The sequence below is a fragment of the Neltuma alba genome, unplaced genomic scaffold, assembly GCF_004799145.2.
Source record: "Neltuma alba isolate B1F8T4 unplaced genomic scaffold, ASM479914v2 tig00010802_pilon, whole genome shotgun sequence".
Classification (NCBI taxonomy): Eukaryota; Viridiplantae; Streptophyta; class Magnoliopsida; order Fabales; family Fabaceae; genus Neltuma; species Neltuma alba.
In genome coordinates this window covers 85,979-147,308 of record NW_021635616.1, presented here as the reverse complement: position 1 = coordinate 147,308, position 61,330 = coordinate 85,979, and the positions used below count along the sequence as shown (strand labels likewise).

General features: G+C 38.0%; 6 protein-coding genes across 18 annotated transcripts; 3 read left to right on the top strand and 3 right to left on the bottom strand.

Moving 5' to 3' along the window:
• Positions 1 to 1,063: 1,063 nt before the first annotated feature.
• Positions 1,064 to 6,605, bottom strand: LOC114759225 (sulfate transporter 3.1). The gene is made up of 13 exons (XM_028948355.1): positions 6,554 to 6,605; positions 5,554 to 5,886; positions 5,205 to 5,412; positions 4,666 to 4,837; positions 4,410 to 4,475; positions 3,083 to 3,196; positions 2,750 to 2,866; positions 2,398 to 2,524; positions 2,011 to 2,297; positions 1,729 to 1,919; positions 1,538 to 1,623; positions 1,378 to 1,454; positions 1,064 to 1,289 (listed from the first exon to the last, which is right to left on the bottom strand). The coding sequence occupies exons 1-13, from the start codon at positions 6,603 to 6,605 to the stop codon at positions 1,104 to 1,106; spliced, it is 2,016 nt and encodes a 671-aa protein (XP_028804188.1). The 3' UTR covers positions 1,064 to 1,103.
• Positions 6,606 to 12,136: 5,531 nt separating this feature from the next.
• On the bottom strand, positions 12,137 to 14,129 carry LOC114759265 (protein LIFEGUARD 4). Its single transcript, XM_028948420.1, has 4 exons — positions 13,641 to 14,129; positions 13,429 to 13,542; positions 12,651 to 12,808; positions 12,137 to 12,572 (listed from the first exon to the last, which is right to left on the bottom strand). The coding sequence occupies exons 1-4, from the start codon at positions 13,888 to 13,890 to the stop codon at positions 12,366 to 12,368; spliced, it is 729 nt and encodes a 242-aa protein (XP_028804253.1). The 5' UTR covers positions 13,891 to 14,129; the 3' UTR covers positions 12,137 to 12,365.
• Positions 14,130 to 22,757: 8,628 nt separating this feature from the next.
• On the top strand, positions 22,758 to 24,343 carry LOC114759264 (chlorophyllase-1). The gene is made up of 2 exons (XM_028948419.1): positions 22,758 to 23,365; positions 23,464 to 24,343. Exons 1-2 carry the CDS (start codon positions 23,123 to 23,125, stop codon positions 24,157 to 24,159), a joined length of 939 nt encoding a protein of 312 aa, XP_028804252.1. The 5' UTR covers positions 22,758 to 23,122; the 3' UTR covers positions 24,160 to 24,343.
• Positions 24,344 to 27,303: 2,960 nt separating this feature from the next.
• Positions 27,304 to 32,418, top strand: LOC114759218 (ETO1-like protein 1). 3 transcript variants are annotated; one of them, XM_028948347.1, is made up of 6 exons: positions 27,324 to 27,812; positions 28,139 to 28,376; positions 28,517 to 30,229; positions 30,529 to 30,820; positions 31,425 to 31,734; positions 31,899 to 32,418. In XM_028948347.1, exons 2-6 carry the CDS (start codon positions 28,249 to 28,251, stop codon positions 32,117 to 32,119), a joined length of 2,664 nt encoding a protein of 887 aa, XP_028804180.1. In that variant the 5' UTR covers positions 27,324 to 27,812; positions 28,139 to 28,248; the 3' UTR covers positions 32,120 to 32,418. The 3 variants fall into 3 exon arrangements, with proteins under 3 accessions (XP_028804181.1, XP_028804180.1, XP_028804179.1); XM_028948346.1 differs by having other exon boundaries at positions 27,927 to 28,376; XM_028948348.1 differs by lacking the exon at positions 31,899 to 32,418 and having other exon boundaries at positions 27,304 to 28,376; positions 30,529 to 30,815; positions 31,425 to 31,591.
• Positions 32,419 to 34,098: 1,680 nt separating this feature from the next.
• LOC114759155 (uncharacterized) lies at positions 34,099 to 46,285 on the bottom strand. Of its 7 annotated transcripts, none has more exons than XM_028948250.1 (21): positions 45,823 to 46,285; positions 44,742 to 45,000; positions 44,532 to 44,637; positions 44,294 to 44,435; positions 43,846 to 44,110; positions 43,026 to 43,393; positions 42,175 to 42,248; positions 41,203 to 41,356; positions 40,535 to 40,721; positions 39,991 to 40,210; positions 38,831 to 39,337; positions 38,065 to 38,122; positions 37,436 to 37,523; positions 36,452 to 36,526; positions 36,293 to 36,376; positions 35,974 to 36,117; positions 35,250 to 35,331; positions 35,099 to 35,181; positions 34,931 to 34,985; positions 34,682 to 34,788; positions 34,099 to 34,421 (listed from the first exon to the last, which is right to left on the bottom strand). In XM_028948250.1, exons 1-20 carry the CDS (start codon positions 46,103 to 46,105, stop codon positions 34,723 to 34,725), a joined length of 3,300 nt encoding a protein of 1,099 aa, XP_028804083.1. In that variant the 5' UTR covers positions 46,106 to 46,285; the 3' UTR covers positions 34,099 to 34,421; positions 34,682 to 34,722. The 7 variants fall into 7 exon arrangements, 6 of the variants coding, with proteins under 6 accessions (XP_028804083.1, XP_028804084.1, XP_028804082.1 ...); XM_028948251.1 differs by lacking the exon at positions 34,099 to 34,421 and adding an exon at positions 34,489 to 34,570; XM_028948249.1 differs by lacking the exon at positions 34,099 to 34,421 and adding an exon at positions 34,495 to 34,602.
• A 5,108-nt stretch (positions 46,286 to 51,393) lies between these two features.
• LOC114759157 (heat stress transcription factor A-6b) lies at positions 51,394 to 55,793 on the top strand. 5 transcript variants are annotated; one of them, XR_003741889.1, is made up of 4 exons: positions 51,394 to 52,321; positions 53,123 to 53,943; positions 54,079 to 54,142; positions 54,232 to 55,793. XR_003741889.1 is itself a non-coding variant. In XM_028948255.1 (2 exons), the coding sequence occupies exons 1-2, from the start codon at positions 52,019 to 52,021 to the stop codon at positions 53,894 to 53,896; spliced, it is 1,077 nt and encodes a 358-aa protein (XP_028804088.1). In that variant the 5' UTR covers positions 51,394 to 52,018; the 3' UTR covers positions 53,897 to 55,793. The 5 variants fall into 5 exon arrangements, 1 of the variants encoding a protein (XP_028804088.1); XR_003741888.1 differs by having other exon boundaries at positions 54,075 to 54,142; XR_003741887.1 differs by having other exon boundaries at positions 53,123 to 54,142; positions 54,241 to 55,793.
• Positions 55,794 to 61,330: the final 5,537 nt, after the last annotated feature.

Below are 61,330 nucleotides of genomic sequence, written 5' to 3'. Positions count from 1 at the left end.
CGTGAGGGGGGGACAGGACCCAAATGGTGACGAACGTGATTTCCGACGAGAAGGGCTGCAAGATTTTAGATCAATGGTCACGATCTTCTCATAATGGGCGCTTGGAGGTGTCGTAATTGTGTGATGGGGGAGGAAAATTTTGACCGTAAATACATCAAACGGCTCCTAAATGAGATGAGCAGCCTGCCCATCTTTCTCGATGGAGCAAGAGATCCTGTTCCCCCCAACGGCAAACCCCGCTAAGAACTTGAGAAGGATTTTTTTTTTTTTTTTCGGGGTAGAAGCCTTTTGGATTTGTGGATTGGAGATTTCACCCGGTCAAACGCTTGTGGAGGAAATATTTATTTATTTCATATTTTGCCCAAAAATATTTATTTATTTCTTATTATTCAAAATCTACACGTTAACAAGGCTTTAATGTATTTGCAAAGTATCGGACTATGAAATTAAATTTTAAGCAAACTAGTTTTCAACCTCAAGCACTTGCTTGGAGATACAGATATTTGTATTGGTTGGATTATTGAAATAAAAAGGATTAAAAATCAGGTCAATTGGTAAGAAGACAACGGTAAAATAATAATAACACTCCCTCATCCTACTTTTATATGATATATTGTCTTAGGTACCTCTAGACTTAACTATCATTTTGGTTCTCTAACTTTGTTGTTTTAAAAATTAAAAGACTAATATGATAGTTAGGTATGTTTTTTTTAAAAGAACTCTGAAAATGTTAATTTTTTTAGTGAAATTCCCGTGATCAGGACAAATTTAAATAGACCAAGTTATCCGCCTCTTCACTGGCAGTATGCCTTATAACTGTTAATATGTGTTCGGGTTCAGAGGTCAACAGTCACCTGCACCTGACATTTTTTTTCAATTAACCACCATCACCACCTCCGAGATGCAATATTGTACACAGCATCCACTTCTGCTTGATTCCAGTTCCTTGAAATTGACACTTTCCAATTCTTATTACTCGGATTATTTTCCACTTGAATACATCAGCAAGTTGCATATTAAGACTCAACAACTTATGGCAGGAAATTTTGCTCCAACACAGAAGCTGTTAGCTTCAGAAATTAGTACACCCATGCACGCATCTTTCACACATTGTTCCAACCCTCTGATTCATTCTTCGTGGGGTTGGTTTTGTTTGTGTGAAGCATGTAGTTGCATGCTTCTACTGCTTCTTCTACTGTTAGATGTATCCATTTCTGCCCTATCTCCTCTATCAACTTGGCTTTGTTTAATTTCTTCATCACCTCGCCTCCGGGGTTGACCAGAACAAGCTTTGCAAATAAGAAACCAAAAACATTACATGAACCCATGGCCATGGTTATATGATTTTTAAGGGGAACAAAGCCTCAAGAGAATTACCTGAAGTCCTCTTCTATCTACAATCTTCTTGATCTCTTCAAGCATGCTTATTCCACTAGTGTCGATGTTCGCAACGGCTGCCAATGAAATGACAGTGAGCTGGTGTTTCTGCTATAAATGCCCTGTAGTTTTCTTCAAAAATCTCAGGTTCATTACTTACCAGTCATATCGATTATAACATACCGCAAGCTTGTCTCCTCTGTACTTTTAATCCTGTCTTCCTCTTCATCAATCCACCTTGTGATCCTATTAACAGTGACAATATTTTGCTTCTAAGTAGATGTTTAGAAGGCAAGAATTTATTTGAAATGGAACTCCAATCAAAAGGTAAAGGTAGCGCAGGAAAAGCACCTCTCTCTCAAATAGCTTGCATTAGCAAAGTATATAGGTGCATCAATCTCGAGAATTAGAATTCCAGGAACGTGGATTGCATTTGGATATTGTTCAACGTTCCTATATACTGCAGAATTTGGAATGTTGCCCAAAACAGATGTCCTTGGCCTTGCAACAAAGAGAAGTACCCTAAGTACAGATATTGCAACCTGCATATTGACGGGAAAAGCGTTCGGATGATTTAAATAAACATTAATTAATTATCCAGAAATGAATGGAGTCAGCTAGAGAGATAGATACCGCTATGACAAGTCCAATTTCAACGCTGCAAAAGACGACTCCAATGTAGGCACTCATGCACACTAGAAAATCACATTTGTCAATCTTATAGAGATGGATGGCTGCTTGGTAGTCTATAAGTCCGAGCATTGCTGACACTATGATAGCTGATAGAACCACCAGGGGAGTGTAATGGAACAAGGGTGTCAGGAATAACAACGTCAACATAACCACTATTGCCATTACTATATTCGATGCTGCAGTCTTGCATCCAGCATTATAGTTCACAGCTGAACGTGAAAATGGCCCTGAAGCATATAATTTTGACGTTATATCTGTCAGCAACTCACGAAGGAAACTGCGTGTCTAGGCATTTGGTAGTGTGTCTTTTTTCGATAAATGAATTACCGGTGGTGAGGTAGCAAGAAGCGAAGGAACCAACTATGTTCATGGTCCCAATAGCTATCATCTCTTTGTTGCCATCAATGTGGTAATTCTTGTACATTGCAAAGCTTCTTCCTACTGCTATTCCTTCCTGCGCCCATCATCATCCATTCAAATTTCAGGACCTCAACGTTGAAAAGTGCAAACAGATTGGCATTCAAACCTCATCAATGTTAGTAAGCAAGCCAGTTGGTAAAGGCAACTTCTAGTGGGTTCAAATTCAAATGTATTCAGATTATAAAGAATTGAGAGTGATGGGGCAGGCAAGAGGATTGGGGTGAAGCATTGGCAGTACAATAAAGATCAAAGAGAATACCGCAAGAGCTATGATGCCAGTGACAAGGCCAGTCTTAATAGCAGTGCTCATATAAGGCGCCTCGAATACCAGATTTGTGAGGGAACCTGGATTTAGCCCCTTCTTCAAGTCTCCTATCTGGACCAACAACAAGCATATGTCAATTATGGCCGTAAGGGCCCAGTCAAGATGGCATAACTATACTTGCCTGGCCCAAAATCATGTGAATCTGGGCCACAGTCATTATGGGGTTTAATTGTGTTGTGTGTTATGCTTGTGTTTGATTGCTTGGGAAAAGAGGTTGAACAAAAGAAAAAGGAAGACTGGGAAGAAAGAGACGAGTTCGGGGCTCACCACTTGAACGCCGTGTTTCTCCGCATGAGTGAAGTAAACCAGGATGCTTCCAAAGATAACGGTCGTCAACGGCGCCATTGCTGACACCCAGAAGAATTTTGGTTGTCTTTTGCTCTGCATTTCGTTCACCGTCAGCTTTCAAATCCAACTTCAATTACATTAATTGCATTATCTTAAAACCTAATGTGCTTTCGCCATTCATTTTTCTGGAAAAAAATCAGAATATAGCAGTCACGCACGCAACCCGAATGGGGTATTCTTTTTATGTCGAAAAGGCAATGACCAGGAAACCCACAAGGCGTTTTGGTATTTTAGTGAAACAGAGGGCGTTTTGATTTTGAATTTGAACGTTGATGATGACTCTCAACTCGGGAAAAGGACAGGAATGAGGACTCTGGAATTTGTAAATTGTAGTTTTTGCATTTGGATGCATACTCATTTTTTAAAAAAATTATATTGTCTGGATAGAATAATGGGGCTCGGCTGAGTTGATTACGGACTAAACGAATTTGTTTTTATCCTCTACCGTTTTTGTTGATCAGTATATATAAGCAAATGTCATGCATTCGGGAAAAGAAAAAAAGAAAAATTATCAACATTATATTTTCAAGTAAGAATTAAATACAAAAGGCACTGAAAAAATTCAATTTCTTATAATAAGTTCTACTTGTAAATATAAAAGGTTGACATTTATAAACATAAATTATTACATTTGATTTGTAAATATAAATTTTTTATGACTCCTCTCTATTGAACTTTTTTACTTAGGATTTATGGGTAACTTTTCCTTAAAAATTTAAACCCCTGGAGGTAGATAAAGAAGTTATTTATAAGATATTTAGGTATTAAATATATACATATGACATGAACAACACGAACATGTAGTTATTTTATGCATGCCAGATGTTAATTTGTTCAGCAATTATTCTTAAACACTTGATAAAGAACTACGATTTCAACCAGAATCCGGCTCATAGGCCCATTGAATATAGTCAGAGTTGAGTATTTCTTTTTTAGGACATTCGATGCATTATGTAACTAAAAATCAGATTAAGCGGGAGGAGCAGGTTAGGGTTGAAAGCTAAGCAGCACCAGATTAGGATCTGGTCCATTCACAGTTAAAAACCACGGCTTCTGGCTCTCTTTAAAAATCGCAAAATCATGGGGCTGGGGTCGCATATTAATGTCCCTTTCTGTCCACGTCTCTTCCTTTTATTTGGTAGGGAACGTGGAAAAAAACACAACATTAAAATTTAGGCGCCTTTTAGATTAGATACGTGTTTAGGATTAGAAGTACACAGGAGTTAATTACGTAAAGATCACTTACGAAGAATCTGGTGATGAGGAGGAAGAAAATGAAACAGCTTCCTAACGCGGCGCTTTCCCACCTCCACTGCATTTAATGAAACAAATTACCAAGTAATTAACAAAATTAATTATCATGTAAATATTTATATACCGATATAAATATAAAATCAATAACGAGATACATTCTTTGGAATGTGAGCAATAATTTGTGGACAAAGCTGCAGAAAAAGACGAGTCGCTGTCAGAGCGATCTGTGTGTGGTGGTAGCTTCGTACCTCACGCGTTTGGGTGAAAACGGATCGCATCACGGAGACGAGATCGGCGTCGTGCGTGAAATGCTCCAGCCCCAGAATGGATTTTAGCTGTTGCAGGCATACCACCGTCGCTGCTCCTCCCATGAACCCTATTATGGTTGCATGTGACAGAAAATCCACGATAAACCCTAACCTGCACTCCCAATTCAACTATCATAATATTCAGTTGAACTTAACCCGGACATCCTATTATAATATGGTATTAAGGAATCATTAGGATTCGAGAGAATATTGGCAGTAATTTTTAAGCATACACATATTGTGCGTTTATGTGAGAGCAATAGATCCATCCCACCCGGAGGCGAATCTCGTGGTGGATCGATCCATGCACAGTGCTTCAAGAAGACAAATTAGCAAAAGACAGCTTCCAGCGCTGCTAATTAACTGTTGCGCTCATTTAAATATTTGGCTATGAGACATCTTTTTCACTGTTTCCTAACGTATTATATGGCCCTATATGTATGTCCATAAAAAGATCCAATGAAAAAATGGCGAATTACCTAAAGAGGCCCAGCGCAGCCTGAAAAATGCCGGCGAAGAAAGTAGCAGTGAAGGCGAGGTGGAGAAAAAGCTTTGGGTTGCCGTTGTGATCAACGACACTGCCCAACATTGAAGCCATGAGAAGCGATCCGACGGCCACGGTTCCTACTGCCAAATCCCTCGAGCTTCCCATCATGGCATAAATCAATGGCGGTAGGAAGCTCGAATCTGCAATATCGATCCGCGTAGTTATACCAATCCAGGAAGAGAGAGAGAGAGAGAGAGAAATAAATGATAAATGAATAGGAATACAGAGCAAGGTGATAAACAGAGTGCTTTTATTGAATGTGCCCGGTGTTGAGAACTCACAGAGGCCAAGAATGGGAGGGAGGTTGGCGAGCTTGGCGTAGCTGATGCCCTGAGGAATAGCCAAGCTGGCGATGGTAATGCCGGCGATGAGGTCAGATTTGAGGAAGTGGAGAGTGTAGCGAGGAGCCCACTGGAAGATGGGGAAGAAATATTGAAGGGCGAGCAGGAACCTTTTAGAAGGAGGCTGGTTCTGGAACTGCCTCAGGGGATCATCGGGAAAGAAAGTCTCCTTGAGAGAGTACTTGAGCCACTTCAAGAATGGCTTAGCCGGCGGTATGGCCACGCCGCCGTGTCCACCTTCCACATTCATCCCTGACGTTATGTTATTGATTTCTGCAGATCTTGGGAAAGCTCAAGTTGGAGCAGAATAAGGGGACAAATGAGGGAGGGCGAGGAAGGCGTTGTGAAGTGTCATGGTCTATGAGTTTATATAGAAAGCTGTATATATGTATGTATATGTGTGAGGAGGTGAGGGGTCTTTCTTGAGTAATCAAGTGGCGGAAGGAGGGGCCCAACTCAATAACACAGGGAGTGACAGCTGAGAAAAGCGTGAAGCCAAATTGGTAGCCAATCGCCACCTCATGTTTCTTTTCGTTTGGCTTTTGACCACACCGTTTTACTTCGCCATGCAGGAGGGAGAGTTAAAAAGGGAAAATAGAAAAGGAATAAGAGAGAGATCAAGAGAAGAGAGAAAAAGTCCGAAGGAAATGAAGAATTAGAGGAGTACGGATAGAAGAGAAGAAAGACTCCGGGGAAAAAATCTAAATACTCAGTGATGAATAAAGATAATAAATATTGGAAACATATCAAAAAAATTAATTAATCATCATTTAACATTTCCACAGTATTTGGTCTCACGTGTAACGAATGTCCAAGTCGTACGTAGTTCAATTAAGGCCTTTTTAAGTTTACCACCTTACTTAAGGATCCTGGTTCTCGAGGCGTAATATTTTTAAGGAAGAATGAATTAACAGAAACGCTCCTGTTCAGATATACAAACTTCCAACATTTTCAACTTGTGTCTGTAACCTTTTCAGCTCAGTTTTTGACATTGTGAAAATTACAATGAACAGGAAAACAATTCAGTAAAAGTATCCCGATCGAGGCTTCGAAAATTTTCAAATTGGTTTTTTAAAATTTCAACTCTAACTATCAATAAAAACAATATATATTATTCCTAAAAAAGGAGAATAAGATCGCTCTGTGTGTGGGTGTGTTGCATGAGCTATAACTGTGTACTCTCATCAATGTAACATGTAAGTTTTCTTTTTTTTTAAAAAAAGAAAGAAAGAAAGTTGAGGGGGCGGAAAACGCACAGAAGAATGAATTGCTGGTGCATTTGTATATGGAATTGTGGAGCTAAAAAAGAATAATAAGGGGAATATATGGAGCAATGAATATATTGACAAATACTATACGAGAGAATACAGAGTGAGCGTAGCTTTGAGAGTACTCGTATTTGAGTTTGAACGCACAGGAAGAGCAGGAAATGATGGGGCGTCGGATGGGATACATGTGGCTAATACGGTCACGGGACCAAATTGAAATAAAACTCTCACTTTATATTCCCTCCTCCAGACAGCATGGAAATTAATTAAACAGTCATGTTGGAGCCTGGAGGGGACTGGGGCCCCGCCTCAGGTTAGGGCGGGGAATAAAGAATGAAGAACGGTGATTAAAATAACAGTAATCAATTATGCATGCTCGGGTACGTAATTAAGTGAGCAGTATAATCGTGCTCTGCCAGGTGGGGCCGTGGCCTTCAACGGTGGGTCAAACTAAACGGGGTTTACGTATTGCGCATATGTATGTTCATCCTCACATCTCAGTTTGCAAAAACATTTGGATAAGACGAGCTTATTGATGAGAGTGATTTGTGGATATTTAATGCGTTTAAAAGCCCCGAAACATGCCGTGACGGGGAAGAGGGCTGAGCAAGCAGAGGGCAGAGGACGAGGATGTCACGGGAAGGAGAATTGTGGCATCAGACAAATGGGCGGCAGCATCTGTCCATGTTTTTTATTAACCAAATGTCTCACGTGCAATTCCTCATCCGCTCTCCCTCCTGTCTTCACCATATCCCCCCTGAATTAATATCTTCTTGTTCTTATTCTTCGTCTGCGAAAATGCAAGTTGAATATAAATTTTCTTTATCCATCTCATGCGTACACATATAGTTCATAAAAAGTCATGCATTTCGTTTGTGAATAATGTATATTATAATCTATTCTTTGAATTCCATGTCCACGTAAGCCCTGCGTCTAGTTTCATTTTTTCAAAAACCGAACAGAACAATTCCCGTGGTACGCACTCACACTAGGGGCGGAGAGAAAAAAAATTTTAAAATGCAAGTACACGTGGTGATCCAACATATATCCTACGTCCTCTCCTCAATCTGAACCCGCCCATCTCATTCTCCTCTGGCCGCTCATTTTCTTCCTCTGTTTTCTATCCTTCTCATCATGGACTGGCTAGATCTTCGTCTTTGTATACAGTGATACATGTAAAGGTAAAACAGTATCTAAATTCACCACAACTCTCATTGTTTGACCCAGTAAGATTTCTTTCTTGAGTTACGTTTTGACAGTTTATTTTTTATGCCGATCAAAATCACAGTTAATTGAAATTTATCTTCTGTGCTTCGTCTTCACCTCTCACTCTAAAGTGCACTCGGATCTATCTATTTGCTCATTTCAGTGGTTACTTTTCTAACTGACCATCACCAGAATGATACAGATTATTATTTATCATCAAGATTGTTAATTTCATCGAGCATCTTATATGCGAAATGGCCTGTTGACTTGATGCCGCTTGACATGACTTAAGCCAATAGGACATTTTATTGCCCAACATGATCAACTCCTCAACTATGTCCGGCATGTATAAATACATACCGCTGCAGATGATAAAATAATGGAATCCCACGAAACGTGAGCAACTAATTAAATTGGAGGGCGATGAGTGGGCGTTGAAGTTGACTTCACGAATAAACATCCGGAATCTCTTTAATCTGAATTATTGGTTGACTGTATTCAGAGATGTGAATTGAGAACAGTGAAGCCATTATTGACCAGAGATCCTCGTAGCAAGAAGGTTCAAAAGGTGAAATAAATAGGATTGGCAAAAGATGTTTGTTGATATTAGACATCCTGCACTGTAGCCATATGTAACTCATTCAAGCCTTCAATCGAGTGGTGCAAGGGACCGCACCAAAATGTCAAAATTCGGAGAAGCCGTGGGTTGCGTCACTAACCTGGTAATTGACGTATATATAATGTCAAGGTGCTCTTTTGCCTACTGTTTTATTAACACAGCCAGTGAAGATCTGTTATATTACCTCTCTTTGTTTCTTAATATAAAAGTTAGTTAGTTAATTTAAATAGATTAAGAAAATTAGTTAAATTAGTTATTTATAATAAATACTACCTCAATCCTCAATATAAAAGCTAATTAACTAATTTGAGTAGATTAAGAAAATTAGTTACGCTAGTTATCTGTAATAAATAGATGTTATCTTTTCTAAAATATTCTTGCTAATCAAGTGTATTAGTTAGAACTATTATTATTAGAATGACTATCTTAGGGAGAGAAAAAAAGAATAAACATGAGAGACAAAATGAATTGGAGCTTTATATTACCAAAATAAAAGTCAAACAAGTTCTTATATATAAGGGCCGAAGGTAGTAAGTATTATCTTTCTTAAAATATCCTTACTAATCAAGTGTATTAGCTAAAACTACCACTACTACAGAACTATTTTTAAAAAAATGAATCAATATAAAAAACAAAATAGATTAAAATCCTAAATTTAAGACCAAAATAAAAGTCAAACCAGCTATTACAACAAATTATCCCTTCTGCTGCTAAGAGATTCCTTAATCCCACTTGCTCCAACTTCGTCGTCTTCAGCACAGTGTAATTTTGAATACATGTCGTCCTTCCCTGTCGCATTCTAAGGCATGACGTGTCCACAGCATTTGTGACTACAAAGAATTCTACGTGACACGAATTGCGTGCACTGTCTGTTGCGACTGTAGTTGGAGTAGCTGAATACTGTGCTTCAAACAAACAAACACTTACTTACCTCTGTGGATATGATTTTATGAAGCGAAGCGTTTTACTCCCATATTTCGTAACATGAATGTCATTTATTGATCCCGTGATTAAATTAGTCTTGATAGCGTTATGATACGAGGGAAGGACATTTGGATGAGTTGTTGCAGAGAAGAACTAGATTGTCTTCAATATATTGTCTCTTGAGTGCTGCGACGATCAGGCTATGTTTTTCTATTATTCATTATGTTTGCAGTATAAATAATCGAGAACATTGGTGCATTATTAATTAATTGTGTGATGTGTAAGCAAGTACGTTGATTTCGCAGGATTCTTACATCGATTTTATAGGTCGACGGAAGGTAAATTCTTGCATGAGTTAATTAAAGCCACGTATGGTGCTTTCTCCACTTTACAGCATTGCCATGTAGCTTTTGTTAGGATGATGGCGAGTGCAGTGGATGGGGGCCGGTTGTTACGTGCTTGCGAATTTGAATTTCTATTTGGATCAAGTATTAAGATTATTTGGATCATGTAGCTTTACTAATGTTCTTAAAAACAAATCTCAGCTGTTGAAATTGATCTAATAATAAGAGGGAAAAAAAGGTCAGTGGAGACATTCCTCTCCCATAATCACGTGCCATTGAATTGAAGAAAAAACTTAGACAAATGAAATTTGAGTATGGATAGAGCTATTGAAGGAGACTGTGAAAATGATCCAAATCCCATGTGGAGACGTCATTGTATTAGCAGAAGACGGAGAAAATAAATTAAAAAGAACTCACGGACCTTTTTTTTTTCAAAAAAATAAATATCACCCTTGATCTTTCAAAGCGAGAACTTCTGTTCACCCTTATTCTATAAAACATATGATGGAATCGATCAATATTTTCAAAAATGCAATTGATGGAACTTTCATATGGTGTGTCTTTGTACTGCACGTATGAGGAGGTTGCCAGTATAGCGGGGGGTTTTTTTTTTTTTCTGGGTTCAACGATGGGACATTGCGTTTAGTTTTCGTTTTGTTTTATGATATTTAGCGGCGTTTTCTTCACATTTTGGTAATACATATCTTTAATATGTTGTGTGATAAAGTAATAGATCTTTTGGCCACAAAATTTCCATCAATGAACAAGTGCACGGGAAATTAGTTCAGAAGTTAGAATATGCCCGGGGCCTCAATTTAAGACCGCATTTTTGTTTTTGGTAATAATTTAAGGCCCTATTTTTTTGGGGGGGGGGGGTGGTTACAATTTAAGACCTATCGGCTACGGCAAGAATGCTGAAAATGCGAAACAAAATCGCCTCATTTAAGACCACATATTAAAGAGGCCCAATGTCGGCGTAAGCAAACACTATTGAAAGCTTGAACCAACACGTGAGAGAGAAATCACGAAAACTCCGGTGACCATTTTGGGCTAGAAAAAGGAAGCGAGAATGAGAAGCTCCCGCATTTATCACACACTAGAAATGCCTTTTGTCGCTTGTTCCGTCCTTCTTAAATTCATTCTTTTAAAAATAATCTCTTCTTTATTCATTCTCGTATGCCCAAGGCAAGAGCATCTTTTATCATTACAAAATTCACAAAAAAAACCTTAAAAATTAAAAAATCACACATAGAGACCCGTTTTTAAAGTTGTTACTAATATTATATAACAGGTCCTTATTTATAATTTTACTATTTTCAAAGTTTTTTTGTTGTGATTTTTCCTTTATCATTCCCAACTGACCAACATTAGGCCTAGGCGGTGCATGTGCAAGGGGCGGAGTTTGACCGAGCAGACAACAAACATCCGTTACCGTTAGCATCCAGAAAATACAGGATGAAAGAAGAGCGTCTGTGGGCCTGCACCCGTCCCAAGCCCACAAAAAGGCCCATATTCATCCGCCCTCCATTCTTTCTACCCAAATTTTATTATTATAAAAAAAAAAAAATTCTTGCTTTCTGACTCATGGCTGCTTTTTTGTAATTATCTCTCGCGTAACAAGTCCCTTCTCCTTCACTCAAAATACAGGCTTGGGGGCAGATTGAAGCAGATATGACGATCGATTTTTCTGTGCGTCGTTGGCTTCTAAGGCCATTCGATCTTATTCTTTTAAACTGGATTCTCACTAATATACTAAACATTAACTAAGTTATTTATTAAAAAAATGTATTTATTTTTTACAAATACCCTCCTAAAATTCAAATTCACTGAAGTTTTATATTTCAACCTGCTAACTCTCATATTTAACAACCGGAGCTAGTATTTGAAATACCTATAGAAGCTTGGACCATTTATTATGAATTTATATACTTAGATATGAATATAAAGGGAGATAAGAAATAGATGCTTTATCGTCAATTTTGTTTTAGGCAGCTCCCCAAACTTGCGATAAAAAGGCCATGGAAATAACCATCCCAAGACGGAAGAAGTTTCTGTCTCCACTCACCTCTCATATCCCGCAAGTGCAAAAACCTTGAACAAACCCCCCTGCCTAGTTAGCCCACTCACAACGTGAATGTGATGCAAAACATGATGCCTATGAATTGTCCGTTCAAGTCGCCAAAAGAGAATGGGTAGCAAATTGCAATCCATTTGCCAGCAATAATAGTCATAAAAGCATTGAAACCAGAACAAAACCACAAAGAATGAGGAGACAATCGCATCGCATGTGCATTTACAATTCAAGGCAAGCTTTCAACTCCAAACAGTATTGATTGACATTAATCATTTCTCCCGTTGTTTCAACATATCCAGCAGCCGGCCATGCTCTCGTCAACTCTCAGATGCTCTGAATATGGTAAGCAGAGCCAAGAAGAGATTGATGACATCCAGATACAACGAGACAGCAGCCCAAATGTACTCATCATAGGAAAACCTTTTGATGAGGTTGTCCGTATCATATATGATGTAACCACAAAATATAATTGACGCTAGGCACCCATAGATCATTACTGTTATCTTACCCAATGGAAACAGTAACTGCAAGAAATCAAACCCACTCAGAAACTGGGATTCTAAACAAAAACATCGGCCAGAAATGGTTGAAGATCATCATACCTGAATCATAGCAAAAACAATGAGAACTAGCACAGCACCGAACAAGAAGGGGCCAAGAAAATTGAAGTCGTGGCCTCTCCTCGCGGCCCAAAATGTGTAGAGAGTCAAACTGACCACCACCACCGTTGTCAATATCACACTTTCCAGTATAACTTTCCCTGTTTACATTCATCACAAAACCTTTTAGCCGTGCATATATCAACTATCCTTTGGATGTTCAATGAAAAGATGCGGTGAGAAAGAACAGAGAGAGTATAATTGGTCCACAACATTTACAAAACGAAGATGACTGATAACAACTGACGTTAGACAGAATAATGAATGAGAGGACACTCTCAAGTATCTATGATGTAGTTAGAGAAGAACAGAGAGAGGCAGTGGCAAGTAGCCACAATGGCATCAAACGTTCCCTCATTGAGAGAGGTTGCGGGCTCTAGTCGTCATATGTGCAAGCACGTATGGTGTGCTTAAAATTGTCCCTAGTGAGAAGGACACATTGACACACACGGACCCCAATACCATGATGTTAGGGCCCACAAGTGCAAAGGGGACCACCACTCTACTCCTAAAATTTTTAGGCTCAGATAAGCAGATACACACATGAATGATGAAAGCATACCAGCCGGTCCACACCAAACAAACAACTTATAAGTCAAGGAGATTTCGTTAGCCTCTTGCCCTAACACTACAGAAAAAGAAGGTAAAACAGAGATAATGCATTCTTACCGCTACTGACCCAAAAAAGGGAGAATGGGGGGGAGGGGGAAATCAATCTTACCGCTTGTAAACGCACAGGTCAGTCCAACAACGAAAGCTAGCGAGATTGTGAAGATTCCCAGAAGGAGGTAGTTCACTGGGTGCTTCTGGTAGTAGTAGTACAGCGGGCATATGACTGGAATATTTGAAGGCCGTAAGAAAAACAGTAAAATGAAACATGAAAGAATAAAACGAGAAAAGAGAGGGCTTCAAAGTAAGGAACAAGGTGCATACCGATGAAAGGGGTGATGATGAGGACGATGTAGAGGGCGAGGCCAGCGCCGGAACTGACGAAGAAGTGGGCAATGGGATGAACGAAGACGACGACGGAAGCAACGGCAATAGTGGCGAGCATCTGAAGGGTGATGATGAAGTAGACTTTGCGGATAAAGGCCCACCGGAGCTCGGGGCTCTCGAGCATGGTTGGGTAGAGAGGCCTAGCTCCGGCCTCCAGGTCAGATTTGTGGTAAGGCTGGTTCCACATGGTGGCAAAGGGAAGAAAACAAGAAGGAAGGCAGGAATTGGAGCGGAGGGGGGATAATGAAGGTTTGGATATGGGAGATTCTTGACGGGAGGGAGAGGGAAATTTAAATAACGGAAGAAGGAAGTTAAAGTAGAGGGGAATCGTGGAGGGCACAGCGAAGAAGAAGTTTATGGAGACATCGCGTGCACGAGTGGGAAACCATGGTAAGCAAAGCAGGCTAACAGGGAATTAACTCGTACGCGAGGCGCGTGGAATGTTCTGGACTTCTCTCCAACCCACTGGTTCCACTAACTCCCTTCCCGCTTCTGGATATGTCCTTTTTTTGTTTTTTGGTAACAGATTTGTCCTCTTTTTTGTTGCATGTTTATCAAGGAAGAAGGTCCATAAACCGTGTAGGCCTGTGGGCTTAAAACATCAGCCCAACACTTGACCTCGATAAGATATACTACCTCCGCTTCTAATTATAAGAGTCAGTTGACTAATTTAAGAAAATTAAAGAAGTGAGTTGAGTTAGTTATTTGTCCTAAATAGATAGTGTCTTTCATAAAATATCCTTACTAATCAAGTGTATTGACTAGAACTATCATTGTTAGAACGCTACTTTGAAAAATATGTATAAATATGAGAGACAAAGTGGATTGGGTCTTATATTTAAAATCAAAATAAAAGTCAAACAGGGTCTTATATTAAGAACCGGAGGTAGTATTATCTTCGTTCTTAATATAAAACGTGACTTTTAATTTGATCTAAAATATAAAATTTTAATATTTTGTCTCTTATACTACTTTCGATCCTATATATAAGAATTAATTGACTAATTTGAATAGATTTAAAAAAAATAAAGTTAGTTATTTGTAATAAATACATGTTTTTTTAAAATATTCTTACTAATCAAGTTTATTGGCTAGACTCGCCATTATTAAAAGAACTATCTTAAAATAAATAAATATAAAAAACAGAGTGAATTTAGATTTTATATTTAAAAGTTTATTGACCCAAACAAAACGTCCACCCCGCTCGCTTTCTTATTCCCTGCCCTTCAATTATTTCATCTAATTAATTTAATTTCATGACAACACTTGTACTAACATTTTTTTGGCCAGCACCATACTAACATTTTAACAGTCTTAACATATTTACGGCTACCTGTATATTACCTCCAATTCTTAATATAAGATCCTGTTTGATTTTTAGCTTGATTATAATTATAAGACCCCAACTTATTTTATCTCTCATATTTATGTTTTTTTTTCTAAATTAGTTCTTCTAACAATATAAATTAAAGACCTGAGGTAGTATTAATTAAAGCACTTGTAAATTTTAATGTTAAACTTCTTCTTTTCCTTCTCAAAACATACGAGATGTCAGTCTTTTATTATATTCCTATTAATGTCCCCAGCCGCTCTCGCAAATGATTCGGTGAAATTTTGGAAAGTTCGTAGCGTTATTGAAATGTTTATATATATATATATATATATATATTTTCCATGGTCTGAAATCAAAAGAATAAAATCAACGAGTCAGACCAAAAACTTTTTTCCTACTTTCTTGCACCTGAAAAATGAAACTCGAACCTGCGGTATATGTCATATTATGTCTTTTTTTTTGTTAAAGTTTAGAGATAATCCTATTCGAGATACTGCTGGACACTAAATATGAGTATCTCTTTTAGTAGGGGTTCTTCTTTTCTTTTTTAAATTTAAACAGGCAAAACTGATGCGTTTGCATTGCCCGAATCTTGGCAGGGGGAGACAAAATGTGGAGAACCCAAGGCGGGGATCGTCCAAGAGTAATGACAATAAGGCAGCAAATAAACACGAGCCACTGTTGGCAAAAACCAAAAAAACATGGGTTGCCTAGCCCATCCCCCCCCCCCCCAATCACGTGAAACCCGATGACATTGACATGCTCTCCGTATCCGGCACAAAACAAAACGTCCGCCTCCCGCCCTTTCTCATTTCCTGCTCTTCAATTATTTCATCTATTTAATTTTTTTTTGTCACTAGTCATGGGTATCCTCTATATATAAATTTTAGGAGAAATTATAAAAAAAGACATTAAAATTGTAAAAATACAGATAAAGACCCTTGATAATTTTGCTTTGGGTTTTGACAACTTCCTCCCTCCCTTTCTCATTATTATTGTCAAAAGCTATAGTGAAGTTGTCAAGAGTCTCTATCTATGTTTTTACAATTCCAAAGTCTTTTTTTACAATTTTTCCTGAAGTTTACTTTTAAAAAGAAATTTAATCCGAAATATAAGTTTTATGTTTTCAGTTTGTCTGAGTATTTATTATTTTTTCTCTCTGTTTTAACATCAGTTGACTGTAGTTAGTACTCTTCCTTTTATCATTAATATTACCTTTATATATTCTCTTTCATTATTTTTTTATTTATTACCTCACTCATTTACTCTCTTGATAAATAAGAATAAATGTGAAAAAATATGTTTCTGACATGTTTATTATTTTCAACTAGTTTTAATTACTAGTTCGTTAAACGCAAATTATTTATTTGAAACTCGTATGTAGGACCAGAGGGAGTATTTAATTTAATTTCATGATAACACTTGCACTAACATTTCTTTTGCCAGCACTATACTCCTCCTCCAATCTTTGATATAGGACCCAATTTCTAAGTTGGGTTTGGTTCTAAATATAAAACTCATTTCTTATATTTATCAATTTTCTCTAAATTACCTATAGATACTCCCTCAACCATAATCAAGTAAAAGAGGGAGAGGAGATATTAAAAAGGATGATTATGGTATTTTAGGAAAAATGTGTCACATTTATTATAATTAACTAACTTACCTAACTTCCTTAATCTAATCAAATTAGTTAAATGGGTCTTATATTAAGGATCGGAAGAGTAACATTTTAACAGTCTACAGTATCTACATATGTATATTAAAATTAAAGCATTTAATGTCACTCGGGGGTGTTAGCTGCACCGGACCAAGGTAACATAGTCTGATATTCAAGGCTTTAGTCCAGGTAAGGCCACTCATTCTCAACTCATCAACGGGCCACATTAGGACTCTCAGCTTTGAATACCAGATCTAGGATAACTGGAAAGATTGTCACTAAACACTCCTTCATGGATCGTGGTCAGATTCTATTTTCTGATGCACAGGATCCTCTTAAAGAGGCAAGTGCAGAGCATACTTAGAATCTCTTGGCGACAGAAGAAAGACACTATAAGTGAGGCTTTCAGAAGAAGAGAGAAATTTAGAGAGAGCTCATGAGAAAAGCACACTAGTATTATACAAGGAAGTCAATACAACTCCTTCTGCCTGTAACTGATGGCAGAGTGGGGTTTATATAGACACTCGGGGTCACTAAATGACAAAGTCCTAATAGTACACCTCATTATGACGGGTAGATGTAATAGTAGACGTCGTTATGGCTTGACATTTAATAATCACAACTACTAACTACCAACTACTCACATAATGACACCTAATAATGGCAACTACTCCACTTATTACAAGAGGACGAAATAAACTACAGGACAAACTACTTTAATAAAGTAAAAGTAGATAGCGACATAAAGTAGGATTCTGGCGGGTCTTGCTTTATCTTCAGAGTATCCCAAAAGGAGATTTTCTGATAATGATGTTCCCTAGTCTTTATAGATAGGCTCGTGGCTAGGGGATAGGTTCATGATGCCTTCTGGGTCAGGGTCATCTGAGTCATAGTGTCTCCTTGAGCTTCTTGAGTAGTAGTAGTCTTCGAGTTCTGGATCAGGGTCTTCTTGGTTAGGATCCTGGGATTCCCCTGCAAGGAATGGGAGTTGTGGCTGGAAACTTGGCTGAGGGAGATAGAGTCCTTCAGGCTGAGTGAGTTGGATCTGAGAGTCTTCTTCATAAGGGTCTTCAGAGGCTTCTGTCTGTGGAGGGACCTGTGACCTATTTGGTGGAGGTCTGACAGCACTCATGATGAAATCTCTTTGGAATTCTTCAAGTGTTGTGCTACTGGCTGATGGTGAGATAGGAGGGAAAGGTCCAAGAGATAGACATGAAGTGTCTTCTCCTGTGTCAGGCTGGTTAAGTGCAGTTAATGTTTTCCCAATTTTTTCCATTAGTAATACTTCCTTTTTTGGCCATGAGGGAGTGGTGACTTGGAGGATCAGACGGTTGTCTGTGTAGAGTCTCTGGTCATCACTTATACCATAGTTCCTGAAAAAGGTATACAGACAGAAAAATCTTTTTTGTTTGGGAGTTGGTAAGTTCCAAATATTATGTTCCTTGAGAATTTTTCAAAGTTTTCCTCTCCAGTAGGGAAGAGGAGCAAGCATCTTAAAGAGTGTGGTAAGAGGAGAATTTCCATTCCTGAAGTCATTTAGGTGGTCATGGACGACTACAGCTGAGAAGGCTATGGCACAGGTATAATTGGCTGAGACAGACCAGATGTACCATAAAAGTTCCTCTGGTATGGGTCCTTTGATGATGGGAACAGTGAGGTAAGGAGCATCGGCATCAAAGTGCTGAGGGTAAGGGTGGATTCCAGTATCTACAAAAACACGGTGGAGCCAGTAGAACATAGTACTTCTGGCAAGGTTTTGGACATCTGCTGGAGATTCAGGACGGGATCCAGGAGGGAAAATGGTGGCTCTCATTCTGTGAGGCATTTCTGGTTCAGAGATGGTTAGGATGAAAAGAGGTTGAGGTCTGGAGAGTGACAGGAGTTTCGGAGGCTGGGAAACTTTCTGAGGTCTCGTGAGGAAATCTGCTATGATGTTCTGGTGACCTTTGAGATGATGGATGGTGAATTTATAGCGAGAGAACCAATCTTTCCATCGGAGTAACTGGCTGTCTGGCAAAATCTTTCCCTTGGGGTTAAGCATTCTAGGAAAAGACGTATTGTCCATTTCTACTCTGAATTGATAAGGACTGAGGTGGAAGCTGAACTTCTCGATTCCTCTTTTGACTGCAAGGATCTCCTTGTAGGTAGCGTGATAATGCTTTTCTGACTCCTTGAATTGTCCGCTTGCATGTCCACAGTAAAATCTCTTTCCATCTATCTCTTCAATTAAGACAGCTCCCCAAAAGTCATCACTAGCATCAGTCTGGAGGATTCGTAACCCTCTGTCAGGAATCTTTAAAGGAGGTGGTTGCTGTGCAATTCTTTTAAGAGTCTTGACAGCTAAGGTCTGCTCTGTCCCCCACGCAAGAGGATTCTTTTTGAGAAGTTTGGACAGCTGGCTGGTATGATTTGACACATGAGGGATGAAATCCCGAAGATAATTAATAATCCCCAGAAATTGTTGGATTTGCTTCGTTGTCAGATTATCGTCTGGGAATTTGAGTAATTCTTCTGCAATGTGTGGTCCAGGATAATACTGCCCATTTTCAAAGTGCATTCCAAGAAACTCTATGCTTTTGACACCTATTTCTCCTTTCTTTGCCGACAACATAATCCCATATTTTTCAATTATCTTCCCGAACTGGGTTAACAAAAGTTTATGGGAATCCTCATCTTTTGAGAAAAATAAAAGGTCATCAATGTAAATGAGGAGGTTATCAAGCATAGGTTCAAAGATCCTGGTCATGGCCTTTTGGACTAGTGATGGGGCAACCTTAAGCCCAAATGGCATGACAGTCCATTGGTATTGGGCATTTGGAATACAGAAAGCAGTTTTGGGTCGATCTTCTGGGTGGATACCCAATTGCCAAAATCCTGCTTTAAGATCAAACTTGGAAAAGATTTTTGCATCTCTAAGATGGACTGTAAGTGAACTGGGCTTTGGTAAAGGGAATTTGTCATCTTGAAGGAAAACATTAAGAGGCTTATAGTCAATGACTAACCTTTTCTTCCCTCTTTTGATTTCTGATCTTTTTTCAACATAGAATGCCTGACAAGCCCAATTAGATTTTGTTGGTTCAATAAGGCCTTGTTTGAGAAGTGCAGCACATTCTTCTTTGGCGAGCTTGAGATCTTCTGGATTCATTCCAGGATGAGAGGCTTTTGTGGGGCTGATGTCTTCATTTTTCTTGAAGGGGAGTTTTATGAAAAACTCTTGGTTTTTCCATAATGGAAATGGATGAGAGAACTGTTGATGATTATCAGCACAAAACTTGAGAAGATGATCTCGAATATCTTCATATCCTGGTGGTGCCTGTTGGATCTCAAAGAGATTGGGAACTTCAGTATATACACTAAAGAAATTTTTATATCTAATTCTTTTAGGCAGGACTTGAAGATTCCTAGTATGATTATAAGCATCAAATCCAATAAGAATGTCTTTCCCAGGGAGATCACTACCAAGAACTTTCATCCATAGAACACATCCTGGAAAGAATTGAATACCAATCTTCCTGCGAGTTATCCATTCAATCTTGAAGGGCTTTGAATCAGCAGTAAGGAAAAGTTGATCACAAGGGATCCATGCTTCAGGGGGAAGAATATCAGGATTCATGATGGTTCTGCATGCTCCAGTATCAATAAAAGCAATAACAGGAATTGGCTTTTCATATCTTCCTGGAAGGATATGAATTTTGACATTTGGCTTAGGAGTGATTTTGTTGTGTTCTGGCTGAGAAGCTACGGAACTAAGGAAAGGAGACGGATGCACAGGCTGTTCAAGGGAATATAAATACCCTTGAGGACTATCATCTTCTTGAGAAAAGGATTCAGAATCAGTTTCCTCATCTTCAGAGTAAGGAAGAATATATTGTGTCTCTTCATCCTGAGCATCTTGTTCTTCGATCACGGATTCTACATCTTCATCTTCATTGATCATGAGAACAGTCTGCAAGTGTTCTAGCATTTTAACATCCTTTCTTGTCTTGTTAGGACAATTTTTTGCAAAATGCCCCTTTTTCTTGCATATGTAGCACCTGTCAGATTTCTTTGAGTAAGGTCTGCGCCTCCTGAAGTATCTCAGGAAAGGCTTTCTGGATCTTCTCCTGGAGTAAGAACCCTTTGGATATTTGAATCGACGATAGTGAGATTTTCTCTTGGTAGAACAAGAGCAATCTTTATCATCCTTGCACTTTATTTTCAGATGTGGTTTCTTGCAAGCATGCCTGAGCTTTGACTGTCCTTTCAGCATTCCTTTGAAGAACTTCTGTTGTTCACAGAGCTTATCCACAGTTGCCAATGCCAACTGATATATTTCTCCAATGGAAATGTCAGCCATGTTTCTATGGAGTGCATTGATAGCTCTATGAAGTTCTGGTTGCAGTTCATCTGGAAGAGAGGCAATAAAAGTATGCCTGAGGTTGACATCATTAGCTCCTCCAAGCATATAGTATTTTTCAGACATTCTCTGGAAATGTTTCTGCAAGTCTCTTTTGTCTAAAGAACAGCATTTCATCTCAAAGTATTCTTGGCGATACCTTTTGTCAATGATCTGGAAATCACCAATAAATTCCTTGTGAATGAGTCCCAGAAGAGTTCCTGCATTATCAACTCTAGCTACTGCCATCTTTTGATAATCGCTGAGACTTTGATACCATTCTCTTAGTGTTCCTGTTAGTCTTGAGAGAAATTCTGTAAGAACTTCCTCAAGAGTTGTATCATGCCTGGCAAGCTGCAGGTCAATCCATGCTCCGAACTCATGGAGTCTATCTCTCCATTTTTCCGGAGGGAGATCATCAAAAGTGAACCATGGACCTGTAGTAGGTTTATAGTCTGCTCTTCTTGGCTCAGGTATGTGAGGAATAGATGGTTCCTCATCAATAGGATCTTCAACTGTAGGATCTGGTTGGACCATTGCTACCTTAGAAATATCAGCATGATATGCCTCAGAATCAGAACTGTATTCAATAGAGGAATCAGACTCAGGTTCAGAGGTTCCATCTGTTGATGACTGATCTTTATCCATAGATTGGAAAGTGGCTATGGTTTTGTTTGGATCAGCAACTTCTTTTCCCTTTTCTTTATCTGGAAGAGAAGTTTGTTTTGGTGGAGATGATGGTGGAGTTCTTATTTCAACTCCTTGAGAGGATGGTGTTGGTTCAATAGGTTTAGTGTATGAGGATGATGGGTAGAAAAGTCTTTCAGATGAAGGGAAATGAGGTGGTCATACTGGAGGTTTGGGAGGAGGGTTTGGTTGGATGGGTGAAAGAGTTGGTTGTCGGGGTTTTCTCAATTGTCTTAAAATAGGATAAGACATTTTGAAAACCTTGCTGTAATCAGATTTTCTGGGATAAGAAGGAGGTGATGCTGGATATGTGGGGAGTTGAAAACTAGAGGGGTAAGATGGATAAGGGTCATAGATGGTTTGTGAATGATCTTTAGCGATGTCTGACTCGATTCTTTGTAAATCCTTTCGGATTTGTGACAGTTCTTGCTCTTTCCTGGTAAACTCTGGTCCAATGTATCCTTTTTCGATAAATCTCTTCAGATCTGCATCCAGTTGATAAGCCTGAGAAGTTAGAGTCATATAAAGCTGTTTGACTTGATCAGAGACTTGGTCAAGCCTGCTCGTCAGAGTATCAGTTCTAAGAGTCAGCAGGTCAAGCTTTGAATCAATCTTTGTCAGAGTTCTATTCTGGCCGATCGCATTGGAGCTGCACCGGACTTTATTGTATTCCTGTGAATGCCCATCGACCCTCACAAATGCGTGGGGTGAAATTTTGGATGGTTCGTACTTGTAGCGTTGTTGAAATCTTTAGAGAGGGAAAAATGCTTAAATATTACAGTTATTGTTTCCATAAACATAATAGCTAAATAATCCCAACGTGTTATTTAAGACAGATATTATATAATTGTTTGATTTTCTGTAATTTTTTTCCATCTCTCTATGTAAATAACCTAATATTGGTTCGCAATCAATAACATGCTCACCATGTAGAGTAACAATAAGTTAAAGAACATCATGTATTGATGGATGGCGAGGACCATTATCGACTATCATGAGGTCCTTTTTGGTAGCTGGGACAGTTGGGATAAAAATGCTATGATATAAAACTTTTAAGATATATAAAAATGGTCTGAAACCAAGAGATTAAAAATCAATAGGTCGACCATAAACTTGTGTCTTACACTCTGGTACTGAAAACGAAACCTCTGAAAGTGTCGTATATGTCACCAATAAAATCCAAGGCTCGTACGCCGTGTTCATCGCACAAAACAGAATGCCACTTAATGACGTACGAGGCATTCACATCATAGACGTAGCTTTAAATCTTAAACTCAGATAAGCCTGCAGCAACGCCACTCACTCCCGTCCCCCTTCACTTCACGCTTACGCACACAGCGCTTCTCTCCTCCAGATCCAGAACAATGGCGTCGTTGGAAGCTCAGCCAGTTGCGGCCACCACAAACGTCTTTCAACCTGGGGGCGTCGAGTGCAAGAAATTCAAAGTTGATTCCTCACCCCCAAAACCGTTACTAATCTTCACGCCGATCGTGGCCGGCGAATACCCAGTAATCTTGTTTTGCCATGGTTTCGCCCTCCCCCGCAGCTTCTACTCAGATCTCCTCCACCACATAGCCTCTCATGGATACATAGTCGTCGCTCCTCAGGTTAACTGACTCCGCAATATGCCTACTCATTATTATATATTCTTGCTCTCATCTTTAATATAATATATAACTAAATCGATGATGACTTCACTCTCCAGTTCTGTGTGATCTACGAATGGATGCCTATGTTGCCATATTGTGAGATTAAGTGCGCGGGACAAGTAGCTGACTGGATAGCCGAAAAGCTTCAGTCTCTGCTTCCTGAGAACGTGATAGCAAACGTAGGCAAATTTGTTATGGCAGGGCACAGTAGGGGTGGGAAGACGGCGTTTGCAGTCGCTCTCGGCTATGCCAAAACCAAGCTCAGCATCTCAGCGCTAGTTGGTGTAGACCCTGTGGCTGGGGCCAACAAGTATTGCAGAACGTCTCCTTGGATCCTCAATGGCAAGCCCGGGTCTTTCAAGCTGAGCATGCCCGTTGCTATAATTGGGACGGGCTTGGGCCCAGAAAAAGCCGATTATTGTTGTTCCAAACCCTGTGCTCCTGAGGGTGTGAATCATAAGAATTTCTTCTTGGACAGCAATCCTCCTTGTGCTTATTTTGTGGCCAAGGAGTACGGTCACATGGACATGTTAAATGACAACCTAGAAGGAGTTCTCGGGGATGTGGCGAACTGTTTGTGTAAGAATGGGACGGGTCATAAGGACTGCATGAGAAGAACGGTCGGTGGCTTGATCGTTGCCTTCTTGAGGGCTCATTTGGACCTGCACACTCACGATCTGGACGCCATTGTTGCCAACCCTAGTCTTGCTCCTGCCACGCTCGATCCTGCTAAGTATATAAAAGCACCCTAAAGGACTGATGAGGCACTTAAGTCCTTCCTTGTTCTCTTGTCTTTTTCAAATTTTAAATTCCTGAGGTTTGAATGTATCTAATCTTTAAAATTTTAGCATCTGGTGGCGGTGTCTTTTTCCATAAGCTAAGTTTTCAAGTGTTCTCTGCGAATAAATTAATTAGTATGAGATTCTCAAACAGTGTTTTTTTCCTTCTTTGCGTGTTAACACGCTGTTAATTAAGCATTGTAAATCTGAGAGCTTCAAACGCTTTCACAACTGTTGTCAAGCTTTGTTGGACAAAAGCTGGACATAACAGAAGAGAATAGCTGGATGACAGCAATGGTGCAAGTAGGGATGACTGGGTGAGATCACAAAACTATGTGCTTGAGTTTTTAAACTGTTTGGAACACACACACACGCGTTCTCGGACTCTTGGGATCTGGGGCGATGCTTTCTTCTATTCCGATGGCCCGACCTGCGGTGCATTATATATATGATTGTACAGTTCCTGACCTTTCGGTCCAAGTGGTTAACTTTATTGGGACCCCATCTTTAGTTGTAAACCGAGTTGTTTTTTACTATATGCCGTACAAAGAGTTAATATATGAGCGTTACGAGAATAAAAGAGAGGAACACGTCTAAATGAAGATGAAATTTTGGACGTTTGAGTTACGTCGAATGTGGTCCTGAACTATCCCCCGGCCGGGGGCTGGAGAGTATATGATTAAAAGGGGGAAAATATTGAAGAGGTAATCTCCTCATAACGTGAAAAATGAAGATTAGACTAAGCAGAATGGTCAAGGTACGCAACCGAATGTTTCTAGAGTGCATAGGGAAAGGAAAAGAAAAATCTTAGCTTTTTCAGCGTTGGCGGATGGGAAATTTGGGAATCGTGTAAAGCTAGCTTGAGTTTTCTTATCTGGGGGTAAGCTTAACATCCATGCAACGAGAAGACGAGCCTAAGAGCGTCTCCGAAGCATGTCATTGTACCTGAATTGGGGTATGCTTAAAACTAGGTTGCATCCGACAAATGTCCGGCCAGTCTTGGAAGGACAGCCTCCATTTGCTCTGCCCTAGCTAATTATATTGCACATTATTCTTTCTCTGTCTCCCATCTTCGTCGCACCCTCTAGACCCAAAAATTAATTATTTCCTTTTTTTTTAAATCCATAGCTGTAGTTCGGTCACATGTACATAATTGAACAGTTGTTTGCTTTGATTACGTTAATTTGATTCGTCTGTGAGCTGATCCTCTCAAATTTGAACTCCGCTTATATCCAAAGAGGATGTTGACAAAGGAATGAAATGACGGTTGCTTGGACATAAAGCGAAAGTTGTCAAATCTCAAAGGCCCCCTCCGCTTGTATCGTGCTGTGTTTGATACGTGGCTTGCAAAGATGAGACGTGTTATAATATACTAACTCCGATTCTAAATATAAGAGTTAGTTAATTAATTTAAATATATTAAAAAAACAAGTTCAATAAGTTATATGTAATAAATAAGTATTGTATTTTCTCAGGCTTACAATTGTTGAAGCCCCGGGGGGCCCAAAAACAAAATCGACGAGTTTACATTGATTAACTTCCATTTGTAAATGCAAGATGAAGATTGCACGCGATGTAGCAAAAATCACAGATTATTGGTTTGGTAATCATATTTAAGCTGAAATTCATTGTAAACATCTTGTCAGGGGCAAGTACCTTTTGGGATGAGAGTTGCTTATAAAAACAAGCGAGGGTCGTGTCGGCGGAAAAAAAGCCTTCTTTCACGGAGAATTATGTATGGCTTTGACGTATTGGGGCTGCTATGGCCAACCAAAAGATTTATCAGTATAAAACGACAATCCACATTTCATAATTTTGCAAAATTTACGTGGCCATCTGCCAACAAATTAAAATAGGAACAAAAAGTGACGAAAATATTACATCTGTTTCTAATTATAAAAACTATAGTGGAATAATTTGAAAAGATTAAAAAAAAGTTAAGTTACTTATTTGTAATAAATAGGTGTGGTCTTTCTTAAAATATTTTTTCTAATAAAATATATTAGTTAGAACTACCATTATTAAAAGGATTATCTTGAAAACAAATACATAAATATAAGAAACAAAATAAATTAAGATCTTATATTTATAATCAAAATAAAAATCAAACAATGTGTTATATTAAGCAGCAAGGTGCTTCTGGGGAGGATGAAGAATATATTGCCTGTCAGGCCACATAACCTCGGTGAAGTTGACCTTGTATGTATCATGTATGTTCTGTGCCGAACTTCTACTGTCCATGTATTGGAGAAATAAAGAGTTTTTTTTTTTTTTAAAGAAGAGGAAAAAGGGGGGGGGTGTTGTTCAAGCGATGAAGACGGTCATGAAGGGGACATGTTATGAAACATGCTAGGTGTCACGGGATAATCATTCAAAAATCTGTCCATACATCAGGTAAATAGACGCGTACATTTTTTAGTGTGGTTTTAAGAGAAAATAATACGGACGGCATCAAAAAGCTGTTGTTGAACGGACATATAAAATTTAGGTCAAAAATAAAAAGGGACATATAAAATAAACGTTGGTGACATAGGATTGGGTATAACACAGGGTAGAGTAATTTTAAAGGCATCAAGTGGGGATGTACCTTAAGCAAACCACCAGACCGTAGCCGGAACCCCCCTCATCATTTTCTGTAATGATTGTTTTTGTCTTCTCGTATTAATTTCCAAGCTCATGTGAACTTCTTTTTGTTCTCCGCAGTGATGACCTTCATGACCACTGTCAAGTTGATCCCTTTTCAGATTTCATTTGTAAGTATATTTATAATTTATAATGGCTTTTTTTTCAAATAAAAAAGTGTACTCTCGAGTTTGTGAGTAGGAGGGTAGGATCAAGGAGCTGGTCCGCCGCGCTGTGTATTAGGCAACAAAAATGCTGTTATAAGATGACGAGCAAACTGTGATAACAAAATAGTAAGTTGAAATTTTTAATCTGATGTAATCGTTGTTTAAACAATAAAATCTGTCCAATCTAATGAGCGCTGCCGTCTTGTTTTTGTTCTTCTTGGCCTGATTGGGTTTAACTTTAGTTAAACCCTTATTAACCTATAAAAATTAATAAGAGAATTGTTTTAAAGCGGCTGTTTGGGAAGATAATAATGGACAGATAGATACTGGTACCGCCACCAGCCGCTTTCAGATGAATCAGATCACGCTGGTTTTTCCATTGGTCGCTCCCATTTTGAACCGACGGCGAGCTCCAGCCTTCACCTTTCTTCGTTTCGACTGTTTCGTGCCTTTTTATTTTCATTTGTAGTTTGCTTTCTCTCTCTATTTTTTTCCGGTCCAGCTTAATTTTTTGCACTCCCAACAAACAGTAGCTGCAATTTTTGTGGTCTCCAACGCAGGAAAAGCTAGAAGAAAAGAAAAAGAAAATTACTTTCCCTTTTACCAAACAAAAGGAGAAAAAGAAAATTTATTTAAAGTGGAAAATTTTCAATTTGATTCCCTCACTTTGATCTCCAGGCCTCTGAACTTCCGCTTGTAATCCATCGCCTGCGTCTGCAGATTCAAGCCTCTTGTCAGCTGTCTCTCTCCCCCTCTCTGTATATATATCTTTCTCTGTGGTTTTTGGCATTGTCTGTGTTTGTCTGAGTTGGCCACAAAAATGTGGTCATTTTTCTGGTAAAGATCCTTCTTAGCCATTTCCATCTATCTGCTCTTCACTAGCTTATTGCTTGTTCTATTAATCAATTTCCCCCTGACTAGGTTGAATCGTCGAATGGAATCTTTTTTAAGGGAAAAATATAGAAAATAGAAGCTTCATTTAGCTGTTGTTCGTCGGAAGAAACAATTGATTTTTTCATGTATCCATTCGTTCAAAAGACCGTTGTCGTAGGCTGAGTTCCTTTTCTTTGATTGTTCTGTTTGTTCGGAGGGGGAAAAGTAATGGGAGCTCTTGCTTTCTGGGGATGGAAATAATTTAGCTGATAGTGGAATGTGACGAGCAGGCGGTGGCTGGTCTTTTTAGTTGTTCTTCTACTTCCTTGTTCACTCCAATTTGTAAAGGTTGGTTAGCGCTATTGTGGAGATCTGGGACTTGTTTCGTGTCCTATGCCCCATGAGGACTTTCTTCGCTCCTGACTCCTGTAAAGAAGCGCAACCAAATGTTCTAAATCCACAGTCCTGGCTCCAAGTTGAAAGAGGGAAACTTCCCAAACTCTCATCACAATCCTCGTCTGCGTCAATGTATGTTTTTCTTCTCCACAGTACTACCCTGAATTTTTTATTTTTAACTTTGGCCCAATTAAATGATGACTCTTTCTTTCTTTTCTTTTCTTTTCTTTTTTTTGGGGTTGGGGGGTGGGGGGGTGTTTGCTGAATTGTAGCGAGTCTCTAATCAAGGTCCCAGAGCCATCCATACTACCATTCTTTAAGCCTGTTGATTATGTGGAAGTTCTTGCTCAAATTCATGAAGAACTTGAGTCATGCCCCCCGCAAGACAGGTCAAACCTATATTTATTGCAATACCAGGTCTTTAGGGGCCTTGGGGAAGTTAAACCGATGCGTAGAAGCCTCCGGGCAGCTTGGCAGAGAGCTAACACTGTTCACGAGAAGATAATATTTGGGGCTTGGCTAAAGTATGAGAAGCAGGGGGAGGAGCTGATTGCTGATTTGCTGAAAACTTGTGGTAAATGTGCAAAGGAGTTTGGGCTAATAGATGTGGCATCTCATATTCCTTTTGATGTTGATGAAGGTTTGCAAGAGAGATTTTCGGTGAATGGGAACCACATTTCACAATATGTTATTTTTACCATCGGAAATGACAAGATAATTTGTGACAGACATAAAATGTCTGAACTTTCAGCACCATTTCATGCAATGCTAAAGGGATCTTTCAGTGAGTCACTTTCCGAGACCATAGATTTGTCTGAGAACAATATCTCCCCTGCAGGCATGAGGGCAATAAGTTACTTTAGTCTAAGAGGCAGTTTATATGACGTTCCTCCTAATCTATTGTTGGAGATATTAGTTTTTGCCAACAAGTATTGTTGTGAAAGACTCAAAGATGCTTGCGATAGAAGACTAGCGTCTTTAATTTCCTCCAAAGACGATGCTGTGGAACTCATAGGTTATGCTCTTGATGAGAATTCTCCTGTCCTTGCGGCATCTTGTTTGCAAGTCCTTTTATGCGATCTTCCAAACTGTTTGAATGACAATAGGGTGGTAGGGGTATTTACTGGTGCTAATAGGCAGCAGCTGGCAGTCATGGTTGGGCCTGGTTTATTTTCACTTTACTGTTTATTAAGTGAAGTTTCTGTGAAACTTGATCCTAGTTCAGATATAACAGTTCAGTTCCTGGAACGATTGGTGGATTTTGCTGAAACAGACAAGCAGAGACTGCTGGCGTTTCATCAGTTGGGATGTGCAAGACTTTTAAGGAAAGAATATGATGAAGCCCGTTGCCTATTTGAGGGTGCTTTAAATGCAGGCCATATTTATTCTGCAGCAGGTTTAGCTAGATTGGATTCTATAAAGGGTGAGAAGCTTTTATCTTATGAGAAACTCAGCTCAGTTATTTCCTCTGTAACCCCAGTGGGGTGGATGTACCAGGAAAGATCACTATATTGTGAAGGCAACAATAGGTGGCAGGACCTTGAGAAAGCAACAGATCTGGACCCTACGCTTATATATCCCTACATGTATAGGGCTGTGAATTTAATGAGGACTCAAAATGTTCAAGCTGCCCTGGCAGAAATCAATATGATACTTGGTTTCAAACTTTCATTGGAGTGCTTAGAACTACGGTTTTTTCTCAATCTAGCTCTTGAGGACTACAAAGCAGCCCTCTGTGACGTTCAAGCAATTCTTACTCTGCGTCCTGATTATAGAATGTTTGAGGGGCGAGTAGCGGCATCCCAATTCCGTACACTTGTACGTGAGCATGTTGAACACTGGACTACAGCAGATTGCTGGGCACGATTGTATGATTGTTGGTCGACAGTTGATGATATCGGGTCTCTCTCTGTTATCTATCAGATGCTTGAATCTGATGCAGCAAAGGGTGTCCTATACTTCAGACAGTCATTGCTTCTTCTTAGGTACGTTACGAATGTCTGGTAACTTGATGTTGCAATCATCAATTATTGAAAGGGTTTAAATTTCCCCTTGCTTTACTATTGAACTATCAAGTGTATTATTAGGAAATTTGATGGAACAAATTGCGTTTTTATACATGCGTGAGACACCATATTGCGATGATTGAAAGCACATCATTTTCTGCTGCTTTCACTCTGGTGTATTAGGAAAGGCAGTCACTTCCTGGTCCTTGTATTTAAATTACTATCTGGAACATTTGTTTATTATGGACAACAAAAGCCTGACATTTTCGTCCCCATAGGTTAAACTGTCCTGAGGCTGCCATGCGGAGTTTACAATTAGCTCGCCAACATGCATCAAGTAAGCACGAACAACTTGTATATGAGGGGTGGATCTTGTATGATACCGGTCACTGTGAAGAAGGGCTCCAGAAAGCTGAAGAATCTATTAGTATCAAAAGGTCCTTTGAGGCCTTCTTCCTGAAGGCCTATGTATTGGCTGACTCTAGTCTGCATTCATCATGTTCTTCAACGGTTATTTCACTTTTAGAAGATGCATTAAAGTGTCCATCAGATAATCTTCGCAAAGGTCAGGTATGGCTCTCCTATTTTTGTGGAAAGAATGATTTGTTACTGTTGTTATCCTCATTGTTCACCAATTTCTAATGAGTTGAATGTATCACTATTTCACTTTGAACTCTTTTCCTTCTAGTTCTTTTGCGATGAATGTCAACACAAACCAAGAGAAGGGAGGGAGAAAAGGGGGTGGGGGGTTGGAGGTTATTGCTATTTGTCTTCCCATGACATTGCCATCTCTATAATTGCATTTTCCACCATTCGCCCCTCATTCTGCTTCTTTTGATGCTGTAGTCAACCTTGATAGCATTGTGCCTTCAAACAACTTACCATGACCTTCTCTTTCGAATGTTTCTCCGCCTTGTATTATGGTGGTTGTAACCTTGTGATAACTTCAGAAGTTTTGATCATGCGAACTTAGAAGTTCTGGTGTTTGAACTGTAGGTAATTCTAAATTTACAGTGATAGCATACGGGTATAAGAAGCTTAACAAATCAGAATGACTTTTTTTGCCATTATATATGCTGGGAAATATGTGGCATGACGTTGTAGCATGTAATCAAGCAACTCTGTGCACAATGGGTTTCTAGTTTTACTACTTATGCACGTGTTAATTTATCAGGCCCTGAACAACCTTGGTAGCGTTTTTGTCGACTGTGGGAAATTAGACTCAGCAGCTGATTGTTACGTCAATGCCCTCGAAATCCGGCATACCCGAGCGCACCAGGGTCTTGCTCGTGTTTATTTTTTCAAAAATGATAAGGCCGCTGCTTACAATGAAATGACCAAGCTTATTGAGAAGGCAAAAAACAATGCATCTGCCTATGAGAAGAGATCCGAGTACTGTGATCGGGAACTTGCAAAGGCTGACCTGGAGATGGTGACTCGATTAGATCCACTGAGAGTATATCCTTACAGATATCGTGCTGCAGGTACTTTGCTTATGTATTTTCAACCCTCCTACCCTGCATGATCTGCATGGTAAAGGATGTACATTATGCAACAGATGGAACGATTCGGCTTGATTCTTCTGAAATTAAACTCATTCCCAGAGAAAGCTGAGTTCAATTTTATGTTTGGGGGTTTGTGTTTGCAGTGTTGATGGACAATCACAAAGAGGAGGAGGCCATTGCGGAACTGTCCAGAGCAATAGCATTTAAAGCTGATCTGCACCTCTTACATCTACGAGCCGCATTCCATGAACACAAAGGGGATGTGTTAGGTGCCCTCAGAGACTGTCGGGCTGCGCTCTCAGTGGACCCGAACCATCAAGAAATGTTGGAACTTCACAGTCGAGTTAACAGCCACGAGCCGTGACTCAAATCCACATGAATTTTCTGATTGAAAATAGATAATGGGGTGATCGACACAACATAGCGGCCATCCATCAGCTATATGCAAATGAGGTCTGTAGGATGGATGGTTAAGTTATATGATCACTGTCTATATAATGAACCTGTGTATTCTTACCTTCTTTTCCCCCTTCTTTTTTAATTTTTACAAGGAGGCGGGGAATGGGGTGGTCCAAATTTTTGTAATTTTCTTCTATTTTTTGGGGGATATATTATGAATGTCAGATATGTTATCGTCTGTCTTCTCCGTTTCCTGGATCAAAATGAGATGGTATGAGCAAGGCAGCATGAGTTATTTATTTCTTTCTGAACGGTCGAATCGCAAGCAAAATAAGTATAATAATAATGATTTAAGGGAAAATCCCAAAAAAAGCCTTTAGAATATAGAAAATTCCTGGGTCATGGAATTGTGCAAATGACCCAATCTGTCATTTGTAAAATTAGGAGTGTTCGATTTGTCCTGTTCTGGTCGTTCCGTCTTGGTCCCAGCGAGTTCAGGACGGGATGAGACGGGACAAAAGTTTTTTGGAAAGGGACAAAAACAGGACCGGAGGGGATGGGGTTGTCTGGTCCCGTCTCGGGATTTTTTTTTCCTTTTAAAAATTATTTATTAATAATTATTATTAGATTATTTAATTTATTTATTAATAATAACTTATTTTTATGGTGATTTTTAGCTCTTAAGTTGTAATATTATCTCAATAAAATCTTTCCTCAATAAAATAATTCATAAAGTCATTATATAGTGTTTCTTTTATGATATTTTTTTTTACAATATTGTTTTTACACTTTTTTTATACTATATAATTGAGCTTTTTACATAATTTTTTAACAATATTTTTATCTTTAGAAGCCCAATAAAAAATAAGCATTATAATATAAAAAAATTCATATAAAAAATTATGGTTTTTTTTTTAAAAGGGGAAGCGGGACTCCCGATTCTGACAATACTAGAATAGAATCGAGATGGGATAGGACACGGGACAAAATCCCTATCTCGTTCTTGTTCACCGAGACGGGCCTACCGTGAACACCCTTATGTAAAATCAAGAGGAATTAACAACTTTGTCCTGACTAAGTAAAAGTGAATAATTATTCTCTAAACAAATTTAGGTAACGCTTACACTATCCTAGTGATTGCATAATTAGTTGTCGTTGATAACAAGACACCTTCACATGCCTGGCTAAGCAAAAGTGATTACATGATTAGTCGTACTGATTTACAATGAAACTTCTCATGGGATATTTCTGACTACGAAAAAATAAGTAACTATTTTCTACACAAATCTAAGTAACGCCTAAACTTTTATAGTGATTCCTTAAATTATTGTAATGAATGAATACAAATAAGGATAAAATTATCAATTTCTCTTGATTTTACAAATGACAGATTGGGTTATTGACCCTTTCTGTCATTTAGATAATTCCAAAACCCAATCAGAAATTTCCTATATTTCAAAAGCTTGTTTTTGAGATTTTCCCATGATTTTTAAATTCAAAATATTTCATATGCAAAATTTTAACGTTAAACTTCCTGTTTAAAGTTTTTAAATTTATTTTAAAAAAATAAAAACAAGCCATACTTATAGTTCGGCAAATGCATGAAATCGTTTATGCCCTGCTTGGGAGTCTTGAATTGAACTCAAAGACGGGATAAGTGGAAGTCCTGATTTCCTTCGTTTGATGGGTTTCTTCTTTCTGGCTTTGTTAACCTTAGGGGTGACTTGTAATGCAGAGTTTTTTTACCTGGTTTGATTTTTGGCGTGCAGTGGTTTTGATTTTGGTTTCCAATTTCCGGCTGTGGTGGCTCCATCGTAGCTCCTGTTCTTCGGTGGAGGCGGTTCTCCAAGTCTTGAAAGGGAGCCTTTTCTTCCCCCCCCCCCCCCCCCCCTCCCCCAAAAAAAGAGGCAAGGTCATTACGTCTTTTTATATGAATATAACATATTCTGGGAGTCCACTTTCACTTCCTTCAAAAACACTGCCATTCTACCATCCGGGGCATTAGAGCACTTGGTCACATCCTCACCTCATGCTCAAGGAAAAAATATATATAAAGGGTGCGACGAGCACACCAAAACATCAGTTTTCGTCTATATACCATAATACAATATACAGTGGCATGATCCTGATATTTTCCCCTGTATACACTGATTTTTCCTCCATAATTTTTTTTTTGGCCGGCGATTTTTCCTCCATATACACAGGACTATTTGCTTCGTTTGAGCAACAAAGCTTCTCGATGACAATTTGAAAAATGATTTTGGCACCTGTCAGGTAAGAAATTTTACTATCTTCGTCAGGTAAAATTTTAAATTTATTACCAAAAAATTTTTTTTAGATTTATGATGATCCTACACCTAGAGAATCTAAATTTTCCTCATCCATATCACCCGCTCCATCATCTGCTCCGATAGGCCTGGATTTTGATTCACATGTTTTATTATAAACCTGAATTTAAAAAATTTCCTGTCAACCCTTAGCGTTTAGATTTTAATGATTAGTAAAATGTTGGATGGAAAATACGCACCCAGAATTGAATAATTCGATCGTGACTTGCCATAGCCTCCCTCAGCCACTTGGGGGAGGTTGAAAATAGGGGTGCCGCAGAGCCTCGTCAACGCTCGGTCGATCTTCCTACAATTATTCAACAAAAGCTTTTATTAGATTCGTGGTGTTGTAAAAATTTATCAAGCCTTTCAATTGAACAGTGAAAAAAATTAGGACGTAATACAGGTCACAAAACTAACGAGACATCAAGCTTAATCAGGAAACTTACTGGGTCCCAGAGCAATAGATGACGCACTAACCGTAGAGCCCAGATGTTTGAAAACCTTCAGTAGTAAGAAAAATTTTATGACAAAGAACAGAAGTCTGCAAGATTGCTCAACATACCATATAAACGAAAAGCATGAAAACATCAGAACTCAGAAGTCTGCCAACTAACCCTAATTTAAGAGGATCCCGACTTCTAATTTGGCGTGAAAAGAAATCCTCGGAGCATATCCATGATGCAGGAGGGACTCCAACCTGATTCACATACGGTTTCATTAGGTGACATATATATTATAAACCAAAAGGCCAGCTGATAGACTTACTTGGTTTCCTGTGTGATACTGTTTGAAGGAACTGCCAGAAATCCCAGGGATTAATATGCACAATTCCATGAAAGATCTAAGTCTGCCAGAAGAAATATAAAACAACAGCTAAAATTATCAGTCCAGGGATTCAAGAGAATTAAAGCAAGTTTCATTCCTTCATGGACAAAATCAACCTCACAAGTCCACAGACAAATTACCCAGGCTAAATCAACATCTATACATCTCACAACGCATGCTTTCCCCAAAATCAAGTTCCAAGCAAATACGTGCCTGTCTACACATTCAAGGAGACCAAACAAGCTTCGAAATCGCTAAAGCACAACATTAAACCTAAAAGATTGGGGAGAATTATCCTCCGAAGTTTCTTAAAATGTAATTTTGAACCGTGAGAATGGCGATTGCAAATCACAATCCCAGATGCTCCACACCGAATTTCTCAAAAGAAAAAAAAAATCCCTTTCCAACCTTTTTCCTTACCTTTTGACGAAGGGAAGATAGAAAGCCTAAGCAACCCAACTGCCTAAAATAATTATAATAGGAACATAAAGTCTTGATTGTAGATGTTTTGAGTTTTGACGAATGGAAGATAGAAAGGCTAAGCAGCCCAAATGCCCAAATTAATTATAATGGGAACATAAAGGTCTTGATTGTAGATGTGTGGACACGCTTGCGTGTGTAAGAAGTTAGAATAACATTACAGCTTTCTGCAGAGCACACTTACTTGTACGCCAGCTCCTTTATGCCTTCATTCCATCCCTCAAGATGTCGGTCTAAAAGAGTACGTGTTAAAGAACTTATCTGGAAAACATTTGGCGTTCCCAAGATCAACTCCAACATCACAACGCCAACACTCCACATGTCATATCTGTTCATGTAAAAATGTTAGCTTGCAACCTTGCAAGTAATTTAACAAATAACGCAGCATATTATCCATTTTAAACCAGATGAAACCAAAGAACAAAGATACACTTTGATTTCATTCTTACAAAAACAATTTCGAACAGAAGATGTTGAATTTAATCTTACAAAAATTTACATACTTCAAAGTTGAGCCTGTTGGTCCTTGATACCAAGTAGCATTTAGTAAAGCTTCAGGAGGCATATACTCGCAAGTTTGTTCAGCTCTGAAGAAACAATACGTTTATTTTTAGCACGATAATCAGTAAAAATTCAATGTTATAGTGAGACAAGTTGGATACCGCGATGGCCCAGTAGATCCATATAAGTGCTTCAACGTAAATTCATCAATTCCACTGCCAAAGTCAATAATACGCCTGAAAGAATTGGAAGAAAGCATCAGAATTTTATTGGGCATAAGAGATAAATTACATGTAACCTACAAGGCTCAGCGGAAGTATATAAGATCTGTAAAACAGACACAAATACTTGGATATCCAGATCAAAATTTAAAAATGCATGATAACCCCGTTCTATTACTGCCAAAGAAAACTCAAACCAACCATTATCAGACCTCGGACTAAAAGTCTGAGGGAAAAAAGAAGGGGAGTGGATATTGGTTTCGGGAAGCAGAAAGCCAAACATTAACCTATTATATCGTAGATCATTATAACAAGATCCAAAAAAGCAAATTTGGTTTAATTTATGCGTCATATCACTAGGCTGTCAGTAGATTTCATCTGCTAAAAAAATCAGAACACTTTAAGAACTAAGCAAAGTTTGCATTTCCACATAAATATTGGGCAGAGAATCATTTTGAATAACCAGTACTTATCCCTAAACAACCAGCAGGCAGCAAGAACAGCAACTTATTGTCATATATGATATTATTATCTGAAAAAGTGATAAAGAATCCCGATCAACAAATTTTCCTGCATATCAAATGAACTCAAATAGCTTCAAACACTTCCAATATTGCTGAAATGTCAGTCACCAACACAACTTATATAGCTGAGGAACAACATGTCTATATCCAAGTGGCGGAGAATTTACAAAAGCAGATCACTCAAAAAGTGAAAAAAGATCTAACCAATGCCAAGATATTCTATTCAAACCTTGCAATCGAAAGAAAAAGAAAATAATAACTGAGTTCTGGAGTAGTTTCCAAAATACTTATATTCCAAATCACATGCATAATGTAGAAGTTTAAAATGTTCAACATCAGAAGAGAACAACCAAAAATAATAAGCAAGGGCCTATAACGAAAGAAAGATAATATACTGTACATTTTGGTAGAGATCGTCCTGATAATTTTTGGAACCTCTTTTAAGCATCTCCCAGTCTCGTGATCTTCAAAGCATATCACCATATTCTCTTCCAATAAATACCATGAATCAATCAATATTTCCGGGGAAAAAAAAATTCCTTCCATTTGAACGCATCATATAGAAACAAAAATTTAAGATACAAGCAACCACGCCAGAGGTTTATGATTTTCAGGCTTTCAATGGATTACGGAGTAGGGCTGTCAATGTAAGCATAGCCTTTAACAACCAGACATCCTTCACCCAACCAAAAAAAAGACAGTAAAACCATACAAATTTATGACCAAATATTTTTTAAAAAAAATGCATATTTGAGCGGCATTTTGTTAAGATAAATTAAGAGCCCAAAAAGCAGACAGAAAGGTTTTAAACAAATGGACTTACTCTGCAGTAAAAAATCAATATCTACCTAGAAAAGTGATAACTCAGCAAACAAAAATACAGGGTTCCGTTTACATTGATCATTTTTTAAATGAAAGACTCTGAAATAATAGAGCCAAAATAAATCTCTGCAGGTATGAATCTTTGCTCATCTTGAAATTGACAAACATGCACATCACTTTCAACGACAAATTGCCCAATATCCTTACCAGGTTTAATATCTCGGTGAGTGATATTCCGATCATGACAGGACTTCAGTGCCACTAACTAAGCAAATGAATAAGACAACTCGTCAAGTATAAAGAACAGTATTAAGGCAAAAAGAGTGAAATTCAAAAGATGCCATAATCCACATCTTATTAGAGGCATAGAAAATTTTCAATGTCGATGTAATAATTTCTCCCCTCAAACAACACGAACATAATCAAAAATTGTAATTGGTATAAATTCAAATTTAGAAATTCCTAGATGACATCCTAGAAAAATGAACAGTTCTAACATAATCAGGGTATAGGACTGTTTATTTTAGGAAGAAAAGAAGACATTTTCTCCTCTTCTTTTCTTTTCAAGATAAACAGTCCTAAACCCTGATTGGGTCTTAATATTGTTCTTAATACTGCCAAAACTCATTCATGGGACAGCATATGAAGGAGGTTCGGTAGAAAACCGCAGAAGAGGAGAAAAAGAAAAGTAAATGCCTCAGGACACAAGAATATTTATGATATGTGGTGAGTTCTGTTCGGATATGCAAGTGTAAAAGCACCTTATTTTGATGGGTAAATTTAAGTCATTGATTTTGCTCTTTTAACAAAAATGAGGGAGCATATCTGCATGATTTTAAAACAACTATATCTGTATTTCCAAACAAATTAACGAAATGGGAAAAACCATTAAAGATAGGTTAATATTTCAAAAACAGAAATTATGCAGGATAATGGGGACAATCAATCCGCAGAACCCATATTGAAGCCATACCAGCTGCCATATAATATTGCGCATTTCCTGTTGCCCTTCTTCTGTTGTCTTCAACCAATGCCACCACTTTGATGGACGCAATATCTGAGCATGTTTCACTTGCTCAGATCTTTCACTGTCAGCAGTATCATAAGCTTCTTCCACAGTATACATGAGTTTGGACAAAGATATGCCTTCATAATGGAACACAAGCCAGAATTCATTTGATCGGGATTCAAAAGATTCCACATATCTCGCAATATGGTTCAGACCCTCTTCATGGATGGCCTTTTGCGGCTGGAATTTTTTTGTGAACGAATTCTCAGAGCCCCAGGAGTTTCTTATATAATATAGCATGGAATCATTGGTTTTTAATTGGTCATAAGATCTGAATTGTGCTTTTTTTGAGACACAGTTTGAGTTTCCGGCCGAAAGTAGATCTTCAAAGCACATGGAAGCATTTAAAAAGACTTCTCCAAAATACTTCTCCCTCAGACCACTTAAGTAAACAGCAGCCCCTCTCTCTACCTGTTCAGCACATTCAATAGTTAGGGGGAGGTGCCCCGGTTGGCCTTAAAATTTGCAGCAAGTCACTATCAGCTATTCTGTCAAGTACCGATGTCCAAGCAAAAGATTCCATTTCTAAAGATGGCTGAGATTTTCATATAAAAATATAATAAGAACAGTGCCCTATTGGAAGACGAAAGTATGAAATCAAAATATTAACCCCAAAAAAAAAATCAGCAGTTAAATTTAGAGCCCAGACTCTGATCATAGAGGAAGAAAAATGAATAGGATCTAGAATAGGTAAATGAGCCTATTGGAGGTATTTCTACCTAAATGCAGATTTCAAGAGGAAAAAAAATACTTAAAAGAGCTTGAAAACAAGTGACTTTCTCTCCTGCTCTGGAATGGAAAAGGTAGAAATACAAAAGTAATTAGTAAGTTTTATGCTGCAAAGCTTTTTCTTTAATTATTTTCCAGCTGATTTTAGTACTCAGATAACAATAAGTAGAACAATTCTTCAGCTCTTTGTTTTCTCCGTGTCTTCTTTCAACAGATACTTTGTCATCCCCATTAGTTCTAGTTGTATAATTCTTGACACATGAAAGAGACCAAAGCGGCAAAGCCTCACGCACTTGAACAGTAAAAAAAGCCTTTTACTTCACCAGATCAGTTACCATTATCCGTTTCAGAATGTACATGTGGTTAGAAGGACCGTTCTGGCAATCATGAGTACTTGAGCTGCTATTTCTATTGTATGAATCAAAATTGATAAAGCTAAGAGAGAAATTGTTATCCTTGCTCAGCTTTGGATCATTGCCAACTTGACAGTTCCAATGAAAGGCCAACCACACTTCGCCATATGATCCACGGCCAAACCTCTTTTTCAAAACATACCTAAACACCAAAATGCATACTAACTTAGAAGTCAGGTTTAATGAATAACACGTTAAAGCACCAACTTTGTATTTGGTTAATGACATGGCAAAAATACAAATATTCTCCCAATTTTGTCCTCATACAATGAAACATCCTGTCAATCACATAGTATTGAAATTCAATATAAAGTTCAAAACTCAGAAGATTTTGACATGGCAAGGATATATTAATGAGTTATGTTTTCCCTCAGGGTATATACCTACCTTGACTGTCACAAGAAACTACAGTTGCTCGTCAATGTTAAAGGTAAGATCAAAGTAAAACTTGAGCTCAGAAGTTTACCTCGTATCAGGCGTTGAAGAGTTGAAAGACCCATTATTTGAACCAGTATCATGTAAAGGAATAGATTCAAGCAGACCAATAAAACTCGCAAAGAATTCAGGATTTATGCACTGCTCATTAACTCCATTGACAGCCATGCCAAGGTGAAAGCAAAAATTTTGGTCGTCGTACAAATTTACAGGACCACCTACATCCAGAATGAAGGAATCACCAAAAAGTGTTGGATTGCCAGCAGATAAATTAAAAATTTACGAAAGAAATGCATGACTGATGAGAACTGAGAGAAGAGATGAAGGAAAAATGGTTGCGGTATATATTACACATGAAAAAATGACTGAGTTAGCCTCTATCAGTGTACAAATGAAGACCTAAACCAAGTAAATCACAGCAAACAGCCACACTCATCCTCACATACTTGCATGTAAGAGGTCAATATTCTCCATCACCTATTGCCTCCCACCTCAACCTCTCCTATATTCTCCTTGTTAAGAGTTAGTTACAATTGCTTTCTCTCCCCTCTCTGCGCCAGCTCACTAATTTCTTTTGCTCTTTTCTTTCTGGTATTAATGTACGGGTTGGGCCATATCAGGCTGATCATTGACGGTAGCAGCAGCAAGAAAAAGCACCAATGTCAAGTGATTATATATTTATACAGCTCCTTTTCTTACCAGAACGTTGATGAAGAGCATCTGGCAAAGGCTCTGGCAGTTCATATAAATAGTTTAACCAGTTGGTCTTTGTGGAAGGCTGCTTATAGTCCATGGCTTCATCCAGATTTTCAGATAAATAAAAACATGCATCATCACCATATTTCACTTCCGCCTATCATAAAAATTACAGAGGTAACCGTTCGGATTGATGGTAACCAGAGGCAGCTATGCTCCAAATCCAAAGTGATGGAATAATTTCTAAATGTACCAAGCAAACAAATAATCCGAGAGTTACAGCTTTATTGCTAAGTACACGCATAAAAAAGAGAATGCAAAAATCTCAGAATATATGGCAAGTTGTATTTCTATCAAAAAGGGGAAAGAACAACACGTGTCATGATGCTAAGGATTAAAAATAGAAAAGTAGAACAAATGATTTCATTTTCATAATATATTCACAAGTTTCAGCAATAGTGCTTATAATAAACTTTGCATACATAAAATATTAAAAAGTACATATAACCCCAAGAGAGAGGAACTACTAATTAAATCCAAAACAAGATTACATGATTTTGCTATCTCAAGGGAAGAAGGGTAAGGAAAACAAATCCAAAAATTTCAATCAATTAGACTATCTACTGCTTCCAGCTATGTTGGTCCCCTAAAACTAAATGAATTTAATTGAGATAAATTCAGCTCAGTACACCTACAGCATTTATGAGACTGAGTTTTCCCCCTCCTATGACTGGAGCAACAACAAGGAAAAGAAAAAAATGAACTAGTGACTGGATCACATTTCACAAGCACCAGAACACAGAAGCTCCAGACGTGTGCAGCAATAACGTTACTCCATGACATTATGCTATCAGTCCGCTCAGAAAAAATCGATTCAAGCCTTGCAAATGCCCTCATGGCATTCAATGATGAGCAACACAAGCAAAACATAGAATAAAACTGACAGTGATAGACCTCCAAGACCTTTGGTCATACCAATATACGCTCAAACCCAGTATCCACTGGACGCAGATGCTCCAGTCGCATTAGATCCGACGTAATGCCATTATCTGAGCAAGAAAAAGAAGAGCAAATTAGCCGAAAACAAACAGTCTTTTTTATTTAAAAAATAAATGAATTCCTTGCTACATTAATGACCATGTCAAAGAAACTAAAGTACTGTTTCACCACGAAAAGTCTTAAAGTAAAAGTATTTGGCCTTCCCATGCTACATGTGATTCTCATCATTGAAGTAGACCACGGTATATGCACAGCAAATCAATGAGAAAGAGTTATTCTACACAACATAATCAGTGGGTGGAACAAACACAAGAAGGTAAGGCATGCATATTACAAAATGTAAATACAAAGGCTACAGCATTTTGCAGAAATTACATAAACTGTTTACTTTCAGAATATACACTTCAATCCAATTGTAATTATTTCGACAAAATGCCCTAAAAAATATACATGAATAACTTATACATAAAAACTAAGAGATGATGGAAAGGACAAAGTAGCAGATAAAGGCGTACAAGGTTGATTTAAATGATGAAAAATGATTTTCATTTTTTACCTAGATAACAATTTAATAATATCTCCATCTTCGGAAGAAAATAATCAAGTATAAAACAATCACTAGTGTGGAATCTGCAGTCAAATTGGAGACAATTTTTTGCGTATGTTCTCCCAAAACAACCAAATTAACCTAGCTGGCCTGCCAGAGTTCACAATTATGCATACCTTTTATTCACAAACGCGAGGTAAAGGAGCATATCTCAAAGTTTCAGACTATACAAGGAATTACTTCTATATAAAATATCACCATCTAAACCCACAGAATATACCGGAGCTTCTGGGGGCAAATTCCTGCAGTCCAAGTAGCGGGCTATCTACTTCCCTCTTTTCAGTAGAGCTTCTCCCAAACGAATTATCAGAAAAAATAGCAGATTCCAGAGGAACCACAACTGCTGCCACATTATCCATACTTCCCTTTTTCAGGGCAGTGTTGACAATACAATCTGCCAGTGAATAGGAGCATGAAGGGGAAAGCTCAGATCTCGAGTTATCATAACTGTGGACTTCCCACAACATATCACATACATCCTGCAAACTCATCTTCTCGAAAACACCATCAGATGCGGCCACCAAATAGCTATCATTGGCAGTCAGAGGCTGCCAATCTGTCACCTCTGGTGCAGATATGACACCATAACTATTGATAATGCAAAAAGAACTGCATTAGAATTTCCACATAAAATTTTGAATTGTCAAGAAAACAGTTAATTAGCCATCCTAAAAGCTTCAGATGTAAAAAGATGCCTCATAAATTATTTTGATCAGTGATTCTGGATTTTTAGCATCAAAAGTCTCATGAAAGGCCATTGGGCTTGAAGTGCAAACAAAGGATGGGCCCAACCTTGCTCATCTTCTACCCGGAGATTTTCCTCCATATTTATTAATTTATGAAGTTAGCCTCTAATTTCATATCTTAATACTTTTCTTACTTCCTTCTCTCTACCTATCTTGGATCCCATCAAAACTACATAAAACATTCCCATAAACAATGTGCCGTTGCTATGTGCTTGGGGTTTATGCAAAGGTTTTTTTTTTTTTTTTGGGGGGGGGGGGTGTTGATAAATGCGAAGGACATTCAATTAAACTTACCTTTTGAAGGACACATCTCCAATAGCCCGTGTAATAGCTAGCTGACCGTTTATGCGAGGCACACCTCCCCAATCTATAACTTGACCACCAGCTTTTTCCACCCGAATTTTTTCATCTTCTCTGTCTGGGTGATGGTCACTGGTTAATTCCTTAGCTGCAAAGTGAGTGAATCCGAATAAGGAAGCTAATTTATACTTTTCACGATCCCAGACATGGGAAACATAACTATCACCCTCCTTCTGCCTGTATAACTTTAATAACGATGCTGAAAATCAGAAGGCACAATTAATCAAGCTTTAAATTGAAAGAGAGAGAGATTGTCATAATAAACAAGCCACTCATCATATTTAGAAAATACTAAAAGGAAGTGAGAGAATTCATTCTATGTCCTGATAAACCTGAGTGTTAAATATCAGATGTGTTCATTATATGCCAGTGCCTTTCTCACCTTTAGCATCTCTGGGAGAATGAAACTTCTCAGAACACAAGAAGGCCTTAGAGTCTCCAATATTGGCAACCAAAATTTTATCATCTGCAATTAATATAGTGGTAGCTGTAGAACCTGAATCAAGATTACTTCTAGATGCTTCCTTCAAAGTTCAATTGAAAGATGTCAATTCAAGAGCAAAAAAGAAAAGGGGAAGAGAGGCGTATGTAAAGTTCCACAAATAGAAAATGAAACTTGCCTCAGAAAATTTTGCGTCAATATCATGGATTGCTCTCAACAGCGCTTCCTTCAAAATTTCTAAGTGAAAAGAATCGTCTAAATTTGCTGAAAATTTATTCTTGAACCTGAAAATAGTAGTCAGAATTTGCTGAAAATTTCCAAGTTTGCGTACTAACAACTGATATTTGATTTTGTCCCAGGAAATGTCAATCTTGAGATATAAAAATACCTTCCAAAATGCAGTTCGTCCCAGCCAAGTATCTCTTCCCACCTTTGTAGATGTCTTGCTTCGTCACAATCTCTCTTATGAGGCAGTCTTCCTGACGATGTCTTCAATAGAAATGAATACGTAGCATCCAAAAGAAAATAGGTATGCAGCACAAAATACTCCGCCAAAAGTTTGGACGCCATCTCACTGGCTTCTGCACCATTATGACCATCAAAAACTGCTACAATTCCAACCATAACCTCCTTAATTCCCATTTTTCCTGTGTCAGAATCAAAAATTGAACGTTTAAGGAATGCTAAAAGTAGCCTGTCCAAATGCACAAGTATCTCCGTTTGTTTAAAATATAATAATAACAATAATAATATAGAAAAATCCATTCTACGACCATAAAACTCGCTAGTTAAACCCGTGATTCAATCAGTATAAGATACAAAATCTTTAATGAGTTACACTTGTAATAGTCATGAATTGTACGGATCCTCTCAGGACCATAGGATCATTTTTTCTTTCAATATTTCTTCACACGTTTCATTGGACTCCATGCAACCTTTTTTCCTTCTTTCATTCCATCTTTGTCTACACATTTCCACGAGATTTAAATTTTAGAAAAATAGCACAATCTTCCAAAAATTTAAAATTATTATATATCCAGCACAAAAAATGTATACGTAGTGTTGATTTGGAGAAAAAAATGTGACGTCCTTCAGAGGCGACATTATCTTTTCTGAAAGAGCAGCAGACTTCAGCGTACATTCCAACCCCAGTCGTCACACACACAGAGAGAGAGAGAGCAGTTTTCCGTCTTTTCAGCAGAGCATGAGAAAATAAGCTGTTCAACATGAGAACTAATGATGTCCCCGTGTGTGTGTGCGAGTGTTCGAGTGGCATGTTGGTTTAGTGGCTGAGGGTCCTCCCACCAGCCACGAGTACGAATCTGACACAGGGAGAGGAGAAGGGTTCATATGTGTGTATTTATACAGAGCAGGAATGGAACGTGGCATACGCGTCCCAGGGTGTTTTCCTTTTTCTTTTTTTTTTCCAGTCACATGCATAAGGCGAGGAAAAGCAAGAAATTAGATACCAGGGAAGGGAATGCGAATGTCAAGGACGCAGAGCGTGCGGTCTTCCTGAGATTTTCTTCGTCCCTGGAGCATCGCATACTGACAACGCGCCGGGGTTTGGGAACGGGAACCGTAATCGAAGAGATTCCAGCGGGGACATTTCGGGGATTGGAAAACCGCCGGAGCACCGCCTTTCTTGTATACAGTCAGACAGGTAGACGATTCCCCGTAAGCAATGGGAATTGTGAAGGAAAGCAGGAACCCTAGAGCGAGTAGGTACCAAAGTCCTTGGCCGGGAACCATATCCGCAAACTCTGAATCTCGCCGATAGCTACATTGCTGTGGCAGATAATTTAGGTTTAAGCAAGCCGGCGACCAAGGAGAATTGGCGCGTTTTCAACCAGATCGAAATTCTCGGCCCCACGGAACGCCTGACCGCGCGATGGGAAGGCGCGTAGATTTTTATAGCTCGTTCTCTTTCCAGAGATTGCCGGGACGGCTGGAACGGAAAGTGTTTTGACAGTTTGACAACCGACTTAAGAAAACGGTAGTCAAAAAAGAAAGAAAAGAAGAACGCTGCCAAATGATTATAATAGATTTCGATGTATTTAGAAGGATGGATTATAGGCCCATATTTAGTATAAAAAATTGTAAACCATTTTATTATTAATCTAACTCTTGGTAAGCTTTATGTTAAATATAAATGCAAACAAAAATTCAATTTCTATCAAACAGCAAGTTGTAAGATCATTTCATTTTTTTAGTGGCTAGTATTGCAGGTTAGGAATGTCCCTAAATACAATCCACGATCATGGTCATTATTTAATGAACATCAGTGTAGAATATAAAATTCGCAATAAATTATCCTATTTATGTTTTTTCAGAAAAGTTTTTCTGCATACGTATATTATTTTGGCCTAAAAAAAAAATGTATATAGCTTATCAATATAGAGATGAAGTTACTAAATTTTAAAAATATGTTGTTATTTATAAATTTAATGTTGTTAAAATCTATTAAAGTGTTGTTATTAAACTTAATTTCAAATTTAGTAATTACAAACTTTTTTTTACGGTACTCTCGCGCAATTTAAATTATTGTATGGGTCGGTGTTATTGGCTGGAAAAGAGATGGATGAGGACTTAATTAAAAAGGATCTTGATTTTTTAAATACACCATTCCATTTAGTTATGTGACGGAAATAAACTTCGGTGGATCGAAATGGGGGAAAAAACCATGATTTCAATGCTCAAAACTCTTCCCTTCGCCTCTTTTTTTTTTTTTTTTTGAGTGAAGAAGCAACATATTTTTTAGTGGTTCTCGAGATATTTTAAAATTTTCCACTGCACCAAGAGGAAAAAACGACAACTCACAGGCCATGTCGACCGCGGAATTTAAAAGGAAAAACGACTCGTTCATGCCAACACTCCGCTCGCCATGTGCGCTATATCACATCATTCTTTCATGCGAGTTAATTAAAAGTAAAAATATATCACAGCTTTTCTTTTTGGGTAATATATAATTGGGAGAATTATAATTAGCTAGCCCCAGTGATAGGATTTAATTAAAATTCACTGACAAATAAAGAGTAAATGATGACAAATTTTAAAACAAAAAATAACAATATGTTCAAACTAATCATTTATCATTAGAATTTTTTAGTAATTAAATTATTTTTTTTAAAACTTCTTGATAATTCTCCCTGTATAATTAATTGCTATGCACACTTGACGTTAGTCCTTGCCGTATATTTATGTGCGTGTGCAAATAATGGCAAGCCAGGAGATAGACGTCCCCTTTCGCGTAGTCCAGCAGGCCTTGGTGCCGGTATGGCGGGGGTCTCAGCAGCACACAAATAGCTTCTGAATGGGGTATGTCAATTCATAAATCTAAGAGTTGTTTGAAATAGGTTTTTATCAATCTAGCGTCGAAAAACTGTTTTTTTAATCGCAATTGCGAAATCACTTAAAATTTACTTAAAACTTGTGCAAATTTTTTTTTTAAATTAAAGTACATTTTTACATTTGTGTTCATGTCTTTCTTAGGATTATTTCTATATATTTTTTGTACTTTCTAGTCAGCTTTTAGTTATTTATTTTTAATATTCTTTTAAATTGACATGATTTTTTAGCAGCTTTATAATATTTTTAACTTCTAATATTATTTTTTATTTTACATTTATATAAATTATACAAGGTATATCATCCAATTAATTATATAATATTATTTGGTTAAAAAGTTTTCATATTCCTATGATTTCCAGTTCAAATGCATTTTATCCATTAGATATAACTTTTTTTATCATAATAGTTCCAAATTATTATATTTTGTAAATTCATATTTTTAATATTTTTTATTAGTTAATAGAAGCTATATCTATTTCAGTCATTTTACAAACTATTTAAATAAATTTTTAATTTTATAAACTAATTTTTATAAAAGTCAATCTAAACATAAATTATATTGCTCAATCTAGCTTTTTTAAAAATCATATTGGAAATAAGTTACCGTTCCTACGGGGAGTCCAAATGAACCCTTAATCTCATACACCAGAAAAATTATACGGGAAATCACAAAAGATAACTATGTATTTAACGTTGCAAAAGTAACATGTTTATTTGGGGTATATTCCCTTTTCCCTGTAATTCTTCTTTCGCGGCCACATCGACGGGCAATATCAGACATGGCTGAATACGATTATCCCTGATAAATAAGTCACGACTTCATAGGTGTCGGCTGGGAAGTCACAGTGTGATCAACAACTTTTGATTTCTTATGTAAAATTTCATACAATGCATGTACAGGCATCACACCACGTGTTATCGACTGTTATTGGAAGCATAATTGATGTCAAGGCATACCTTTTTTCCTGTAACTTGTCTCGTTGTTAGCCTGAAGTCTATTCCTTGGTGCTCAAAGTTCATGGTTGGATCATTCTTTTAAGGACAATTACAGTCATGATTTGTTATTCGCGGCAGCGGAAATGTTTTCACGAGAGGCTCTCCCAAAAGAAACAAGACATGACGTTAAGAAACTCTAGACTCGCTTCCCCGCTATAATCAACCACTGTATCTGACGATTATTATATTATAGCCTCACCAAAGAGCACACTTACATATTATTTGATCAGTTTTCGTTAAAACTTAGAGGATATTTGGATGGAAACCAAACTATAGTTTCAGAAGTGTTTTTACGGTTTACGAAGTAAATATGTGAAGGAGTTTGTCTCGTTTTGCGGAAAAGTGCTTATGAGAATCACTTTTTGTTGTTGCCAAACACCCCCTTAAATCATTTTGCTCACCGAGACATCAAAACTAAAATAAAGATAAAAAATTACATTAACTCTAAATTCTACTACATCCGGTCTTTAATATAAGACCTTGTCAATTAATTTTGAGAGACTTACAAGTTATTGAATTACTTAACTATAACACTACATGATACTATATGTATAATTATATCATATATCAATTTATAAATAAGGTAAACTAGTATGCAAAAAAAAAAAGATAAATATAAATACTTTAAAATGATATATTATTTTTTTAATCATCTCAAACTAGTCAACTGAATTTTATATTAACAACAAATCTAGCATTAACCTCTGAAGAATATCCGATTTCCGTGACTAATAAAAGAATGGGACGACTAAATATAAAATTAGGCAGAATTTAGACTCGGAGTGAGGAAACAACGCAACCAACAGCTGAGCCTACCCGAAGAGCGCATTACGTACACGTACATATCGTTGAATATAGCCACTCTCTATACTCACAGCTGGATCGCAGCAGAACTTGAAGGGCAAACCGCAAATTACAGACGCGCACACGCATATACACGCCTCCCCCGCATAAAATTCAATAAAACAAAAACTATGCATATCAGTACACATCACTTGTCGTGGGATGGGATGGAGGCCGGCCGTGAAAGGCCAGCCGTTAAAAAAGGGTTCCGGAGAGAAAAAAACCAAAGAAGAATAATGGATTCATCGATATGAAATATCAAGAAGCAAATAAAAGAGAACCAGTACCACCAATAATTCCTGTTGCCGATGGTAGGCGCGAGAATACAAAATCTAGTAGCTTCCAGAATGTTATAGAACCTTCACTGGAATTCATTCACACAAGATATCTGATTAGCAGATTTGTTTTTGGTACGTGTCGTTATAATAGAGCTTGTGAAATCGTGTCTTCACTGTCTTCAAGCAGCGAAACAATATAATATGATAATGTAATGTAAAAAGTGAAGACAAATCCTGCGTTCAAATTATTTTTTTAACTCTCTGGATAAAAGTTGATAATATTATATTAAAACCAAGTAATTAAAAAAAATGATATGGCTCCCACCGGTTTAGGAACAGACAAATGCAAGTTGCCACGAGTGGGAACCCAAGATGGTTCTGGGCTTCCGCATCCACCATCCACCATATCTGACTCTCCTACCGAGACCGTGGGAGCTGCTGACGTGTCGCCTTCCTGTTCCTCGTCTCTTCGCCCAGCAAAATTGTTGTTTTGATGAAACTCAATTCAATTTACATATGCCAACAATTTTGTAGCGCGGTGGCATAAAATTTTCTTATAAATAGGAGATAAAAGGTTGATTTTTACTTATAATATAAAGCCATTTTTTTTTCTGCTTAGAATGGTAAACAATACAGCGTGAAAACTGCTGTAATTTTATGGGATCTTTGATTATAAGTTGTTTTTTCTGGTACAGATTATAAATTGTTGAGAAATGTAGTTGGAAGCACAAGGTCCTAATGGGTTAAGGTGCTTAGCCCAAAATATTTTTTCGGATTTTGTAATGCGTCTAATGAAATACTTTCTTATATGTGTTTAGTACTGTGAAATATTTTTTAATATATCCAATATTTTTAATTATTTTTTTAAGTATATCCAACACTTAAAAATATTTTTTAATGCATTCAGTATTTAGGCAAAAAAATTTTAAAGTACTAAATGGACTTAAAAATATTTTGAGATATTGAATGCATCACAAGATATCTAAATGTATATTTAAAAAAAAAATTCGGAATGCTAACTCGTCAAAGGGCAGAATATTTGTTCGCCTTTCGTTGTCACGTTTAATTTTTCTTTGGAAGAAAAGGTGGATACGGAGAATAAACACTGGAGGGCTTTGAACAACTCTGATAGTAATTCAAGCGATATTATGGTTCCTATTGCCTCAGTTGACAAAGCCGCCGGCCGGAGCCTGGCCGGGGACCCCCGGGGGGGGGAGGGGACTCTGCATGCAAATCAATTACTTTTTTCAGTTGAGCTCGAGCTTATATTTTTCAAAAAGACTCTAGTGCTGGTTACGAAAACTCTCTGCATACAATTGAATTCTCAACTAAATATCAACTGTTTGCAAATTAACTACTTTGATCGAGTGAAACAACCCGTCAAAACCAACTCAGCATGATTCATAATGCTTCGGCTATTCTGTGATTTTCTTTCTAATTCAAACGGGGACGCCCAATAACTGCTCATAGCTTGCAGGCCATTAATTAAAATAAATTAAATACAATAAATCAGGATTCCCGCAAAACCGCCTTTTGGGAAACATATAATGCTCATCGCCATTCCAGTGTGCCTGCCTCTGTAACTTCCAGAATCTTCTAAACTGAATGTCTCCTCTCTCACTGAATTGATACATGAGAGTGTTCAATAAAATAATCCATTAGTGCTTCCTAGATGTCTAGAATTTTCTTACTTTGGCCTATTTAATTCTTCAAACTCAACCGTGCGCCTTCTCCATATTTGGGCGTCGAACCTCACAACTGCTCGTTTTAACTGCCTGGATGACTTTCCTGATGAGGAAACCCTGATTCTTCACCTTTGCTAGAAAAGAAGAATCCAAAGCTCCGATAATCATCATTCCCCAACTTTCTACCTAATCCCATTTCAATTCCGCCGCTGAGTTTCCGATTTTATTATCAGTTTTGCAGAATCTTTTCCCTCCCCTGTTTCTGGATTTGACCTTCCATCACTAGGTCAACCCGCAATTTTCTTTCGATTTTCAGCTTACTTTCCTTTCATGTTCTACTTATGATGTGCTTATTCAGTGCCAAATTCTTCATTAGTTTTGTATCTGCAAATTTCGCATTGAAGGAACTTTTGTCATATTGACTCGACGCTTCTTCATTAGAATACTCTGCATCTAGGTAGAAAACTGAACAAACCAGAAACGTCTGAATCATCTTGCGGAGGAATTTGAGAATGGATTACCCGTATCCAGTGAAAGAAGAGTACTTGGAAGCGACTTCATCTCATTCAGGAGGTGAAGCATCAACAATTCCCCCTCCGCAGCCAATGGAGGGGCTTCATGAGCTGGGGCCGCCACCATTTCTGATCAAGACATTCGACGTGGTGGACGACCCAGCCACCAATTATATGGTTTCTTGGAGCAGAGGGGGCACTAGTTTTGTGGTTTGGGATCCACATGCCTTCTCCATGAGTCTCCTTCCCAGATACTTTAAGCATAACAATTTCTCAAGCTTTGTCAGGCAATTGAACACTTATGTGAGTATCCTCTTCAACCGTCGTTTCGACCAGAGCTTTATCTGCGTTTGATTGTTCTCGAGAATTTTATTCGCGCAAACCTATAAATGCATAGGGTGTTCCAATGTTTTCTTCGAACAAGGCAAATTTTTTTTTTTTTTTAAAGAAAATTTTCATTTTTCCGAATGCTTTCTGCCTTTCTCAGTTCTCACGGGGTATTCCCCGTGATGTCTTCTCTCTCTTTCTCTTTATCACTGGTGTACAACTTTCTTTAACTTTTTTGTCAAAATACTGTAAATGTTTGTTTATCTGTTGTGTCATTTCCGGTTTCCCGCCTCTGTGTGTCGACTATAATCGTATTTAGTATAGCCCTTTCCCCCCTTTTCTATAATGAAATATATTTAATTCAAACAGTCTTCTTGTTTGGAAAAACAAATCATGCTTCCTAGGGGTTCTCGACCTCCCCACCTTATCGATTCCTGTAATAAAGTTAAACCATTGATTCCGCTGAGTACTTTGAATACGTCTGTCAATTTGGCCATGAACTCCCATTTCTGCCGCTCTCGCAATTTCACTTTGTTTCTGTTATAGCCTTCAGCCTTTCTTCTATCTTCTATAACTGGAGTCTTCTGTTAGTAGATGGCACCCCGAGGACAGAGGGGTTGTGACCGTTAGATACGTGGTTCAGTTTTACTTCAACAACTGCCTTTCTTTCTTTCTTTTGACTACTCTGTCTATAGTTCTGATTCGTTGAACACACTCTTGTTTTTAAGTTGTCTGTATTTTGGTCTTTGATATTGATTGTGAGATTCAATTTTTCAGGGTTTTAGGAAAATTGATCCAGATAGATGGGAGTTTGCAAATGAAGGATTTCTGAGAGGGCACAAGCATCTTTTGAGGAACATAAGGAGAAGGAAGGCACCTGCTAATTTGAGTCTTTCTCAACAAGCACAACAACAAGGTCATTGTGTTGAAGTCGGAAGGTTTGGACTGGACGAAGAAATTGACCGTTTGAGGCGAGACAAGCAGGTGTTAATGATGGAGCTGGTGAGGCTTAGGCAACAGCAACAGAACACTAGATCATATCTTCAGGCAATGGAGCAAAGGTTACAAGGCACGGAAAAAAAGCAGCAACACATGATGGCTTTCTTAGCCAGAGCTATGAAAAATCCAGCCTTTCTCCAGCAACTGCTCCAACAGAAAGACAAGAGAAAGGAGCTTGAAGAAGCCATAACCAAGAAGAGAAGAAGGCCAATTGAGCAAGGACCGAGCTGTGGTGGGGAATCTAGCACTGGTGGTGAAGCAACGTACCCTATTAAAGCTGAGCCTTTAGAATTTAGTAACTATGGGTTTGGAGTGTCAGAATTGGAAGTGTTAGCTATGGAAATGCAGGGTTATGGTAGGGGCAGAAGAGAACAGGAGGCGGCAGAAGGACCACGGGAGAGGCTGGGAAAAGAACTAGATGAGGGTTTCTGGGAAGAACTGTTCAGTGAAAATTTTGAGGGTGAGATAGACATTCCAAGCACTGAAGGTGACGATGAAGATGTCAATGTCTTGGCCAATCGCCTAGGCTACTTGGGTTCGAGTCCTTCGTAAACCACTGAATGAAGGCTCAGTTTGAATCGCGAAGGATCTTGATATAGGGAAGAAGCAACGCAAATGGAGAAATAATTTACTTTTTAACGTGCTTCTAAGTTCTAACCCTAATCTATCTGTGTCCTCCAGTATAATTTTGGAAAACCTCAATTTTCTCACTTTTCTCAATGTTGATTAGGTAGGTTGCAGCTGGTGCTTGTGCAAGAAATCTGTGATAGTGATAGCGGTCGTAATATTGATCTCAAGGTTCAGTTATTTTCAACCAATCACATCTCATGTAATGGCATCAAGCCACATATCTGCCTCTTGTAATTTTACTTTGTTGGACCGTCTAGGGATTGTAGATTATGATCAGATGCTGTAAAGTGGACAAGAAGTGGCTGAACTCCAAGAACCAGATCATGGTTGACTTGTCGGTTTGAATTTTTTTTGCCCCTTTTTACATTTTTATGTTTTGTCTATTGTCATCGTGGTTAGAAAGGAAAAGCGAGGCCACAGTTTGACAAATTTCATGATGTTACGTTTGTGCATGATTTTCCCATCTCTTCATCTCCGGCCGGCTTCTTAACAAATTATTAGTGGGCTCTCAACAAAAGACTTGTCCCTCTGCAAAGCATGATCAAATGATGAAAGGAATCATTTTTTATTTTGTTTGTGTCTGTGTGGTGGTTTCCTTAGCTTGGACTAAAAAAAGATATCATATCGAATGGAAATGATATATGTGAAAAATTTACATATAGCCAACAGGTTTATTGTCATTGCTGTTGTTGGTCTTCTAAGGCTTACACCACCACAAGATTGCTTAAACCTGTGGTACAGTTTGTTCTGTTATCCTTTTTGTGGAGTACAGTGTTTTGTGAGGCTAAAAGTGCAAAGCAATGAAGAAAAAGGTGCGAAGTCAAGTGATGTAGTTGAATGAATCTGGGATTTTTGAATGCTAAAAGGGAAGTCGTGGTCAAGTCGTCTGGGAAGTGATTTGAGAAAAAAGTTTAAGAGGGGGGTCTGTTAACATATCAAAAGGGTATTTCTAGCTTTCCAAGATGAAGAGAGCCCCTTTTTTGTCTAATTCTAATTCCATTAGGAGAGGCCACCAGATTGCATGTGTTTATGGAATGTTCATTATCCGTTTGATTATCTTGTCAAAAAGCTAGCCCTTTTACTTCTTTTCTCATGCTTAATGACATTCTCTCTGAACTCGCAAGGCTGCAGATTGCAGGTGAAAGATGTGGAAATACATGTACTGATGGTTTATCGAGGAAGGTTACTTGGTAGTTCTAAGCTCTCATAATTTGCGTTTTCCCCCACTCACACTTTCTACTTTCATAATTCCAAGTGATTATACTACTTCCAATTCTAAATATAAGGTCTATTTTGAAGTATAATTTACATGACAAAGTAAATTTTATATTCAAGACCGGAAATAGCATTATCTTGTAGTTTGATGGCAGCGTCCAAGAAACTGTAAGATGGCAAGCCAGAGAACACGACGCAGTTGTTGATGTGGACCTTATCCCATGCCTGGTACTTGGGAGTTTTCCTTTCGGTACCGCGGGCATGGTTAGGCATGGGGTACCACGTCCGTTCCTGAAGCAGGACGGAGCGCTTCTTGACTTCTGTATGATGATCAAAGCGTTGTTATTATTATTAGGAGTGCATTATTTTATCGTTGTTTTTGTTTTTTCTCATACTCTTGATTTTACTTTTAAGCTTCTTCATGTTGTGCGGTCATTGGCGAAGACATGGATGGGTTCCAATACCTCATCTTACTATCTTACAATTCCAGCAGTTGGAGGCATCTGATTGTTGAAGAACTATCGTTTTCCATGTATTACATAGAGTTTGCTGTTCATTTGTTCTTGTGATTTTAAATATTGAAAATGAAACTTTCTACTGGATAGCTGCCATAGTTGAATAGGAAGAAGGTAAGAGAAGTTATTTAAAAATTATTAATTATTATTAATTTCTCAGGGAAAATTTCCATGTTTTATCTGGCTAGTCACAGTGGATTCTTGAGTTTCGCGCCTATGGCCGCTTAGCAGAAAGCAACGACTGCTTGACCGGTGAAGGATTGGGTAATGTCCCAGCCATGCAAAGTGGCAGTTTGGAACATTTTGAAGTAAGACAAAAATAGTTAAAACTCTGAAACTAGGAAAATTGAAGACAAAAGATTCTTTAAAAAAAAAAGAAAAGGCAGAAGTTACTTATGAACCAGCGTGTTCGGTCAGGAACATAGGGCATGACTTTCAAAATTCATAAGTGCTGTTGAAAATATTAAAGGAGATTTAAATTACACACTTTGCATCGCTTTCATAATTAAGAAAAAGATACCGCATCTATTTAAGAATGTATAACTTCATCGATATAATTAGAAAATTTAAATCGGTGGGTTAGTTTTTTAGAGAAAATGTTACGAGGAGGAGATATTAGAGAGACTGACAGATAAGCACAAACTCCTCACAAAGCGAAGGAAAATATCCGAAATCGGTATTTTTCAAAACGCTCGTAACCCCAGTAATGCGAAGGCGGCAGGTGACATTGACTCGAACCTGCCGGCCTGGGCAGCCCCTTGGACTCTGAGGAGAAAGGAGTGGTTTCAAACAGTGTGGAAACTCCCTTAATATTATTCCCCATCAAATCCTACTATTTTGCCATTCGTGTTTCATGAAACTTGTAACTAAAGTCAAGGTCAATAATGGGAGGCTATCCCTGAATGACCGGACTCGTTTGGTAAGGGCGGTCACATTGTGCAAGAGGCGCCATTCTGGTCAACACAACAACAGTGTGGAAGAACTACTATAAACTTCTGAGAAAATAAAACAATGATTAAAAATTTTTTAATAACAATTAAGCGGTTATCATTTTCTAATTAGAACTTATAATCTTATCATTACAGGCCACTTATTTATTGATATTTTTTTAATAATTATACTCTTTTCTTGAGATTTCATAGTACTTCCACTTTTTATGATTGTTCCATGAGCTAATTAATCTGTAAGTCCGTATGATTTCAACCAATTTTGAATCATGTCCTTATAGTTTTTTTTTATCAGGTTCTTGTACTTTCACCTGTTTTTAATTAGATCCTTGTATTTATTTTTCTTTTCATCAAGTCCTTATAAATTCACTTTATTTTTAATTAAGTCTTTGAATTTTTTATTCTTTATTTTATAAATTCTAATAGTACTATTCTATAAATATAAAATAGTATATATTATTTAATATTATTTTATAAACAATAATATTATGAAAATAATGAATTATTATAATAATTTTTTTCTAGCAGAAAATATTAATTGTCCTAAAAAAATTTCCTGAATTGATTAATTATAGTACTTATTTTTTATTATATAATAATTAATTTAATTTAATTATTGATATTTTATATTTTGGTATTAATATATTTAATTAATTTCATATTTAATTAATAAATAAAAATTAAAACCACATGAACTTGATTAAAAATTTAATGAAATTATAAGGACTTGATGAAAAAAAAATAAATACAACGACCTAATTAAAAACAGGTAAAAGTATGAGTACCTGATAAAAAAAATTGTTAGAACTTAATTCAAAATTGATTGAAACTGTAAAGACTTATAAATTAATTAACCCTTTCTCCATTTTATATTAAGTGCCGCGATTTCTTATGGGGCAGCACGACATCGGAAAGGCGTCCTCACCTGGTGGCATGGGATGACGTGTGTAGTAGGAAAGAAATAGGGGGCCTTGGTCTTCGAAAAGCTCGCACACTAAACTCGGCCTTCATGATGAAACTTGGTTGGGGCTTGATCAAAAGACGCGATGCGCTGTGGGTACAAATTATGAGGGAGAAGTACAAATGCGGTGCCGATATTATCCCAGGACTTGCAGCAACCAAATGCGGTTCTGAGGCATGGAAGGGCATAAGGAAGGTATGGGATGTGACAAAGGAGGGTATTGGGTGGAAGCTCGGAAGGGGGACTCGCATTCGGTTCTGGGAGGACCGGTGGCTCCCGCATCATGATAAGCTCATCAACTATGCCACCATGAACGTGGAGAAGTCAGCGCGTAGTCAAAAGGTGTTAGATTTTCTAACCGTGTCAGGCAGTTGGGATTGGAACAAGTTTCTACATCTGCTGCCGTCGTCAGTGAGCTCCAGTATAGCCCGAGCGTACCCATCAGTCCCGGGGAGTGAAGAAGACTGTCCCATTTGGAGACATACTTCTGATGGTAAGTTCTGGGTCAAGTCGGCATACCAAGTGTTGTGCAATAACAGTGGCTCAACCAGTAATGGAGCGTGGAGGCGGATTTTGAAAATTCACGCACCACAACGTTGTAGAATCTTCCTCTAGGTATGCCGTAAGGGGAGATTACTTACGAATAGCTTGAGATATGCTAGAGGCCTCAGCTCTAGTGGGGAGTGTTATTTGTGCATCGGTAGGGAGGAGGAGGCCCTCCACGTTTTACGGGACTGCTGTGTCGCTAAAGAGTGTTGGGCACTAGTATTACCGGTGCACCTTGGAAACAAGTTCTTTAGCTTGTCAACACTGCAGGCCTGGATTGATTGGAACGTTACCCAAAGGTTTGTGGTTGCATATGTCGAATGGCGTGTCTGGTTTGCAATCATTAGCAGACAACTATGGTTGAACAGAAATGCTGGTGTTTTTCAAGGCCAGGCAGTGGGTGCTTGCCAAGTAGTCAGTCAATCTCGAGCTCTCACACGATGGTCTAAGGACCAGTTGTGCAGGTTACATATTGGCGAGAAGCACAAAGCTTTGTGGCGTCCACCTTATATGGGATGGATTAAATACAATGCCGAGGGTGCTTGTGTTCAAAACGGTGCCCTAGCTGGATGTGGGGGTATAGCAAGGGACCACAGTGGCAGGTTTCAAGATGGCTTTATGTTTAATATAGGAAGGGGAAGTAGCCTCCATGCAGAGATTTGGGCAGTACTATGGAGTCTTAAAAGGGCGTGGGAGTCGCATTGGAGGAAGGTGATCGTCGAAACTGATTGTTGGGAATTAGTACAGCTAATTAATTTAGGATGGGAAGAGGACCACCCAGAGGGGAATCTCCTCCTACAAGTGAGCGACTGGTTGCATAAGGATTGGGACGTGCAAGTGGACTGGTGTAGTAGAGACGTAAATGTTGTCACAGATACGTTGGCAAAGGAGGCGCTGCAGAGGGGGAGTGGGTTAACGGTTTTAGTGTCACCGCCAGATTTCATTGGGCATCTGTTGTTGCCCCAGGGTAATTTGTAGTTTGTTTGTCTAGTGCTTTATTTACCGAAAAAAAAAAGAACTTCTGCCTAGGCTGGTAAAAAAAAAAAAAGAACTTCTGCCTAGGCCCATGCCACCACCCACTAAGATTTTAGTTGGGCCTCGAAGAATATTTGTGCGTCGCTGCCCTGTGAATGGCAAGAGATGAAATGAAGATGCACGTGACTGCTGGAAGATTTAAATTTTAGCGTCAGTAAATATAACACTACCTTTAATTTTTAATATAAAAATTAGTTTAATTTTTCATTTAGTATTTAATATAAGATCCTGATTTATTTTCCCCCCCTCATATTTAACTACGTTTTTAAAAATAATCATTGTACTAATTGCACATGCTAAATAATCTATTAAATAGTGACTCGAATTAATACACATTATTAGTAAATGTATTTTAGAGAAGACGATACTTATTTATTACAAATAGCTAAGTTAACAAACCTTTTTAATCTATTTAAATTATTTAATTAACTCTTATATTAAAGACGGAAGATGATATTACTGTGGTGACTCTTTAAAGCATTTAAATAACGGGGTAGCTTTCAAAGGGAAAAAATTGACGGCATGAGATTGCCAATTTGGCAACCATGTCTGGCCACAGGAAGAAATACCATACCCCATATATGATGACTTTTCTGTTTTTGTCAAGTATCACAGGTCTCACAGGTCTACTGGACCTATATTTCTGCCTCCCATGAATTCAGTATTCCACTAACCACGCGTTTGTTTATAATTACCTTTCAGTATGACAAATACGTGCCTGTTTCTCAAATCACATTTCCCTCCGGCGCAAATTGCAAGCATCTACAGTGCATTGCTAACGTCGAATTACTAGTTAGAGGGGAAAATGAAAAGCTAGAATGCAGTGCGTACTAATTCCCATCACTGAACTGAATTACTCGTTAAAACATTGCTGGTCGGAACTATCGCCAAGTGACCAAATACTAGTATGAAAGTTTTACTGCTCACGCACGCGCATATATATCTGCACAGATTCACAGGCGTATGCGTGCGTGAGGTTCTTTGACGGGGCTGGGCAAAATAATTATAGGTTAAAGTAGATTTAATATGTATAATTGCTACAAAGACTACATTTTAAAAAAAAATATAAAAAACAAAGTGAATTAGAGTCTTATATTTAGAATTAAATTGAATCTTAAACTAATTTTTATATTAAGGACCAGAAATAGTATACTTTTAGAGTGTTGAATGAACTTAAAAAAAATAATATCTCGGAATACTAAATGAACTACAAAACCACAAAATATTTTTAAAGTGCTGGACATAAACTTAATCCAATAATTGCCGTGCGAGGGTTCGTGCGTAAAAGAATGAAGAATATGCGTTGAAAGAGTGAAAAGCAAGGAGGTAGGAAATTAAGAAGGAGGACACGGCATTAATAAGTTGATGAGAGAGAGTCTCGAAATATAGAGAATAGCCCGTGATCGATCACTGATCAGTAGCGTGCCCCCGGCCCCATTATATACATGTGTCTCTGTACACACACACACATTTATCTCTTGCTCCTTTTTTTTTTAAATATTGTATATATAATATATGCTCCTATTTTTTGTCCAAGGAGGCCCTGGGCTATTACGAAGCCTGCTAGCAATGGTCCTTGAAGCTTGATCTGAACTTTCCGCATTTTTATTTGTTTTAGTTTCATGCTATAAAGGAAATATTGAAATTATTTATTTATTGTCTTTTGTTATCTGGGTATGCTATAGTAAAATTCTGAATTTTCTTCGTGATGAAAGTTAGGCGCCCCCGTTTAATTAATTAGATAACATTAGTTGATTAGTCAATATCAGATCTGCATTCTAGAGTTAGCGTATCAGGACTCCCTACTTTTTTCTTTTTTACCCCTTTACCTCGTTATATAATTATCAATTTGCTGCCAGGTTTCCTGAGCTTTTTTTTCCCTTCAAAAAATTAACACCGCAGATTACGTTACATGAGGGAGTTTACTCGTGTAAAAAGCAACATTTCAGCTGCTAAAATCAGTGAGGGACGAGATCAGGATGTTGCGTGAGCAAAAATTAAAAAAAAAATTATTAAACATTATTCAATAACAATTCTCTTTTGTTGCTGAATGCAGTAACGCGTATAATATCTTATTAACGAAATACATGAGGTCTTATTGACCGGTAAAAAGGAAAGAGAATAAACAAAAGCCTCC

What these genes read in the sequence shown, in the direction of transcription:
- LOC114759155 (XM_028948250.1), bottom strand. Translation starts at nt 46,105, where the DNA reads ATGGTTCCCGGCCAAGGACTTTGGTACCTACTCGCTCTAGGGTTCCTG. An exon ending in TGCTCTTCATCAACGTTCTG is followed by an intron (nt 40,722 to 41,202) that starts GTAAGAAAAGGA and finishes TTCTGGATGTAG; the next exon opens with GTGGTCCTGTAAATTTGTAC. An exon ending in AGGACGATCTCTACCAAAAT is followed by an intron (nt 36,527 to 37,435) that starts GTACAGTATATT and finishes CAATTCTTTCAG; the next exon opens with GCGTATTATTGACTTTGGCA.
- LOC114759264 (XM_028948419.1), top strand. Translation starts at nt 23,123, where the DNA reads ATGGCGTCGTTGGAAGCTCAGCCAGTTGCGGCCACCACAAACGTCTTT. An exon ending in ACATAGTCGTCGCTCCTCAG is followed by an intron (nt 23,366 to 23,463) that starts GTTAACTGACTC and finishes TTCACTCTCCAG; the next exon opens with TTCTGTGTGATCTACGAATG.
- LOC114759225 (XM_028948355.1), bottom strand. Translation starts at nt 6,605, where the DNA reads ATGTCAAAAACTGAGCTGAAAAGGTTACAGACACAAGTTGAAAATGTT. An exon ending in AAATTGGACTTGTCATAGCG is followed by an intron (nt 1,920 to 2,010) that starts GTATCTATCTCT and finishes GTCAATATGCAG; the next exon opens with GTTGCAATATCTGTACTTAG. An exon ending in TGTTATAATCGATATGACTG is followed by an intron (nt 1,455 to 1,537) that starts GTAAGTAATGAA and finishes TTTCATTGGCAG; the next exon opens with CCGTTGCGAACATCGACACT.
- LOC114759218 (XM_028948347.1), top strand. Translation starts at nt 28,249, where the DNA reads ATGAGGACTTTCTTCGCTCCTGACTCCTGTAAAGAAGCGCAACCAAAT. An exon ending in CAATCCTCGTCTGCGTCAAT is followed by an intron (nt 28,377 to 28,516) that starts GTATGTTTTTCT and finishes GCTGAATTGTAG; the next exon opens with CGAGTCTCTAATCAAGGTCC. An exon ending in ATAATCTTCGCAAAGGTCAG is followed by an intron (nt 30,821 to 31,424) that starts GTATGGCTCTCC and finishes TTAATTTATCAG; the next exon opens with GCCCTGAACAACCTTGGTAG.
- LOC114759157 (XM_028948255.1), top strand. Translation starts at nt 52,019, where the DNA reads ATGGATTACCCGTATCCAGTGAAAGAAGAGTACTTGGAAGCGACTTCA. An exon ending in TCAGGCAATTGAACACTTAT is followed by an intron (nt 52,322 to 53,122) that starts GTGAGTATCCTC and finishes TCAATTTTTCAG; the next exon opens with GGTTTTAGGAAAATTGATCC.
- LOC114759265 (XM_028948420.1), bottom strand. Translation starts at nt 13,890, where the DNA reads ATGTGGAACCAGCCTTACCACAAATCTGACCTGGAGGCCGGAGCTAGG. An exon ending in CATCATCACCCCTTTCATCG is followed by an intron (nt 13,543 to 13,640) that starts GTATGCACCTTG and finishes CAAATATTCCAG; the next exon opens with TCATATGCCCGCTGTACTAC. An exon ending in TTGTTTTTGCTATGATTCAG is followed by an intron (nt 12,573 to 12,650) that starts GTATGATGATCT and finishes GATTTCTTGCAG; the next exon opens with TTACTGTTTCCATTGGGTAA.